The sequence below is a fragment of the Amborella trichopoda genome, chromosome 8 (assembly GCF_054954075.1).
Source record: "Amborella trichopoda isolate Santa Cruz 75 chromosome 8, AtrichopodaSantaCruz75HAP2 v2.0, whole genome shotgun sequence".
In the NCBI taxonomy this organism is placed as follows: Eukaryota; Viridiplantae; Streptophyta; class Magnoliopsida; order Amborellales; family Amborellaceae; genus Amborella; species Amborella trichopoda.
This window is the reverse complement of record NC_142343.1, coordinates 42,265,990-42,318,317: the sequence shown is the minus strand read 5'-3', so window position 1 is coordinate 42,318,317 and position 52,328 is coordinate 42,265,990. Positions and strand designations below refer to the sequence as shown.

The window sequence follows — 52,328 nt, the reverse complement described above, 5'->3', positions numbered from 1 at the left end:
TAGACGGCCAGAATTTCGATAAAAGCCGGCCCTTACTCAAAAGGTGATTATCGAAAGCTGGTCCAGCGACATTTTGTGTAGGACTGGCACTGCATGTCACGAACCAATCCGGTCCCGCACATGTTGAGCCTCATATTTTGGAATTATGGTTTGGGTTAAAATGAAAGATATTTCCATCTAAAATAGTCATTTTTTTTTGCATGCAAAAATAAACAATGATAGGATTAATAGTGTGATATAAAAAGTATTTAAGGAAAGGTACGCCTAGAAATACAATTTAGAGGTATCTAGTTTACTCTTTTGCCTATATCAACATTTCCTTAATTTTCTTAAGAAGTGAAATGTCGTCGTGAGAGACACAAAGTATCCATCGTCTTTTAAAAGAGAACAGCTCTGGAAACCTATTAACTCGAACCTAGGAGGTGATGCATAATATGTTTCACTTCACCTTGCAGCATGCTATTAACAACATATAAATAGGGAACTTTATTTATATCCTTTCAACACAATGCATTATATACTAATGCATTATATACTAAAAAGGGGAAACTTACCAAATCCCCCACGTATAACATTCTCCTCAAAATACGTTCCGTACGGCAACCAAAAAAACTTTTTTCTCTCACTTCCCCTATCCCATTTTTCACACTTTTCAGTATACTTTACGATAAAAATGCCCATAATATTTGAAAATGAACTTTTAATTTAAAATTTGATCCCGCAAATCAATACTTCCTCCTCTCTCTTAACTCCGTCCGACTTCCAATCTTTCCCTCCCCTTCTTCCTTATTACGATAATGCACGCTTATATTACATATGGATTCATAACTGAATATTAATTGTTGGTTTAATGAGTGTTATGAAACTAAAACACTCGGTCGACAATATTAAATAATAAAAAATAAAATTTTAGGAACGATTTTTGTTTGCTTAAAAGAAAATCAATTTTTTTGAATTTTCTCTCATTATACTTGCCTAGGGCCGGGCTAGACCAGCATGTTCTCTATGTTCCACCTTGGGCTTGGGCTTGGGTCTAACCTGATCGAGCCAAGCTGGACATGCCATGGTCCTCACACCACCAAGGCCTGGCCAACTATGGGGCAAATAGTAGGTTGGACTGATGAATGGTGATAGAAAAGTCACTTGTTAGATGATTTTATCGTTTATCATTTGTTTTGGGGTTTTTTGGCTAGGTGGCTTGCATAAAAGCCAAAACAAATGGGTTTTTGATACACTAGGGCTTCATTGGGTTGTGTTTAGAAATGGAAGGAAGTGAAGAAGAATTTTCTTGTCCTATTTTTGGGAGAAATGATATGAGCTTGTGTTGCTCATGTTCTTGGGTCATCTGAAGTGAATCTGGGTAAATCATATTTTTGGTGATCACAATAAACGTATTCTTGGTGATATTTTTTTCATCAATTTTTCTCCTTTTGAGGTAATACTGTAACCCCTGTAAATTTCTTTTTTGATAGTTGAATACTTGTCGGCTTGCCCGTGAACGTAGCCCTACGGGGTGAACCACGTAAAATTGGTGTTGTGGTTTGTCTCTCTAATTTTCTCTTATGACTATGTTTTTCATCTCTAATTTATTTTCTTAAATTGTTGCACACGATCATTGAGCTTATTATTGGATTATCGATTTTACATATTTGGTATTGAGTGTGTGATATTCGTTGATCAATTAAATTGGGGTTTCGGGTATTTGGATCTTCAACAAGTGGTATCAAAGCATTAGGTTTTGTACAATATATTTTAGAAAATGGCGAGTAATTGGTTTGAGGTGGAGAAATTTGATGGACAACATGATTTTGAGATATGAAATATTCAATTTCATGATCTTTTGGTTCAACAAGGGTTATACAAAAGATTATTCGAAAAGGAAAAGAAATTGGAGTATATGACTAATGAGGATTGAGAGGAAATTGACCTTAAGGCTATGGCTACAATTCGATCGTGCTTAGCAAACAAGGTTTTATTCAATATAGTGGGAGAGAAGACGACAAAGGGCTTGTGGGAGAAATTGGAAAATGTTTATTAAAACAAATCTCTTACGAATTATATTCTATTAAAGAGAAAATTCTTTACTTTAAGGATGAAAGAGGGGCTCATTTGAACACTTTCAATAACACTTTTTGTGAAGTTGATAGTGTTGGTGAAAAAATGAAAGATAAGGACAAGGCGGTAAGTTTGTTATGTAATTTACCGAAATCTTATGATAATTTAGTGACAACATTAAGTTGTACTAAAGAGGGTTCACTTGATTTAAGTACGGTGACTAATACTTTGCTTGCCCATGAACTCTGAAAAAATGCATCTATTGGAGAATTGGAATCGGAAGTGCACTTTTCAATGGGTCGTTCAAGTGAGAGAGGTAATTCCTCTTGAAATTCTTCTAGATCCAAGTCGAAAGGTTGATCTAAATCTAAAGGCCGAGGAAACAAGTTTGTTTGTTGGGGATGTAGTGAAGTGAGACATGAAAAAAAATTGTACAAAAAGAAAATGACAAAGTTAGAAAAAGCAAGAGAAATCAATGAATCCAAAAATCAGGTAAATCAAGTGGAAGAATATACATGCGGTTTTATTGAAAAAGAGGTTTATGTCATGGGTAGCAATCCCGAATTTCATCAAAATTGGATTTTGGATAATGGTGCTACACATCATATGTGTCCACACAAGTCATAATTTAGTTCATATGAACCATGTGATGGTGGTTCCATGTTGATGGGAAACAAATCAAGTAGTAGAATAGTTGGGATTGACACAGTGAAATTAAGGAGGTATGATGGAAGTATCTGTACACTTGAGCATGTTCGACATATACCGGACTCAAAAAAAACTTTAATTTCTTTTTTTTTATTGGATTTCCATGGCTATAAATTTACCGGACAAGGGGGAATTCTCAAAGTATCTAAGAGTGCTCTTGTTGTGATCATAGGTAGAGTTGGGAACTTGTAAAAGCTATTGGGAAGCTCCATTGATGATGCGGCAAATTTAGTAGTGGAGAGTAGTGATCTTCCACTACGCTTATGGCATAGGAGGTTGAGCCACTTGAATGAAAATGGTGTGGAGATTTTAATAAAGAGGAAGCTGATTCCCACTATAAAATTTGGGGAATCCGAATTTTGTGAGCATTGTGTCTATGGGAAATAACATAGACAAATTTTCAAAGCCGGAAGCTATACAAGCAAGAAAATACTTGATTATGTTCACTCGGATTTATGGGGGCCCTCACCCATAATGTTATGTGGTGGTGCATTATATTGTATTTCTTTTATAGATGACTTCTCAAGGCAGGTATGGGTGTTCACTCTTCAATAAAATATTGATGGATTTTTTTCCTTTAAGCATTTTAAGGTCAAAGTTAAGAAGAGTATGGGGTGACACATCAAAACACTTCGCACCGACAATCGGAAGGAGTACAATTCCGATGAGTTTACAAAATTTTGTAAAGATGAAGGAATCAAGAGATATTTCACCATGGTTTACACTCCCCAACAAAATAGTGTTGCGAAAAGGATGAATCGCACATTGATGGAGCGAACAAGAAGCGTGTTGAGCAATGCCAGATTGGAACAAGAGCTATGGGTCAAAGCCGTGATGACGACTTGTTATCTCACCAATCGATCACCTTCGACAGCTTTGGGAGAGAAAACACCCCAAGAGGTATGGTTCGAAACTCCTTGTGATTATTTCGATTTAAAGATTTTTGGTTGTGATGCTTATATTTTAATTCCTAGTTAACAAAGAAATAAGATTGAACCAAAATTAAAGAAATGCATTTTTGTTGGATATAGCCAAAGGTGTGAAAGGATACCGGTTATGGGATCCAAGTGCTCGAAAGATAATTACAAGCCGAGATGTGCATTTTGATGAGTCATTTGTGTTGACAAAAGGTGTAGGAAACGATATTAAAGAAATGAAAGAATTTCATAATGACACCTAAGAAATTGATTTTCAACCTTATGTCCCATCATCTAGTGAATGTCATATGCCGAAAGAAGCACCCACAAGTATCAATGAAGAAGTCATTGATGAAGAAAAGCAAGTTGGTGAACCAAGTGATTCTTATGAAGAAGTTGCCTCATCTATGACAAGAATATCTCCAAGGGTAATTCATCCACCCGAGCGGTTTAAGGACTATGTGGATCCTGAAGTACTGTATGTTTTAATTGTTATGAATGAAGAACCGAACATTTACCAAGAAGCTATGGAAGAGGATGATTCTATATCTTGGAAAAAGATCAGGGAAGATGAAATGTTGACTCTTCTTAAGAACAAGACTTGGGATTTGGTAGAGTTACCAAAAACTAGAAAAGCAGCTGGTTCCAAGTAGGTGTTTAAAATAAAAAAAGTGATTGATGGAAGTTTGAAAAGGTAGAGGGCAAGGCTAGTTGCAAAGGGGTTTGCACAAAAGGAAGGTCGACTTTCTTGAAATATTTGCTCCGGTTGTCAAGTTAGACTTCATAAGGTTGGTGCTTGGGTTTATTGCATTGCCTGATTTGGAACTTGAATAAATGGATGTAAAACAACATTTTTATATGGTGAAGTTGAAGAAGAAGTGTACATGCAACATCCAGAAGGATTTCTTAAAAAAGGAAAAAAAATGTTAGTGTGCAAGTTAAAGAAATCTATATATGGACTCAAGCAAGCATCAAGACAATGGTACAAGACTTTTGACACGGTCATGATTAGTCTTGGATACCATATAAGTGATTATGATTATTGCGTTTATATAAAGGTTTTTTATAATGGTTCTTATTTAATCTTGATGATATGCTTTTGGCATGCAAAGATAAGATTAGGATTGATGAGCTTAAGGTATCCTTGAGCAAGAGTTTTGAAATAAAAGATCTCAGGCCGACAAAATAAATATTTGGAATTGAAATTCAAAGAGATACAGAGTAGGACTTTGTCACTTTTACAAAAGAGCTTTGTGGAAAAGATGCTTGATAAGTTTGGCACGAGCAAGGCAAAGCCGGTGAAGCCTCTATTAGCTTCTCATTTCAAGTTGTCTTCCAAGCAAAGTCCAAAGACCGTGGATGAAAAGGAGAATATGGCTAAAGTACTATATGCAAGTGTTGTGTGAAACTTTATGTTTGTCATGGTGTGTACTATACTAGATATAGCATATTCGGTTGGGGTCTTAAGTCGCTTTATGGCAAATCCTGAAAAAGCTCATTGGTAAAGTGCAAAATGGGTGATTCGTTATTTGAGAGGCACGAGTGATTATGCCATGACATTTAACAAAGGCTTGGGGCACATTCAAGGCTATGTTGATGCAAATTATGCCAGTGATCTTGATAGAGGAAGATCAACTGCCGGCTATGTTTTCAAGTTTGGAAATGGACCCGTAAGTTGAATGTCTAAGCTTCAATCAACGGTGGCATTGTCCACCACCGAGGTAGAATACATGGTGGCAATTGAAGCAAGCAAAGAAGCGGTTTAACTTCAAGGCCTTATGGGAGAATTGGGTATCAATTCTAAGCCCATGGAAATACTTTGTGTTAATATGAGTACCATTAATTTGGCTAAGAGTCTCGTTTATCACAAGACGACGAATCACATATTAGTTCGATTCCATTATGAGAAGTTGGAATCTAGCTTAACTTCTTTTGGCTTCATGAAGAAGCAAAAAGGGATTATCGGCAAGGTAAGTAGGTGATTTACTATCAAGGTGGAGATTGTTGAATGGTGATAGAAAAATCACATGTTAGATGATTTCGTCTTTTATCATTAGCTTTGAGGCTTTTTGGTCACTGTAATTAGGTGGCTTTTATAAAAGCCAAAACAAAGGGGTTTTTTTGTTACACAAGATTCTTCTTATTTTTTAACTCCTCTCTCTCTCTCTCTCTCTCTCTCTCTAGAAAAGGGGCTAGGGCTTCCTTGGGTTGTGTTGAGAAAGGGAAAGAGATGAACAAGAATTTTCTTGTCCTATTTTGGGAGAAATGATAGGAGCTTGTGTTGCTCATGTTATTGGGTCATCTGAAGTGAAGCGGGGTAAATCGTGTTTTTGGGTGATCATAAGGAAGCTATTCTTGGTGATGATTTTTTTCATCAATTTTTTTCCTTTTGAGGTAACACTGTTTTCCTTGTAAATTTCTCTTTTGATAGTGGAATACTTGCCGGCTTGCCCGTAGACGTAGTCCTACGGGGTGAATCACGTTAAATTGGTGTTGTGGTTTGTCTCTCTAATTTTCTCTCATGACTATGTTTTCCATCTTTAATTTATTTTCTTAAATTATTATACACGATCTTTGAACTTATTATTGGATTATCGATTTTACATATTTGGTATTGAGTGTGTGATATTCAATGGTCGATTAAATTGGGGTTTTGGGTATTCGGATCTTCAACATGGACCATGCCCAGTGAGCTATGTCCCACTCCCAAACCCCACCCATCATGGATAGTTCTCGGGCTGGTCCTATAGTGAAAAGACCCTAGCTCAACTGCCCCGGGTAGCATGGCCAATTTTTCTGCAGTACTTGCCTTAATTTTGATGTAATTCGAGTTTTTTTTTTTTTGGTTGAGTAATTCAGTGAGGGCAGTACCCATTTTTTGAAACAAAACAATCTAAAATTGTAAAACCGCAATTTCCTTAATCCAACAAGGTAAAAAACACAAATTTTTTATTTATTTATGTATTTTCCATATTAAAGTAATAACTATTAAAGCAAATAAAGATAATACACTGAAATCTAGCCGGGATGTCCCCTTGTTGGCCGAAATCTTGCCGGAATGTCACTATCTTGGCTGCAAAATCTCGTTGAAGGATTGCTTGAGGTATGACCGTTTGCAAGAGGGAGTATCGAATAAAGCAACCTTCTTTTACTCTCTTACCGAACTATTAAGTTGCCTAAAAAATTTATTACTAACGAATAATACAAAAGAGTGCAGCAGAAAACGTCTTTTCTGTCCCCCAGTTAGAGCTGGACCTAACAGTTCCCCCAAACTTCCATTTTTACTAATGAATAATGCAAAAAGTGGTGTCCTTTCCTTTTCCAATGAATAATGCAAAAAGCACCAGAGAATACGTCTGTTCTGCCACTTCACCAGTTTTTGGTTCAAATCGTTGTGGTGCTCCGTTTGCTCTTACATTAGCCATTACAGGGCGGACCCAGTCCAGCCCAGCCCAGCCCAGCTCTCCTCTCATGTTCTTTGCTTCTTCTTTTTTTTTTTTCTTTTTCATTTTTACTTTTTAAAGAAATTTAACCCGGCCCCACCCAAGGGTAAGGGTAACAACAAGCCTGGCCTTAGGCTCAGGTCCGGCTCTGGACTTGCTGGGGCTGGGTCATTCCGGGCTAGGGAAAACAAAAGAAGAAAACACAAAAGAAAAACAAGAAATAAAGAGTATTGGGTCGAGCCAGCTCTCCCCGCAGCCTGACTCTCAAGCCACAGTTCCTGACCCAGGCCCTACTGTTTTAGAGACGGGCAAACTGTTACTAGCCGTGCCCAACCCATTGCTAGCACTAGAGAGAGAGATGTGAATTTCTAACTTCTTGGGATAGAGAAAACCAAGAATTATTGCATGTGGCATATGTATTAACTATTGTCCTTATGATCAGTGACGCAGATTGGCCACCTAAAAAACTATGTCGAATTGGTGGATCGGCGATCTGGATTGGAGAATCGGCCGGATCAACAAGATCCAACGTTAAAAAAATTCAAAAAATTCCTATAATTTTTTTAAAATCTAGTTTTTTTGGTTTTCAAAGAAATTATAGTATTGCGTTATAGCCTTTAATTATTTTACTAAAAATACATAAATATTGAAAATTTGTCTCATATTTGAGAGTTTGTTATTTATTACATTTATTTTATGGTAAAAATAAGATTTAAAATACAACTTATTACAATAAAATGGATATCTATAACTCAAATTTTTATAGTGAAATAAACAAGAAAAAAAAAAATCCTACAATAGTTTTGGACCAATTGAGTTAATAGATAGAAACAAATCCTATGACCCCACAATGAGCTATCATGTTTTATTAAATCAAAATGACAATTAGGGAAAAAGCTATGAGCCTCCATTTCTGCTTTCTTACACCAAATGCTTTAGCTTCTTTTTTTTGCAATTTTTATTTTAACCAATTTATTCATTTTAAATGTCTCATGCAATAGTGTTATTCAACACCCAAAAAGTTTATTCGTTAATGGAATAGTGCTAAAATGTCCCAAACAAAATCATTTCGTGCCGTAGAGTGAAGCAATAGTGTTACTCGATGCCCCAAAAAAGCAATAGTGCTAAATGTCCCAAAATATTTTCGTTTCATGCAAATATGCTATAGTGCGCCTATTTAGCAAACTCATTCCATGCGATTGTTAAGAAACAAAAAGAAAAACACATTTTACATCAGGGTTTCAAAAAAGTATTAACACTTTGTGAAAAAGTAATCATATAGTAGAATGTGTAATTGGTAGCCACATTGAGTTGGGAGTTGGTGAGTTGTGCTCAATCAACATCGGGAAAAACTGTCAGATGACGTAAGTAAGTACATGGCTTCCCATGAAGTTCGGTGGGACTGCCACCGTTTTTTTTAAAATATATTTTAAAACTTGCAGTAGTTCAAAAACTTTTGTTTACAGTGCAAATTGGATAGATCTTAAGCAATCGGATAGATCTTCGGAGGAAGATCACTTAGATCCATACCACCAACTGATTTTTTTAAAAGTGTGATAGAGAGTGGGGAAAGTTCGAATTCTAATATGAGGTCAGATCTACTAAAAAAAATGAATAGATCTGCTAGCACAGATCCAAACATACGAAATATTGAATGAAATGCGAACGAAACCCTAGATCAAATAAAATAACTGAAAAAATAAAGAAAAAGAGAAAGAGAAATCCAAAAGTATGAAATATTGAATGAAATAAGAATAAAATACTAGATCTAATAAAATAACTGAAAAATAAAAGAAACAATGATGAGAAATCCAAAAGCATGAAATATTGAATCAAATAAGAATAAAATCCTAGATCTAAGAAAATAACTGAAAAATAAAGGAAAATATGATGAGAAAAATACTTGGCAGGGCCAGTTGGCCCGGCAAATTCGAGGCTCCAAGGCATCGCCTGTATCAGGACCGTGGCGGCTATGTTTACATTGGGGATCATCTTTCTCTCTTTAATATTGACCAAGCCTTGGTTTGGTTGAATGGTTATCTTGGACCTGGTCTAAGCTTAAGGTTGCAAGTTTAATGGCTAGGGTTTGGCTAGAACATGTCTAGATCTAGGATCTCTCATGGTTTTCTCTCTAGTCTCTCCAAGGCTCATGTTTTACAAGTCTAGGATTTCCAGCTCTCTCTTAGCTTAAGATGGTCTAACCCTAAAAGAGCCATGAAAATGTATTTTTATATACTGAAATGGCGATCATGAACTACGATGGTCTATGGTTCAGGGTTATATAAGATTAAGAAAAACATGAAATTTATCAATTTTTAAAAATGGGGTGTCTACAACCTCTAACAACATGTGGCAGCCTACTGTCAAATGGTTCTGGTCTCACATAATTGACCGACATTGAAAGGACTAGCCATTTCTCTCAGAAAGCCGACTGGTTCAAGAGGAGAGTCGGCCGCTTCCCAATATATGTGGGAACCCCATCGGGTATAATGATTTCATATCCAGATCGGATGATTCCGATCCAAATCGGTGATTTTTAAAACCTCGATATCCTTGTATACCTCTCTCTTGTTATACTAATGTTTTTAAACTTGGCTCGGCTTTAGATCCAGTTTTGGCCCAAGAAGCCTAAAACATATTAACAAAATTTTTAAAAATACTCAAACTAAGATAAAAACTTTAAAAAATGGAACAAAACTAAAAGTTTCATAAGGAATCGAAATCAGCAAAAAAAGTATAAAAATAATAGGTTTAGAAAAATTGATCTGCATTAAAACCATTTTAGAAAAATAAAATGAAGATATACAAAAATGGGGGCATTTGACCCAAAAACTAACCTTGTAAAAATTGATCCAACGAATTTATTTTTATATTTGTAATATACTTGAGTTGACCACAAGTAGTTGGCTTGGCCACGGGCAAGTCCTAGTGAAGTTTGAATATTGAGAGTCTTCCTTTCAAAAAGTTGGAATATTGAGAGTCTTCCTTTCATTTTATAAATAAAAAATTCTAGGGAAATTTTTATATAAGATTGACACCAAATAGTAACTCCGCAATCCCTTTGAGAAATACACAGGTTTGTTACGGGCCGGCCTTCAGGTCTCATTTTTGGCCTGAAGTATTTTTGGGCCACAACCGGGCCAGCAGACCTGGCCAGAAAGTATTTAAGTATATATGTTGTATTAAAAATAAAAAATTTCCCTTATTACATTTAAGGCCCAATCTGTTTTTTTTTTTTTTTTTTGAGCTCGAGCCTCACTACCATGAATTCGGGTTGGGTCGAGGCCTACCAAAACATTGTTTCAAGCCAAGCTCGTGCTTGGGCCAGGGTTAGCCCGGTTTGAACAACTAATTTCAATTAGAACACGGTCTGAGCAACCTTAGATACACTAAGCCCGAGTTGGAGTGAAGTGACGTAGGAAGTCGGGATTCCCAATTTAGCAAACAAAATATTTGACTTTTAGAAATTACGTACAGAATGGAAAAAAGATGGGATATTATCACCTGGTCCAAATTTTGGTCATTATTTAATTGATATATCAATTTTTTCAACTTTTTTATTACTAATTTGCTCTCAATTTGAAACTAAAACATTTATATTGCCAAATCATGAAAAAATTGATATATTTGATCAATTTCAATATTCAATTTTGAAACTGCCGATAGCACAAGACAGTTGTTTATTTTGGTGGTTGAACACTTGGTATCAAAATTGTCTAATACTTAGTTTTTTGTTTTATATTTTAGACGGTACAAAACTTAACACGTTCTTACTGCACAAACACATCAATTTTTGTATATTAAGTTGTCTGAAAATTAGACTTTCAAATAGCCTAAATGCATGTTCCAAGCGGCTAGAAAGTGTTTCAGGCAGTTGGAAAAGTTTTGCTTGCAGTTAGAGGGTAAAATGAGAAAAGAAGAACTCATAAAAAAAGGGGACTACGATGTAATATGGCCTAAAAGTTAAACCATGCCGTAATACCATCTTTTTCAATAGCCATACATGAATTTCTGATTACTATTTTTTTTCCCTGTGATGCTAGTTGGATTTTGGGACTCGATGCATTTTTCATACAACGGGCTTCAAAATTTTAAAAAGGAATAACCATGTTGCAGAGGACTTGGGGCACTAGCATGTTTAAATTTTTTAAAAATAGTCTTGCATAGTGGACTTCCCAAACTGTGCCCTAGGCAATTTCCATTTGGCATTATTTGAAGCTGTTGATCATCTTAACCAATGGGGTGGTAACAAATTTGAGGCATCAGACTTCCTTAGATTAGAAAAAAATAAAAAAAGAAATAAAAAGTGGTTTGATATTTACAACATCGAATCGGTGACAATTGGACTAAAAAAACCACAGGAAAAAAGGCCTTGGGCTTGGAAAATTTAGACTACAGAGTAATTCCACAAATTATTTATGAGCCTTAAGCAAATTTTCCTAAGAATTACCCAATAAAAAGAGTTAGAAGAATATTAGTCAAAGAATCACGTACATTCACAGCTATTGAAGAACTAGCATCAACAAGAATTCAAGCTTGAAATATTGGCTTTTGCCTTAAGGGCTTTGTACAGGGCCCTAGTAACCTCCACAGAAAGGCGTGTATTTGCTAAAGCAAACTCATCGTATCTCTCAGAGAAGAGTATTTCTTCATGATGTTTCAGGATAGTGTTCAAGGCAGTCTCCTTAAGGGGTTCATTAGAGCATGTCTCAGACAACTCAAGAATATTAAGGGCATTCGTTGAGTTGAGGGTCCGAAGTATCTGAAGCTCGCATTGTCTTTGAAGAAAGGGAATGTTGTATTTGTCAGCTGCAACTAAGAGTATTTCCGCGTGTTTTTGAATCTTCTCTTCAGGGAAGCTCCCATTGTACAGGAACTGTAACAAAGAGTGGAGTTGTTGGTGGTTCAGATCTGGAAGAGTGATGGTCTCTGTTGGTGGTGCTTTACATTCATCGATTTCTAGCATGGTTCGAAATATTGGAGATCTTGATGCCTACAGAACAAAAACAAAAAGCAGAAAAGAAGAAAAGAAAATACTTATTATTTCCCTCTAAAATGTGTACCTATGATATTATGTGCTGCTTCTTGATTAATTTATTTTCTTTTGCATTTATGAGATCATTATTTAGAGCTCTCCAAAAGCAAGACCAATTCAATATTACATATAAAAATATTTTAAGGAAGTTATATTTATCTCAATAAGATTGTACAATTATTTCCAATCTATTGAAGGTTCTATATCAAGTTCCATAACTTCTTGTCATGAATATGAAACTTGGATAAATCTGGTGTTAATTAGAGAAGAAGAAAACAACAACGAGAGTATGACTCACCCACGTCCTCTACAAGGCTAAAAAGCCCTAGAAAAAAGTTAAAAAAATAATAAAAAAATGAAAACCAACAGAGGATGCAAAAGTAAAACACAACAACCTTAAAACAGTCCAAATAAAACCAAGAACAACATTAAAAAGTCCAAATAAACTTTAAAAAGTATAGGAAAATAGATTTAAAAAATCGATTTATAGCTGGGAGGATATTTAAAAAATCCAAAAAAATATAAAAATAAAAGTTGTGGCAAATAAAATGTGCACCAATATTTGGCAAAAGCATCCAAATCATATACAAAAAATTTATACAACATTCCCATTTTTTTTTTCCAACTTTTTTGATTTTTTTTAATTTTCTTTATGTGCCCTGAGTCGTAGATTTTCACTTGTTTAGACCTATTGGACTGGAGCGAGTCCAGTAGCACTGATATAGCTATTATAAAAATTTATTTTCTTTAAAAGCTCTATAAATTCCCAATTTACATTCCTGTACAATGCAAAGAGCATTAGATCTTAAGGAGTACCTGCACAGGAATTTGTGTGAAAGATAAAGGACACAGTTTTGGCGAGTCAGTTGACTCCCCAAAACATGTGCATCAGACATCCATCTTAGAAAACATGTGCATCTCCTCGTGCATCAGACATCCATCTTAGAAATGGACGTCAAAAGAAAAGGGCTTCCATCAAAATGATGGGTAAAAATTAACAAGTATTAAAAAAACTGCATTTTTTATATGAAGAAATTCTAAATGCATAATCATCGTTATAGTTCAAATTAATAAAAATGAAAAGAAAGGTATGTTGTGATCCATATGGACATACTAACACGGTCATCAGAGAGGGCCTTTACCGTCCAATCAATGGGTTGAGCAGTGATCATCGGAGAATGAGTTGCAATTGGAATAATAACTCTTTCAGGGACTCACTCTCTCACCATCAGTGGAGTGAGAGTGACCCAAAATTTAAAAAAACGAATATTTGAATGAATAAGAATAAGAATATATAAGTGGGGAAATCACCATTATAATTTACTAATTGATGAATTTATCAGTGGAATATATAACTAAGAAACTGCTTAAGTAATGAAAATTGAACTAAAATTACCAAAATTGCTTTGTGTGCAGGAATTGCAGGTCCATCAGCTGGCTTGATCAAGATATCAGTGTGAATTGCATTTTCAAAAACAAATTTAAAGTCCTCTAGAAACCCAACTCTTGCATGTAAACTATCGACCACATCTTTTAGTTCCTTCATTCGATTGAAGGCATGAGAAAGCCCCTGTATAAATGACCAAAGCACAGGGTAATAAGATCAGAGATCATCAAAATAAAACTGCTGTTCAACCACATTCTTCTCAACAAGGATAGGGCTGGCAACGGGCTTGGCCTGGGGGCGCTAGCCTGAGGTCTGGCCCAGGCCTGCCCCGTCCTAGATGGGGGACCTATGCCCAGCCCTGACACTATCATGGCCGGCTGGGTAAAATTCAAAAAACAAATATACAATAATAGATAGAGAAATAGGACCTGGCCTAATTGAACCCGGCTGATGCTGTCTTGACTCTAGCTAGGCCCGGCCCAAGCGTTAGGCCACAACACTCAGGGGTGATTCGGCCTTTAGGCTACATTTGGTGGGCCAGGCCCTAGTTTTTTTAAGGCTAAACCAACCGGGAAGGGGTGGACGAGGCAACCCGGCCCATCGCCACCCTTATACAAGGAAAACAATGGCCATATTAAAGTATCATGTTTTGTTTATGAAGCATATCATGAAAAATCCAACCTTTCATATAGAGTGCAACTTCTACTTTTCTTGAATATTTGAGAATATTATAATCCGGATAAATTTAGGAAAACTTTAATAAAATGGTTCAAACCTTGTCACAAATCCATGAGGTGGCTAGTATTTTAAAACAGTTTGAATTAGGCGCCTCAACTATTGTTTAGAAAATGCCCAAACTTCTTATTTTAATAGTTTAGAACCTCAATTAAGATATGATATTTTGTAAACGTTGTCACTTATGATACTTGAGCCAAATAATATAAGGGAAAAGTTTATATAAGGATGCTACCTTATAATGTAGAACTATGTATGCCCTTCAAAAATCTATCGGAAAAGGTGGTTTTAATATTGAAAAACCCTTTGATTGATCATCTCGACATCAAGATGTATGACTATGAAAAATAAAAAGATTTTAAGTCTCAGAAATAGTGCAGTTTCAACATATTATCTACACCGTCCATTTTCAAGATTTTCATATGTTTATATATCTACTTGATTTTAATCATTTTTGAAGTTTAAAATTTTATAAATAGATATAAAAATAGATTTTGAGATAATCCTAAGAACATTTTACATCAAAATTATATACCATGATAAAATTTGAAGGTGCACCTTACCTCTACACCTACGGATGTGTCCGTATGCAAACTGCACCCATAATATAAATGCCCAGTTCTGAATTCATAACGTGGGACATATTCTTTTAATTAAAAATGTATGTTTTAAATTTGGAAACCAAAAAATTTAATATTTTTCTTTTGCTAGAGCAATTGACGTAGAACGCATTTACCAAAATGCATCCAACTAGTTCTAGGATAGAAACCCTAGACAAGGTTTCTTAATAAAAGAATATGTTAAACTTGGAAACAAGGGGCTTAAAGGACTTTTGTGGTTCATATTACCAAAATTCTCACGCGCTTGAGACTTATAAACTTGGAATAATTGTAAATTTGGGCAGTTTTGACAAAATTCTAGAAGAGGCATCTAAATGAAAGAAGTTTTAAAACTGACTATATTGGGAAATTTATTTATTTAACTACCTGATTAATTTTTAGAGACAATTGATCATTTTTAATGTTGTTTTATCTAAAATTTATCATAACACGTCCTAGTTTGGTGGATATTTGTAATGAACCCAAGTTTTTTTGGTAAGTGAACGTAATTCATCTAGTTTTACTAGGCGTGCTAATGGTCGAGGTCGGCGTGCGGGCTTTCAGGCTGGGCCTAGATCAAGCGCTGTAGACCCGTGTGTGTTTAGGCCGAACGCTGGCCTGAAATTTTCACAATCTTTCAAAATGGAGATTTTCTTAGATTTATAATAGGCCCGGTCCACCCTAGCCGCATTTTTGGGTTTCGGTCCTAGTAGGCAAGACTTTGGGCCAGGCCATAGAATTTAATTGTCAGGCCCAGGCTGGGCCTGCCTTACATGATTTCGGGCCAGTCAGAAAATGGTTAGGCCCATCCCGATAACAGCCCTAAGTTTGGCAATGAGTGCACGTCGCCCTCCAACAAATTTTATGACAAATAGACAATAGGCACTACTCACCTAAGCCCTAGAAGAGTTGGGCTCAAACAATCATTCCCGTTCTGACTAATGATTTTAATAGTTAGAAAAATGTCCAATGATATCTTGAGGACAATGTGGTCATCATTAATCTTGATCGTTGGATGTAAAATTAGATGGTTGTATTTATTTCATTGACCAAGCTCAAATTTCAAAAGAAATTTTTTGAAATTTGTAACACACATAAGCTATCAGATTTTACATTTGATACCAGACAGGTCTAAAATTCTTTTTTTTTGTATTCATTGGGCTCTCGATACCGTGGGGAAAGCATATAGGGTTGCCCAATGTACAAAACTTTGGACACACTGTTATAGTCAGTGTCCGATATTTCAACTATCAAACAGTCTATTATATTTTTTTTGTAAATATTGTAACACAGTTCGAGAATAATAGACGGAGAACAATTGGTCCGAGGTTCAAAAGCTTGGACTGCTATAATTTTTTAAGTAACAGAAGGTGGTCCAAGGAACAAAACAGACCACCTGTATCACTGTTTGAGGATTGAAATATGGGACAACCTAGGCTCTGAACAAAATGGTCTTTTCAAGGATTGAAATATTGGACGGGCCTTCAACAGAAAAAAAGAAAAAAAAAAAAAGAAAAGAAAAAAACGAAATAAATTTTTATGTCCGATATTCTAAAATTGAAAATTTGGAGAAAATTTAAAAAAAAAACCGAAAAAAAGAACCGATCCGATGTTGTGAACCTCGGACCGGTATCCTTATGCAAATTTCCTCACTTTTATGCATGGTACAAACTTTGTTAGTTCGAAATTCCTGCCTGCCCTTTCGAATCCTTGACCTCACCACCCACGATCCCGGTGTATTACCAAATGGCCCAAATTGAAATCTCTCTCTTTCATGTACCTACCTGGAAAGCCATGATCCTTGATGTGTTACTTCTTGATTTTGCTGCCTCATCATCAAGTGGTTGATTTTGTGGGGTGGTATCAAGCTTTTGGAGGAAATTCAAGATGCACCATGCTCCATCAAAGCAGTTCTTGCAAAGGGTGTTCCTTGGGGGCCTAAAATTGCCTGCCAATGGACTGCACACACAACAATCCATCCTTCCTTTCCCTCTCCAATGCTGCAAATCCTTACAAACACTTTCGATATATCATCAGTGAGAGAGAGCCAAATGCTGCAAATCCTTACAAACACTTTCAATATATCATCAATGAGAGAGAGAGGCAGAGAGAGGGAGATTCTTATAGCCAAGCAGAAAACTTTTGCTAATAAGTGTATATATATATATATATAACATTCAAAAGAAAAGAAAAAAAAGAAGTGATATATATTAGTGGTTGGGAAACCTTCTAGTATAGAAAACTAAAAATGATTGAAGAGGACTTTCTATTTTCTATTTTGGCCACATTTGGAAAGAAAAAGAGCGCGTCTTGGCCATGTAATAAATAAATGTATGACGTAGATTGATGTGTTTTAAAGAATAATATATGCTTTGCTTAGATGGTGACCTTTAAACGGCAATGAGTTAAGTTAGGCATGTCCCATGTCCCAACCACTTGTTCCCCTAAAAACAAGTCCTCTCTCTCTCTTAGTTGGCGTATTCCTCTCTCTCTCTCTCACTTATGTTTATTAAAGTATTAAATTTTATTGTTTTGGATGGTGGCTTGGTTTTGTTGTTAATTTGATATATTGGGACCATGGGACTTGTTATTTTTCCTAACAAATTTTGGTGCCAAACTTTAGGGCCTACAAAGTTTGGTTGGCTGAACCAACTCATTTTTTCTATAGAATGAGCTGATTAGGTCTACCTTATGATTTCTAAATTTTCATAAAGATATCTTTTGGGGAAAGGGGCGGTGGGTGCATTTTCAATGAAGTTCTTTCAAATTTCAGCAGAACCACTTATGGATAGATAAGGATAGATGAAAATTCGGTATATGTCAAAGGGAGTCCAAAGCTTGCCCTTGTTGCTCAACATAATGAGCTTTTGTATGTGTACGGACATGGCAAATCGAAATTCATTATTCATGATAATTAAAGGTTAGGGTTACATAAGATATATTTTTCTTTAAAGAAATGCAAAACCTTTGTCGTTTTTCTTTTTAAACGTACACCCTCGAACGAACAACACCGTTGATCAAACACATATTTTTAAACGTACTCCCTCGAACGAACAACACCCTCGAATGAACAACACCGTTGATCAATCACGTCTTTCCCACTACAATGCTACTATTGAAAAGAGAGCCTTAAGTGCATTCAAATACTCTCGTTTTAAAAGTAGATATTGAACCAACTCAAAATCATATTGGACTACCACCTCTCTTTCTCTTAGTCAAAAGTTCTCTCTAGAAGAGATCCTTCTTCTCTTTCTTTGAATCCGTACTTCTCCCATTGGAGTCACCTATTCCCATAACTCATAGATGAGTATTATTTGTGTCCATGGTCATCAAATGTAAGATGATGATGGTTCCTTGTTGGCTCCTAAAGAAAACCCATTCTTGTTTTATCAAAAGACTTTAATACCCTGAATTTTTTAGGAAAATATAGAAATGTCGATTTTGGTTATCACCAAACTTAACAATATTTATCATGCTATTATCAAACCTAACAATATTATGTTGTGCACAGAATCTCCAAACCTGATGGATTGATTTTTGGCAAATAAAGTATGAGAAATAAAAGAATAGACAAAAACAACAAAAATGAAGCAGGAAATAAATAACAGAAAAAGAACACTAGGATTTCTGTGGTTTGACTACATCTACGGACGAAGACGATCGATATTTTTTACTAAATCAAAAAAACAATTTACTTGAGACAACCAGAGACTCAATCTCCTACAAAGCTTTATTCTCTATAATTTTCTTTCTCTGCAAAAACCCCCAAAAGTTTCCAACCCATTATAAAGAGAAAATAGACTCATAAAAAAGGCTTCGCCCATTCTATTCCTTCTTTTACGGATTCTATTCTGTCTTTTATGGGAAACTAATATTTATCTCTTTAAATATAGGTCATCAATTTCATCCTAATCCAAATAGATAAAGAATATCTAATTGGTTAATAGCAATCACACGTAATAATATGAGATTTCTTTATGTGAGTGATTTTGGATAGCCCCAAATCTAATAATCTTTACCTTGATATAAAACTCACCTGCTCACCATGCCAACACCTATTGGATAGCTTCATAAATTTTGTATCTTTTGCCGAATAATTTTTTTCATCATTCTTGTTGAAAAAATAGTGTTTGGTATCAAATTTTTCTACCTCGAATCTTGCATTCAAAGCTTTCACAGTCATACAAAAAACCCTAAACCAGGACTTTGATACCACTTGTTGTGCACGTCCAACAAATACATTTGGCGAAGCCAAGCAAGGACGAAGCATATTGATGCCAGATACCATTTTATATGTGAGATTATATATGATATCATATTATATAAGATTGACACTAAGAAAATTGAAGCAGATATGTTGACAAAGGGGGTTCTAGAAGTTCAAGCTATGCTTGACTTGACTAATGCGTTGCCAATGTAGTGTAGAGAAAATGGTCGATGGAAATCTCTTTTGGAATTCAAATTAAGGTAGATATTTGTTAATATTTATCTTGAATTCTTGAATCCCTAATTTTAAGAGATTAGTTTCCTTTAAGTTAAGTTTCCTAACGTTATTCGAAAAGATAGAGCCCCACGTACCACCTCTTTGGGGTTTGTTTTTTTTATATATTGGGTTATTTTAAAGAAAGAAATAGATCAAAAAAAAATAGAGGGACATATTTTGGGGTTTTTGGAGAGAAATCAAATTGTAGAGAAGAAGGCTTTGTGAGAGACCGAGTCTCTATTTGTTTCAAGTAAATATCCTTGTAATTTTATTTATTTGATTTAATGAAAAACATAAATTATTTGATTTAGTGAAGAACAACGATCATCTTCGTCTGTGGATGTAGTTACATCTGTGACGAACCGCATATATCCTGGAATTTTTTTTCTGTTATTTATTTCCTGCTTTAGTTTTGTTACTTGTTTTTATCGATTCTTTTATTTTTTATACTTTATTTGTCAAAAATTAACCCAGCGGGTTTAGAGCTTTCCGGCACAACATATTCAACACGTTAGCAAAATTGATATGATATTTTCAATCTCCACTAACTCATATGAACATATGTGTTCAATCTCCACTAGCAAATGACATAATATATACATATATATATATATATATATATATATATATATATATATATATATATATATATATCCCACTTGCTCATATGAACATATGTGTTCATATGTTTGCAACCCATATTGAATTTGGGCCGATATGACGGTCACAAACTCATTTCGTATTTGAAATTTAATGTATTTTCTACAAATCCTAATAATTTAAAATTTTAGATGTGTATTTTTTTTAAAAAAAGAATCTAATAAAAATATCAAAAAATAATTTACAAGAAATAAATTAACCAAAATACCTTTAAAAAGTTTCGGGGGTATTTTGATCAATTTAGTTTTTACAATTTTTTTAAAAAATATTTTTGTTAGGTGTGCCTTGATGAGAAGAATACACGCCTAAAATTTTAAATTATTTGAATCTGTAGAAAAAAAATTAAAATTAAAATACGAAATGAGATCGTGACTGTCAAATCGGCCCATATTCAATCTGGGCCGTAGAGTTCTTATATTCATATGAACTAGTGGGCTAATCTCAATATTTTCCATATATATATATATATATATATATATTATATTTATATTTATTTATTTCTTCATTCTTACAAAATAAAACCTAACATTTTGTCGACATATTTCTGCACCTCAAACCTCTAGTCCTAACTATGTCATGTGTTTTTGGCTACCAAAAATTCAAATTTTAACAATTGGGTCTCAAAATGTAGGCAGTGTGATAGGCATCCACCTCAAACCTTCTAGTCCTAACTATGTCATGTGTGTTTGGCTACCAAAAATTCAAAATTTAACAATTGGGTCTCAAAATGTAGGCAGTGTGATAGGCATGCATTTTGTCCTCTAATGAAAGCTAACAAAGGGAGCACCTTTTTCAATTTAGATTTCAGAATTTAGCCATAATTTTGTAAATACTTGTTAGAAGACTAATTGAGCGCACATTATTTAAGGGGTGGGTTTCTATGAGGTTGCAACCTTAAATAATCCAATTAAAACGTTCAATTAAAACGTGCCTCTAAATTGTATTGTAAGATGTAATTTTGGTGTAAACAATTCTTAGGATTATCTGAAAATTTAGTTTTATATCTAATTATAAAATTTTAAACTAAAAGAAAGGTTAAAATTAATTAGATTTATAAACTTACGAAAATCTTTAAAATAAACTATCTAAATAATATGTTGTAAGATGTACTATTTATGGGACTCAAAATATATATATATTTTTCATATTCATTCATCTTGACATCGAGATGATCAATTAGAGGGGTTTTCAACATTAAAACAACATTTTCCGATAACTTTTTGAGATGTATCTTTACTTCTACGTTGCAACCTTATATAAACTTTTTCTTTATTTAAAATCTCCATATCACCCATTTGTGAGTTGTAACACGCTGTATTTTGCTGGAACTTGGAACATACATGGGCCAATACCTATCCTACTGCCCAACAAGGGGGGACTTTTTGGCTTATGAAGCTTTGTCGTTGTACAGTACTATACGAGACAATGATCAGGAAACTTTGTCACTTATGCTGAATATGAGTAATTGCTATTCGAAGTTATTTGATCCGAATGGATGACTATGATAGCTTTAGTAATAATGTAACAAGTTATTTGTGATTATTTTATTTTTAATTTTTATTTTATAAATCATTTTCTTATGAAATTATGGATCGGCCTATTTCTCATAGAGGAGCACCAAATAAAAATAAAAAAATAAATTTTCTTGTAAAACGTTGACCAAAATACTCCTACAATAAGGTATTTTAGTTATTTTATTTTATCAAAGATATTTTAGTTATAGAAAATTGTTTCACGCAAGCTGGACCGCATTTCTACATATGCGGTCAAGAAATTGTAAAACATCCATCTTAAAGATGGATGCAAGTAGGTGTTCCATCTAAAAACAATGAAAACTAATGGTCCAAATATTTTCTTAGAAGAATTATTATTTTTTATTTTAAAATTTATTTATCTTTTCATATTTATGATCCCATTTTAGAAATGTCCTTAAAAATTAAGTTTTAAAATCCATATAAAAAATAGATTTATTAAGAAGCCCGCATTTCTAAATATACGGTCTTGGCCGCATTGAAACCCCTTTAGTTATTCTTGAGAGCACACCTCAAATTTCATGTAAAGATTTAGTCCATTCTGATTGAAGACCAGAACTAGCCGTAAAATACATTTTATGTGGGTGATACCATAGTTAGAAAATCGGTGTTTAAAATACGTCTTTTTAATAAAAATCGGTGTTTTTATGGAAAACGTTTAAAATGGTGCTTTTTTTAAAAGTTTGACATAAAAACATGTTTTTTCAGAAAAACATTTAAAACTCGATTTTAAGAAAATCGAATTAAACTGGACCAAAAAAATCGTGTCCTTTTTTTTACCTGTTAATTTTTTTTTTTAAAGATAAAAAACTTTTTTCCTAATTTGTATACTGTTATTTTCATACTTTATAAAAAAAAATATTATTTCAAAAAAAAAATCCAAAATAGATGTAGATTTATGTGATTATTATGGAAATACCGTTTATGGCATAAAACCATCCAGATTATCATAAATTAGGACTCAACCATCCAGATTATTATAAATTACGGCTCAAACCATCCATATTATCACAAATTATAATCAAAGTAGAATAAACAAGCATGAAAACAATTGAATAAAAAATTTCCAAATTTTGGTTTGACAAAATTCCACCAAAAATTCAATCTGAATTAGGGTTCAATGAGCCTCCAAAATTTCAGATTACAAAATCAATGCAAAATCTTAAAAAAAAAAAAAAAAAAAAAAAAAAAAAAGCTTAAAACAAAAAAAACCAAATTAGGGGTTTTTTCATATCCCTAAACCTGTACATGCTGCTGCTTCCTATGTGCATTATGCTTCTCTCTCTCACTCAATCCCCAAACAGTTTTTTTCATTTTCTCAAACCCATAGTTCTTCTGTGTGTGCTCCGCCCTCTTTGCATGCTGCTTCTCTCTCTGTATGTGCTGCTTCTCTGGTTCTCCCTCCCTGCGTGCTGCTCCACTTAGGGTTTTATTCTTCTTCCTCTCTGTCTAGAACTCCAGATGCTTCTTGCTGCTGTTTGAACTTTGAAGTAATAGGTCGTCAACTCACCATACCGTAGTTATCATATCTCTGGTTGCTTCCAACTCACCATACCGTAGTTATAATATGGCATATCCATATAGTGTATTTACCATGGTGTATCTATATAGTGTATTTATCGTGTATTCATATGGTGTATTTTTTTTTGGTACCTACTAAATAAGTGTATTTCAAAATTTATAATATTTTTAAACTTAATCGATTTTTTGACTCCGATTTGTTGAGCCTTGTCCAATATATTTCCAATAAATATTTTTGTCGAACCGCATTTTTTACTCAATTTTTTCATCCGACTTTTTTAGATAATAACGATTTATTTCTAATTTTAACGTGAGCCGAATTATTGATAATCTCCGACTTGCGTGGTACCTCTGGCTAAGGTTTCTTATACCAATCAGTGTTCCCCATGATAAATATGAGAGTTAGGGCCTCAAACTTTCAAACTTGACAAAGTTCATGGGCTAGTGTTAAGTTTATGCAAATTTTATTATATAAAGTCTTTAATACAAAATGCTTTTTTTTATAGACACGTCTTGCCCTATCGGAAGTTTTGTGTGAAGGATAAAAAACGGTCGTCCGAGGCCATAATGTTGATAATGAGAGCAAGTGTGCCTGGCCAAGTAACTTGGCTCAGACTCGGCCAAATAACTCGGCGTAGCTTAATGAGTGGGGCCAAGTTTTTTCGAGTTATGTGTCAACTCGGGAATATTAAAAAATAATAAAAAATATGGGATTGATTTATAATTTTTTGTGTATTATTTATATGTTTGGCAAAGATTTGTGAGTGTGTTTTTTCATAAATCCCTATTTTATATTATTCTCTCAATTATAAATTTGTTTTGTTTTTAACTCCTTTAGATTTGTTAAGTTTTTTTTTTTTTTTTTGCTCAATATTTTTTTTTTTAATTTATTAAAGATTTTTCAGCCATTTGCACGCTTAGGCTGATTCTTTAAGATTTGGCTCAGTAACTCATCTCGACCAGGGGGAGCTCCCTAGCCGAGTCGATTTTCTATAGAGTGACAAGTGCTCCACTCTCCAACCTTAATTATTTCACAAACAAAATAGCGCGAGATGTTTCTTTTCCAAATAATGTAGCCATAGTGCTTAAAAGTATGGCCGATAAAAAGGAATACAAGATAGGAAAATATGCTGTTTATTTGTGCTCACACCATTAAAAATTTTGGCCTCTAAAACGGATGCAAGATAGAAAATCTTGTTGTATATTTGTGTGCGCTTCTTGTCCCTGTGTCGCCCTTCAGTCTCTGTATTGGGAATCTTTGTATTGGGAAGTTGATCAAAATGCACTTAAAAAGTTAGATTATTTAGCATTTTATATATTTTAATTTTAATTTTAAAAGTCATCAAAATATACATGATCATGACTTCGAATAGCTTACAATAAATAAAATGCTAGATAAATAGTAAATTAGGTACATTTTGATAAATTTTATTTCTTTATTTCCTAGTAATATACATGTGCTTTTTAACTTCCTCAAATACTTGCTTTCTCATTCTTAATTGTGATGATGCCATAGATGTAAGGACTTATCCTATATATATATATATATATATATATATATATGTTAGCCTTGAGCCAACCTTGGTTTGGCCACGATCCAGCTCATTAGCAGCCAGAATTCTAAAACCCTGGAACCTCCATCAGATTCACCCAAGGTACTTGGACTTGGCAAGGTGCCGAGTCCGTGCAGGAACATGACAAATTAAGCCAGTTCCTATAGTTTGGTATTATAATTGTACAGACTCGATAGAGTCTCTGACACACTCGACCGAGTCTGTGTGGACACTTTGGACTCGTGACCTTGCCGAGTCCTGTGTCCGAACCTTGTTTTTGAAGATTGCATGTCAGAGAATTAGAAGAGAGTAGGAGAAAGGAAGGATTGTCACTTTTCAAAACGAGAGTAACGCGAGAAGAAATTCATATGGATATGATATTTATCCTCAAAGGAAACAGCCACACTCTTAAGAGATAGTACATTAACATTAATTACAAGAATACACTTAGGAGTTCCTTATTGCTTCCAAAACACCTTCATCCTTCTCATTCTTAGTGTCACAATAATGCATGATTGCAGCTCCTGATAGCACCGCTAGAGTCAAAGCCTGTGCATGCATCCTGGAAAAAACCCCAATCAGAAAATAACAATTTGGGCTTTTGGAAAACTTTTTGCCATTAAAAAAAGAAATTTCACATGTTAAGAAATGCTTCATCTACATCTGCCTATGGATCCTTAATGGAAAACAAAAGGGTGGGGTCCTTCCAATGGCTAGGAAATTTAGGAATTTCCAAAACAAGTTTTTAAATTCAATTGATTCCCTACTCATCTTTAGTTGCTCTTTTAAATTATGGTGAATAAAAGAAACGAACGACTCAGTACACTATGCAACACCTCTTCACATCCAAACAATAGATGAATAGCTCTCCCAACAGCTTCTTGTTATCATCGGACGCTTGAGGGAGTTGCACCTTGTTTGCATCAGAACAGGTACTATAGTTCCTCAAGACAGACCACTAACCAGGAAAGAATCACAAGGAAAGGCCAAAATATAAAGAAAAGTAGTTTTATAGGGCTGCAGCCTTATCAAAATAGTAGAGCCCCACATCATAACTCATCGAGAATTGTAGTTCAAACGTTGAAAAACCTTTATATCATTTATATCAATCATCTCGGCTTGAACTTTATGGTTGTGAAAGAAAGTTAAGATTTCAAGCTCTCAAAATAGTGTATGTTGTAATAAATTATCTAGACCATAAATTTCGCTCTAAAAATAAACATGCATAGATCCCCAAGATCTGTACCATTATCTGAGTTTCAAAATTTATTGTCGGTGTTGAAAATTTATTTTAGAACCATCATAGAGATTTCCATTGCCGAAAGTGCTTTGAGGACTTAGATTTGAGGTGTGGTTTTTTTTTGTTTTTATATTGCCTAGGCCTTATGGAAACTTCATCCAAATATAAAAGGCCAAGAGAGAGAGAGAGAAATTTATCAAAGTAACCATGAGGACGCAATATTTAGCATTTTACACTTCGACTTGGAATGGTCCCATTCTGATTCCCCCATGCTACATTAAAAGGAAGAAGAAAGAACAAATCGATTCCGGCGATTCTAGGTGTTTTTCGCCCAGAATCGCCAACCTTGGTCTTATTCCCGAATCGTTCTATAACCAACCATTTTTGGAAGATGCTTTGTACCATTTGTACATGTAGGGTTAAAGTTTAACTAGGACATGAACATAGCTCAAAAACATGAAATACCTAGCATGTATGAGCCGTAGGCTCATCTTCAATGGTGTCCTTGAACGCGAATAAGCATAGGAGGCGCCCAATGCAGTAGCCCACAAAGAGCCTATTTCACATAAATCAACAAATGTCAGAAGCCAAGACTTCGAGCTTAAGAAGAAATGAAAGCAAGCTACAATTTTCTGGTGTTTTCTCTCTACTTTGAAGTTTTAATGTTTTTTCAGCTAAAGTTTAGGCATTTAAAGTTTTCGTCATAGCTAATAATCCAAAAGGAGGATATATTGCATACATATAAAAAGGAAAATAATCTTTTTTCTTACAAGTAACATGAAAAGGAAAGAAAAAATTTGAGCATTTTCAACCATTCTAAATTTCAATTCATTTTTGCCAAGATTTGGGCATTTAAAACTTAGCTATACATCTAATTTATCGACTATTTGACATTTTACCATTCTTTCAAATATTCCAACTCATGATCATCTGTATTTTGGGGGGCTTTTGAAACAAAATAACAAATATGAGTAAAATGTGAAATAGCTAATCTATCAATTGCATTTTGATAAATTTCCTTAGAACTTTTGATCCAGGCAATTACTCAGAAGAAAATAAAAATGAGTAAAACCAGGGGAATAAGAAAGCAACAATGTTAAGCATGCTTGTTTCTTCTTACCCACTGTGGTGAGCTTGTGTTCCGAAATCCAACGGCCGAGAGAGGAGGAAGCAGTAGAAGAAGATGAAGCCATAACAAGGAGTGATGAGCAAATGAAGCGTGGGAAAGTTAGGCAAAAGTAAAGTGAAAAGTTAGCGAGGGGATAAAGGGGTATTTATGGTGTTTGGGAGCCAGTTGTTTTGGAAAACCCTTGGACATGGGGATGGATAAAAACCTTGGATTAAGAGGCAAGTTGTTTTACAAAACCAGGGGGGAGAAGGTGGCAGTTATTGACGACAGTTTCACTCCAGTTTTAGAGAAGAGTCTTGTTCCTGATTTAGTAGCAAAAAGTAAAAAAATGGGCCCCTCCCCTGGTTTTTCAAAAATTCCAAAGTGTTGACACCAGTTTTAGAGAACTTTGTCAAAGGAGTCTTGTTCCTGATTAAGTAGCAAAAAGTACAAAAAAAGGGCCCCTCCCCTGGTTTTTAAAAAACTCCCAAGTGACTTACCTTTGGATCCGTGAAAGTGACGGTCAACCTGTGCTTATGCTTATCGACAAGACACATAATGCTATGCCCAAGCAAAGTAAGAGAGAGAGAAAGCGTCAGGTGTCCGCAATGCTGCATATCAATGGCTACCCCTCAATACTCTCTCTCCCTCTCTTACTTACCATAAAATTGTTAGGAGGAAAGCCCATTTTCCCTACGGTTATCAAAATAAGTAAAGCCTCAATTTTCTTTTTTTTTTTTAACTAAAGCTCCAACTTATAACTCATTGAAAATTAAGATTTAAGCATTGGAAAACTTTCATATACATTATCTCGGCTTGAATATGGTTGTAAAAAAAACATGTCTAGACCGTGTATTTCTCTCTAAAAATAAATGTTTAAAGAACCATAAGATCTGTATAATTTTTTAGTTTCAACATTTATGTCAGTGTTGAAAATTGAATTTAGAATCATCATAAAGATTTATGTTGCTGAAAGTGCTGTCCAGACCGAGATTTGAAATGGGGCTTCATTTGATTTTTATAAACCGAGGCCTTATAAAAACTTTTTCAAAAAAAAAAAAGAATTTGCTCCCCCTTTCTTTTCTCTCTCTCTAGCACAAAAAAAAAGAACTAAGAATTTGTTCCCCCCTCCTTTTCTCTCTCTGTAACATAATAAAACTAAGAATTTGCCCTCTCTCTATATATATAATTTGAGAAAATAGGCATTATCTTTTCGTGTGGGCACGTGCTCATCACTAGGAAGTGTGTGCACGCATGTGCAAGAGTGAAGAGGGGGGTATCATACTAGCTCCCATGTTTTATGTACTGTTCCCTGATTTTTATTGCTTAAGGCGAGGTTTACAGAGCTTGGAATTAATTAATTATTTATTTAATCTCTCATTCTCTCAATGCTGAATAAGGCCTTATTTTATTTTATTTTATGTTTTTTAATTAGAGGGTTGGGAGCAGCAGTCGAATCCCCTTCAGTAATGATTTGACTACCCGTTCCTTGACTGCTCTTCTCAGCTTCGTTGATGTGGCAGGTGGGTAGCTCCCCATAATACAAAGCTTGGAAATGTTGATACAATTTAACTCATTTGGGGTGCTTTAATTTGGACCCAGCCATTAGATGTCAAGAATGGATGGCTATGGTGCTATAACCCGGCTTAGTATGTGTGGCCTTAAAAACTAAGGCCTCGACTACAAAACGTGGCCTAATGTTGGGCCTGTGTTCGTAAAATCGAATCGGAACGGTTAACCGGTCATGAGTTGGGAGCGGTTCGAATTAGAACCGGACTAATCGGAGTGGTTAACCGGACTAATCAATCAAGTTGATTTTTTTAAAACAAAATGGGTCAAAACCGCCCAACAAAAATAAAAAATATATAGAAAAACTAAGATTAAGTGTACACTATCACATTACATACATTTATCTTATAAAAAAAAATTGAAACAACTTTTTAAATAATTTAATAGTTGAATATTATGGAGATATGCAAGACAATTTATAATTTTACATAATTTCAATTGATGAAGTTACAAAGTCCAACTAACAATGGACGATGCAACAATATATATGCTTCTATATTGTTTTAATGTTGATGTTGAAAAATGTTGTTTTAATGTTGAAAAACCCTTCAATACGGTTTACAATTGGGTTTGAGAGCGTATTTTTTTGTAGTATGATGTTCCCAGTTTGTTGAAGGGTTGTGAGTCAAGGTAGTAAGAGAGAGCACCTCATTTACTCCGTAACTTGGTTATCAAATGCAGGGTGTGGGTCAAATCGTATATTTTTAAAAAAATATGGCCAAGTCGATTTCAAATGGCCAAATCGATTTTGAAATAGGCAAACCTTATTTACTCAGTAACCTTTCGAGTTGGGTTTTAACATGAAAAAAAAAAACTTATATGAGATGGCAACTTTAAAATTTAGAATTAAGATGCATATTAAAAAAAAAAAAAGTTAATTTTTCATCCATTTCAGCAAGTGGAAGCATCATAGATGAGTAAAACACTTTTTAGTTTCTACCTCTTTTCTTCATAGAGGCTAATAAACATATTTAAAGAGTATGAAGTTGCAATAAATGATAGATAGCTTGTAACAAATTAAAAAACAAATTAGAAGAAAATGTCATAACTAAACAAGAAGTTGAGAACACTGACAACAGTAACATGCACCAAAAATAACCTTACAAAGAAATAAATTTTGTTTTCATATTCATCACAAAAAAAAATATTTTTATATAAAAAAAATATAACATTAAAACCAATCCCACAAGCTCACCAAAAATATATAACATTAAAAAGAAAGAAACATATATTTGTAAAAAAAAATAATAATAAAAAAAAACGATCCAAAAAGATCACCACAAATATATAAAATTAAAAAAATAATATATTCTTTTTTTTCTCATATTCATCACAAATAACATATTTTTATAAAAACAAAATGTAATTTTATTAAAAAACAAATTTTTTTTAAGAACCCTAAAATCGAGCCAAAGAACACAAACTTTTGAGTCAAAATCAACCCCAAATCTTTCATTTTTTTAACAAATTGACATGGATATGATAGATACTTTAATTAAGCTTCAAATTCCACAAATTTCATGAAGATTCATTCACTATTGAGATCTTTATTAAAAAAATTGCAGATTTTTCACTTCACGAAAATTTCAGGAAAAAAAATGCCGCAAAAACAAATCGATATAAAAACATTTAATCAATAGTAAATCAAAATAACTAGTTTATTTGATACACAAGGCCTTTATGATCAAACTTTAGTGATCAATTCGATAAAAATCAATCAATTGGTCGATCAGAAATCAATTTGTTTGGATAAAAAACAGTTCTTCGAGCAGCAGTACTTCGGGCCCAAACAAACCTCAAATCTTCATTGTTTTGGAAAAATTGAAATATGTGAACGTTGAATCCTTTAACAATGAATCAAAGCCCTCCATTTTGTAAAAATATATGAGGCATTGAAGCAAGATTTGATAGAATGGCGGAAATTTCTAATTTTCAAAAATCTCCATTTCAATCTGCCAAGAACTCTTTGTTTTTGGAATTTTGATTCAATAATCGACGATTTATAGAAACTGTGCGGTGTATAACATCAATAGTTGACCGAAAAAAACAAAAATATGCCAAAAAAGCCTGCAAAATCTTGTTTATTGAAAAATAACGGACATGTATCAAATAACGATCGTTGTTTGATGCGTTGAAAGCTCCGTTATATCGGGCGTTAAAACGGTACCAGACCAGTTAAAAAAACCGGCTGGTATAGATTAAAAACCGCCGGTTCGTCCTCGAACGGACCGGTTTTTTGTGCTGATTTTTTTTTGGAGAGTGTTGTCTTATGAGGCGTGCCGTAAAACTGGCCTTAACCGGACTCGCCACCCCACCGATAGCGATCTAACCGGCCGATTTTGCAAAAACTGGCTAGGCCAGTTAGTTGTAGGTCTGGAAGGAGTGTTTTTCTTTTTTCCTAGATTTTTCTTTGAGTCTATCAAATTGGGCCCAGCCTAGCCTAGCCTAGCCCAAAATGGTTGAAAAAGAGCCCCTCGGCCCAATTGGGCCAAACCGGGTTAGGGCCGGTCCTATAGAGACCCAGACCAAGACTAGGCCCAGCCTATTGCCAACACCTACACACAGGAATGAGACACACACGCAATGCGGCTTAAGAATTGACACACTTGCATATACCATCGCATTTCGTTCTTGGTATTTGATAGCTTGGGTAAATATTAAAAGAAAATGTTTTAATAGGGTTCAACCCTATTAAGTAAAACCCCACCTCAAAAATCTCAAAATTGTAGTTATGACTTCAAATCGATCATCTCGACCTTTTAAACAAGGATTCGAGGTGAGGCTTTACTTTCGTTTCCATAAAGCCTAGGGCTTATAGAAATTGGGAATCTAGTGTTGACATTTGAGGGCTGGAATAATGTAAAGGATCCATAGTTATCAAAAACACTGAAACAGTGATTCGACCGATCGGACGGCCGACAGTCTCACATAAGCACTAAATTAATATTTATTGTGAATCGATCAAAACCAATAGTTGACCGATTGAATCGGTTTAACCGTCGGTTTTGCGGCTCAATATTTCCCCCAATCTCTCCTGCGATTTTTTGGCATGATCTTTTTCTTCTTTGTTTTTCCTATATTTTAATTTTAATTGCACATGATATTTTATTTTAGAAATATTTAATTCAAAAGACCTAAAGATTTTGGCAAAAATCATCACGCTAAAATGGCTAAAATGAAAATTTTTCTACTTACCATTTTGACATGCATTCTTCATTTTTGTGCTCAACGTTTCAGTTTTATTTAAAAAATTTATTTCCCTCTCTTCCACTTGTTACTCTCTTTAATGAGGACAAAGGTGCCTCTGCATCTTCTTCACTCATGCACTTCAACTTTAGAAACTTTAGAATAAGGATGCCATAGGTTATATTAATTTTGGTATAATTAACTAAATTTTAAATTCTCTATTTTTTTTTATTTTATTTTTATTATTTTTTTAAATTATCATAAATATATCTTAATTTTTGTTTATTTAAAAAAAAAACCTCAACTTTCATAAAATTCATTCACACCCTTTTACTTCAATTTTGAATGTTTTACGGTAGTCGTTGTACCATAATAACTAGTGCATCTTATACAGTATTTAAAATACTGTAATAACTTGAATTAATATTACGTAAAACCTAAGCCAACATTTGACACAGAAAATGGAAAGACACTTAAAGACATAGAACAAAGGCGTTTGAAGGCGGCAACATGGGTAAGAGAACAGAAACGCCATTGAATATCACCCACCCTGAGCGACCCCTCTCTCTCCCTGAAAAAACCCATCTGGCTCATGTCCCCCAAACTTCCATTCTCTCCTCATTCTCAGCCTCAATCTCTCTGTCTAAACTATTATCTTATCATTCTCAGCCTCAATCTCTCTCTCTTCAAGAGATTCTCGTATTCCCCAATCTCTGCCTTTAAATGATTCTCTTATGCCCCAATCTCTCTCTCTAAACTATTCTCATATGCCCCTCACTTCTCCTCTATCTCTCAGCCCCTCTCTCTCCCTCTAAATGCCAAAAACCAACAAACAAATATCTTTATGGCAAATAAAAAAGGCCTGATTCAGATACGAAAATCTTCAGTAAGTGTCTATGAGCATTTGGGTTTTAGCGAAATATCGGAATGTTGCAAAAATTTACAAGTTGGAGAAGCTATTGTCACTCCCAAAGAATAAAAGCTGCAGAAACTGCCACAATCAGCAGATGCTCAAGACACCTCACCATTCAAATAAGATGTGGGTAGTCTTCACAGTACTTAAGTACCGTGATGCTTGGCCTTCTTTGTCCTGTTGTAGTTAAAATGCAGTATAATATGGCTTAGGTTTTAAGGTACTTAAAGTACCGTAATATTAATTCAAATTATTACGATAACACGATTATTATGAAGGTTATTTTGATCACAAAATGATCAAAATTGAAGAAAAATAGTGTGGACGAGTTTTATTAAAGTTAGAGGTTTTTTTTCTAAATAAACGAAAATTAAGGTATATTTGTGATAATTTCCCATGTTTTTAAAGAGATTTTGAGAACTGTAGACCTTGTTTAAAATTTTTAAACTATAGTTTAAAATTCATATATTTTCTCCAAATGGCCAAATGGGTGAGTGGATCACCAATTCAATCCAATTGATTTGGGACCAATGGGTGACCTGCTTGGATGTGACTTTTAAATACTGGATGTACATGTTGACGTTAATGCTTAATGCTAGTATGGTGCATGTAAATGGAAGGCAGAAAATTGAGCATGACTCTTATGAACTTCATAGAAAAAAAATAAATAAAAACGAATCAATCAGATTCGATGAAATAAATAAATTAAAATCACAATCTGCCAATGTTAAGAGCTCTATAAAAACTAAAATGGATCTCAATACACTGTAAGAATAACAAACATACCTCTTGACTAAAACAATAAACGATTTCCTGCATAAACCCATATCAAAATTTTGGTAAACTTGTTCTCCCTCCCTTCCTATGTGCTTTGATCCCCATGATCTGTCATAGAAGATTCAAAAGGTGGTATTGCCAAAACAATTGAAAATTACTTGTATACAGGTATCTGAGGGCTTATCACTGCCTAAGGTAAGTATAAACAGGCCTGTTATCCTTCCATGAACGCCATGCTTTCCTAACTTCATCCAGTTCAGCATCTGGTATACTTGCATACCCAGTCCATCCAAGGTGGTCTTGATGGATCCAGAAAAGCTGATGAGACTTGAGGTAACAATACACTTGAGTAAAAATTCTCAATGGCTTCATTTATCTCTTTGGACTCGATCAATCTGAAAACTTCAGGCTTACTACCGCAAGGCAAGTTTCTCAAGGAATATTTGTTTCCCTTCAATATGAGAACTTCAGAAGGGGCAATAGGTAGGACCATACGTGAGAATTTTGTGAGAGAAAGGTCTATGACGTCATGTGGTAATAGTGCACGTTTCACTGCAATTGCTGCCGCCACCATTTTACGGATCTGCCAATGAAAAGAAAACATAATTTATTAGACTATGTAACTAATTCAATAAGCAATTAACGACTTGAATATCAAAAACTTAAATATCAATGTCGGTATATATGCCCTAAAAATCAACACATGCTTGTGAAAATCCTGATATAAAATAATATGTAGACGAGTTGACATAAATAACTACCATTCTAATGGAACCGAAGGAAACAAAATCAACCAAATCATAGGTGGAAAACAGAGCAGAAAAAGGTCCATTCACTTAGCAAGTGAACAGAAAGAGGAGAGTATGTACTCACTTGATGTAGCATAAATGATTCCCCACACACACAAATCTCAAGAAAAGGCATTTCATTTGAGGTTTCCAGTTTGCCACAGGTAAATGAGAAGATCTTTCTAAAATGAGAACCACTAATTAGGTCCTTCTCATCAGGCTCATGCACCCATTTTGCTCGAACTCGAGGAGCCGCAACGTCATTGGACAGTTCAAAATTATTATCAGGCATTTCAGAATAATCAAGTCCTTTGTCATCACTCTGCTCGTTGTCAGTGGTTGCTCTCCCAGACTCCTCTTCCTCATCACTCTGCTCATCCTCTGCATCTGATTTTTCCTTTGAAGAAATTGTTCCTTTGGAGAAATTACTACCACCACAGTGTCTTCTTCTATATTTTGATCTTGCAGTATAGTTATGGAAAGGATGATCTCCCTGCAAAAGCCAACCAGAATCATCATTTTTATTGCTGCTGAGCAGGTGCTGATCATTTAATAAGGGAAGTCATAATACCTAGGACTACAGGAAAACCATTATAGATTGGGTTATCACCATCATCATCACTCTGGTCATCATGTCCACTGAATGGACCATGATGACCCAATGCAAAATAAACAGACATGAACCCATTGATGGGACACCCCAGAACAGATATGACCCGAATGGCAGGTCCCATTATCTCTCTCCATAATTCTCCATCATTTCATTGCATAGTCTTGATGAAATGGACAATAGTTTGATCATAGCGTATAGGATTATAGTATATGTTCCCTATATAATATAGAAAAAAATTATATAAGGTGCAACCTTATAATATAGAAACCCACCGAAAAATTTGCTCCAACACTAGTAAACCTCCTAATTAATCATCTCGACTGAGGATGTATAGCTATGAAAGAAGGATTTTAAGTAATGAAAATAGTACATCTCATAACACATTACATGGACCATCCATTTTCAAGATTTTAAGTGTTCATAAATTTGCTTGATCTACACCATTTTTGGAGTGTAAAAATCTCACAATTCAGGATGAAATTAGATTTTTAGACTATCACAGGGCTTTTTAGTGCCTGTACTGTACCTTTTGATATGGTTTGGGGTGCTCCTTACTTTGATTGTTTAAGGTTGACACCTTATACAAACCACACCCTTTAATATACTAAATAAACATAAAATATATTTGAGGACTTGAGGACTTGGAAGCCACAATAGTTGGGTTCCTTTCTCTTTTCGTTACCTTTTCTACTTCTGAATACTGAAATACTCATTCAAAATATAAACAAATATATAGGTGCTTTTCAAAAAATTGTCAATCTCACCTCAAACGTTTTTAATATATTGTTGAACTCTAGCAGATGGCGTTCGATTTCCCCAGGGCCACACTGATTAGTGATTCCTATAATTTCAGCTGGAAGAAGATAGGAATACATCCGGGCTATGCATTCTCTTCTTGCATCAAAGCTCCTAATGGGGAAAAAATAGTTACACACAGTGCAAGAATGTAAGAAACGGCAGAAAAAACAATAAAAACCAAAGGGCAATATATTGTCAAATTACCATGACAAAAAGCTTTGAAGAAGATAAAAAGGTGATCACCAAAGAAAAGGTTATCCGACAGACTTATCCAACCAACCCCCGCCCTTCTCTTACTGTAGCAGTACAAGAATTCCCATATGCACAAGCACATGCAATGCTTCTGCCTGGCTCTGACTTTGTAATCAATTAGATATTCAGCTTTTGCATGATGTAGCGTGTACATTGAGAGAAATAAATGGTATATTAGAACTATTAGTTTCAGAACCTAATAGTAATCTCACCTCTGCGAAGGTAAAACACCAAAAACTTTCATATTGTTGGGTAGATGAGCATTGATAGTATTTGCCATATTAATGCCATTTGGATCTCTGTTCCATGCATTTTCAGGGATCTCCATCTTCAACGAGATCATGGTGGCCAAGGAATGGACCTAGCAACATTGACGAGGGGCTGGCATCATATGCACAGAACACATTGCTTTCACAATACTATATTTTTAAGTCAAATGTGATCAAATCTGCAAAAGGAAAAATGAGACCACTGTGCCTTCATCATTATTTTAAATGGAACTACCAAAATTGGATCCCAAGTAAATGATGTTTTAATGCAATTTTATGAGAATGCATGGCAGTGTAGAAAACATTGTTTGAACTCAGACTCAACTCAAATCAGCCAATGAATTGAGTTGAGTCACAAAATACACGACTTCTGGATATGGAATGAAGTAAATGGAAGCAATCCTAAATCTAAACGTACTCCTTTGTCAGTTCGGCTACTTCTAGCCCAACCAACTTTATCTATATTTCCATAATTGCTGTCAATAATCCCACCAGCCTTGAAGATAGCTGTTTCCAGTTCTCCTTCAACAGCTACATGATAAAAAGCATGGCTTTAGTAGGAGGATCAAAACATGTGGCTACAAAATACAGCACAAAATGTACAATTTAATGCATTTAAACAACAGATAAAACAGTAAAGTAGATCCTCTATGTATAGGATAACACAAACATACAATCGTCCGACTATCCTGCCTGGCGATAGTCCAAACCATTGGTTTAAAAAACGGATCGGTGCCCAGGATCGGGCACCCCAAAAACCCATCCGGATCGGTGAATCCGTGTTACAGATCAAGAATCGGGCGGAATCGGTAATTTTTGTCTCAAAAAATCTTTAAAAAATCACTATAAACCTCTAAAAATAATGTTATTTTAATTTCTAAAAGAATTTAGGAGTTGTGCATTATGTATTTTCATTACTTTGTAAAAATAGATGATTATTGGGACGCTGTTTTTCTATCTGGATGTTTGTATAATTAAAATAAATATATTAATAAATAAAATATAAGACTTGGTTATCATTGTAATTAGTATAAACAGGGGTATGACCCTCACAAATAAATAAATCTAATAACAATTAGCGTGGATAGAAATATAAATTTAAAAATATAAATTTATAATAATATTTTAATAAAATTAAAAAGTAAATAAATAAATTCATACTTGCAATGTGAGGTAACTAGTTACAAACACTTTCATATTATAAGATTAAAATAATTAATTTTCCACATAAATTAGTATCACATCAAAGTATCAAACATTTATTAAATTGTTTTACTTATCCAAAATTATTACAATTAACTAACTATAATAATATATATTGAAATTGAAGTTGTTAGTTTATAAATTTATATTTTATAATTATTTTACAATACAAATAAAAATATAAAATGTCTTATAATATCATATAATTTAAAAAATCTTATTTATAATTATAAGAAAAAAAATACATTATTAAATTTATAATATAAATAAATTAATAAATAATATACAAGATTTAGTTATTAATAAACTAAAAAAAATTTATATTTACAATGTGGGATACCTGATAAAGCAACTTGAAATAAATTCTAAAGTGGTATGAGTTAGTATTATTTTTCTCTCTTAAAATATCCTCTACACTAATTTTTTTTAATATCCAATAGACTAGAATTGGTATTATTTTTTTTCTTTTTTTAATATCCTATGAGCTAGTACTAATTTTTTAATCCTAATTAACTAATTAATTAATTAATTAATTATTACTCATATAATGAAATAATCCCATGATATAATAGCTTAATAGAGTTTTTATGTTTTTTTGGTAAGTAAATTTAAATTTTTTTGGTGAAAGATAGGGGTGATGGGTACCGAATTATTATTTTAAATAATTTTTTTTTTATCGTCTAATTTAATTGCTGACATTGGACGTACAACCTTCTTATTCATGACAAGCATACACCGTCACACGTACACCATCGCGCGTACACCATCTCACTGCAATTTATCCCAAGCTAACAATATTTGGCAACCTTCTTATTCATGACGGACTGGTTTTTCAACTCACAGGAATTTGGGAAGCAATAGTCCTATAAAAGAAATCCAACCATCCTAATCACTTGATTGTTGTCTTGGTAAGGTGTATGGTAGTGCACGCTGAAGGTTGATGCTTGCCATGTGCATGTGCGGTTGCACGTTATACGCGCATGTGGGGGTTGGTCCACACTGACCCATGCTGACATAGGTAGGGTACAAGCTGACGCACGTTGATGCAGGCAAGTTGGGTCTTTAATTATAATGATTTGATTCGAACGGTTCACTGTACAGAACCGCTGACTCGGGCAGTTCTCTGTATAGAATCACCAATATCTTTCTAGAATCAGACGACTTACCGTGTTTTACTGGAATCGACACGGGGTAGCCGATTCCTGTATCGACTCAGGCGAGTCCGTTGCGACTCGCCATTTTTTAAAACACTGGTCCAAACTAATGTTGACGAAATTATGAATCAATGGCTATAATGAATGGCACAATGCTGCTACATCTTGAGTAATTGCCAACCTAACAACCAAAAGCCTTCCCCTCAACTAGAAGAGGAATTTCCTTTGGTAATTATATATAACCTTTATTCTAACTGTCAGGCTATGTTTGCATGAACATGGGCACTTGTGCAAATTTCAGAGACAGGCTGCTCGTGTCATGAAGAACAGAACTCAGAGACATGGTTATAATATAGAGAGACAACAAAACCCATCATTACTCAATAATATTCCGTTTCATGATGGGTTATCAAGAAAAATCATTTATTCATTTATGCCTCCCTTAGCTGAGTCTATAAATATTTCAAAGTTTCAAATGTGTCTACTCAAAGTAAAAAAGATGATCAAGTCAGTATAAATGCAGTAAATGGTCACTTACCAAAAAGAATGATCCATAAGAATACAGTCAATACACATTGATATGGGGGTAAAATCATGTCCGACATTTGAATGGAACACAAATAGAAGAATCCATGTAACATAGAAAATAGAAAATAGGTGATTTCAATTCCTGATCTTCAAGTGTTGGTCAGGTTACTTCCTAGCCTACAAGAACATGTTTGTATGCATTGATTGGGTCTGGAGTGGTGCCGCCTTCAGCTGTTCTGCTTTAACCTCCTAGTACGAAGAAATGTGATACATTTGCTATAATTCATGCCTCATGGAAAATCACATAATCATGATGCCCTATTAAACACTACATTAAATGCAAAAGAAGCTCAGTTTGTTGTATTTATTCAACCAAAAAAAAAAGAGTTTGTTGTATTAACCAAATGTTATCTGAAAGTATTCAAATTTGATTTGAAGGCATATAGTGAGTTCAACTCTTGATATCACAATGTGGTTGTTGAGAGCTTTTTGCTGCTGCCCAAAAGTCCTTGCCCACCTTTGGATGCAATTTATCATCAAGACTATTGATCACAAATTAGATTTAGACATAACAAAAAACATGAAAACAATATCACATTGATCCTTTGCTATGCAAGTCTCCTACACCTAATGGGGATTCTTCGTAGTGCTAAGGTTTTCAGGTTTGCTGTTGAAATTGTAAAGTAATAGTGGTTAGGGTGGGCACATCATTTTCTAGGGAGTAATGAAATAAAAAGAGACCTTTCCAAAATTTCTTGCCATCAATACCAGCAACTAATCAATCTAAAAATGTCCACAATCATACGTTAATGAGTAAGGAGGGCATGTTAAAATATTTTGATTCATAAAACAAGTCAAATAGTACGTTAACAATCGACTAATACAAAAAACTCATATGCTGGAGAAGAAAACATTAATAAAATGAAATAATGGATTAACTAGTAACTAGTTGACCAAATTTGGTTGACTTTCAATAAGTATAAGACATTAGAAAACTTCATGAATGAAAGAATCATTACGAAAAATATCTGAAGTAGGAAACAGGAAATGGCTTGAAGTAAATGGGTGAATGAATGTGCACCATCAAAGGAGTAAAACAGTAATCTAGAATAGCCAGTTCATGATATGCTTCCCAATACCAATGTGATTAGTCAAATAAGAAACCAAACAACTACAACACTTAGTTGTATTGAACCTAAAGATAGCTTCAATCCAAATGAGAAATCTAAAAAAAATATTGAATTATGAAAACGTTCAGTGTAATTGTCCCACACCACGTCGATATTAATACTTTGCCAACAATCAACAACTCTAAAAAGCAAGCAAAAGACAAAATACAGAAACTCGAAACATTGACAATATATGCATGGCTATGATAATGAAAAAATGACAAATAATGTCCAGATGAAAGGAGAAAAAACAATGAGAAGAATATATCAATCACTGAATGTGGTCAACCGGAAAAGGGGAAGAATAGCAGTGCATTTCATATGCATCTAGACCTCAGATTCAATCATCAGAAGGTGAATGAACAACTGAGAGAGAGAGAGAGAGAGAGAGAGAGAGAGAGAGAGAGAGAGAGAGAGAGAGAGAGAGAGAGAGAGAGAGAGAGAGAGAGAGAGAGAGAGAGAGAGAGAGAAGAATCAGTCTCACTTGAAGGGCCGTTGTCCCGCTGTAATTGAAGACCTATCAAAAGATAACATTCAATTTATGATCAGGCACAGTTTTGAATTTGCGGAAGCATTTAAACTTAATCGAGGCTCAGCTCCACTTGGAAAAGAGTAATCATCCACGTACAGTAATTTGGGAAAAAAAAAAATAGATTTAACAGGTTTCGGATGAAATTCACAGAGAGAGAGAGAGAGAGAGAGAGTTTGAGAGAAGTGATTATTACCCCTGAACTTCGTACCCACAAATGGTGAAGCAAAAAAGTGCAGAAAAAGAACTCACTTAAAGATTTAACAAGGAGAAAATGTACAAATGAACGGGTATGTTCACTATGCAATATGTTAGAGAGAACGAAAGACTACACCATTCAAATTATAACAAACTGAGAAATACAATAAAATGAATGGTGGACATTGAAACAAAAACCAAGAAACCCAGCCCAAACCAAACCAGTAAAAATTAGGGAAAAAGAAAAAGGCAGTTATCGAATGAAACCATGGATATTTGAATAAAGAGCTTGCCTCTGTAATCAGTTCCAACATAACCAATGCGCATAACCACTTTCTTCTTTCTAAAAGATTCCCATCTGCCATTGCAAAGCTCTTGAGACTGAATGGGATCAGACCCAATATCACAGCTCAAGGAAGAACAGCAAATAAGCCTTATAGATTGATGTTTTCTATACAGAGAGTAGCAAGGAAAAATAAGACCAAAAATCTTGTGATTGATGAAGAGAGAGGGGAGAGGAGAAGCCCCCATGGATCTTACTGAAAGGAGCTACGAGTGTAGAGAGAGAAGAAACGCCGTCGGAGAGGATTGCTTACAATGAAACGGGCAACTCGTCTAGAGAGAGAGAACCCTGCTCTTCTAGAGAGAGGGGAGAATGGACAAGCAGAAAAAATCGTTTCCAAAATGCCCCGACCTTTTTCCGCAATGGCGGTAACAAGAACGTTTCAAACCCCCGTTCCCTACAAGTGGCCATCAATGACAAATTTACCCCTCTTGGTTAAAATTGCCCTTGCGCGGCAATTACTGATCTAGTTCAGCCCACCATACCGATTCTCCAACTGGGAAAAATTCCTAAATTTTGTTTTTGGATCATGATAAATGTCAAGATTAATTGTGACCGCTTTATACGAAATGTATTATATATAATTTTTTTTATAATAATATTAGATTTTAAAAATTTAAAAATAATTCGGCATATCCAAATTATCAATTCCCTCGTAGATTTGTAAAGTTTTTTGACCTAACTAGGTGAGTCAATTATTTCATGATTATGAACCTCCTCATATTTTTTTAAAAAATCATTTGCTTTTGTTACAAAGAAGACACAATCATTCTTGTCTCCAAAATTTTAAATCGGATGGAAGTTTTAAAAAAAAGTTCATTTTCTTGCACTCCTTGGCGCATTCTAAACTACTTAATTTGATATCTCTAGCTAGAAATAGAAGTAATTGTGACGTGACAAAGACAAATCGTATCATCGTCGTATACAATCCGTGTTTTAGATTGGTGAATTTTACCAAAGATGTCTCTACCAACTGAATTTACGAAAATAACCTTATACACCAATTTACCAAAATACCCGTACCACCCAAATTGCCAAAATACCCTTCATTGGCGATCTTCTCGTTTACGCTTTGAGACTCTTGAGACCCATTTTCCCGCTCTTTTTATTGATTCATTTCCGTAAGGCAAAAATCTTAAACTTGTCCCTCCCAGAAGAGGAAATCCAGTTTCCCAAAATGGAAAGCCATGGAAATTGAGAGAACAAAGCTGAAGAGGAAGCCCCTTGTTGATTGCACCAACACACTCTCCAGAGCTTCTTCTGCAATCAAGGAGTCTTGCTCCAAACCCATTTTAGCAAACCCCAAGAAATTCGACTCTAAAACCAGTGGGAAAAATCCTAACAAGTACTGTCCCAAAACCAGTGGGAAAAACCCTAAGAATGACGACTCTAAGACCAGTGTTGGAAATCCTAGGAAACACGACTCTAAGACCAGTGGTGGAAATCCTAGGAAACACGACTCTAAGACAAGCGAAGAAAGCCCTAATAAGTATGAGACCAGCACCGGTTCAAGTGATGCAGCGAGCTGGAAGATTCAAAGTTTCGGGCATCCAACTCCTTGCCCTAGAATCTCGACTGAAACTGGTAATATGCGGCTTTTGATGATTGTTATTTTTTCCTCTTTCGCTTTTATGAATTTTATGCTTGGGCTTGGCATGGATGAAGAATTGGCTTCTGCTGATTATCAATTGGGAAAGCTCCACTGAAATTGATAGCATATTAGATTTGATGAATTGTGATTTTCCCCTTCTGTTTTTGGTGTATTTAGTTGGGTGTTGAGTAGGGTTTGGTGTTTCTGATATGTTATATTAGGAATTGAGGCGGATTGATTGGATTTTGTATTTTTGAATTACAGTTTATTCATGGCTTTTGATGCCCCTCTTCACTGTTTGAATAGAGGGTTAGTGATGTCTTCCGGGTTTTGTAATTTCTTAATGGCTATATTGAGATTTTTTATTTTCTGGTGAATTTTGGTTATATTTTCCTGCTAACTATTTGAGCTTCTTAGTATCTGGCCAATGTACAATCTACCAAGTTGGTTCACTCATCCCTGTGTGCAACTAAGTGTTTTGTATTTTCTCTTGAATTGTCCCTTTAAATTTTAAAAATTTGATAACTGACACTTAGGGTTTTAATTTCTTTTATTTTTGTACGTTAAATTACTTACTCACATTTGTGCTATTTTTGGTTTTTGTTTTTTGTTTTGTTTTTTTTATGAATATAGGTGTGCAATTGTTCTCTTAATTTTGTTTTGTAATTAGAGTTGGCATTTGTTCCTGATATGTATAGCCCTTTTAATTTCGAGTATATTTGGGAACAGGTTGCAAATTGGAGTTGTATGATCCTTTGAGTTTCTGGTGGAAGTGGATTTTTTTTATCTTTTTCTTTTTTCTTGGTTCCTTTTAATTATTGCTTAGTGCAACAATAAGGCAAACCCAAATGTCTTTGAATTTGGGTCAATTTAGTCCATATTATTTAAAGTCTCTCTAGTTCCTAGTAAGCTGGGATGCGTTTTGGTTTACTTTACAGTGAATTGTTTGATTTCTTGTATTTCTGGTAAGAATTAGCATATTGGATATTTAAATTTGTATGAGTTTGAGGATTTGGTATTAGCCAAATTGGTAATCTGTGGATTCTCTTGAACTCATGGTTTCATTTTTTTAGTTTATGCCCAATTTAGTGGCAACTGTCACAAATTGTGAATGCTTTATGAGTGTACGTTGAGTGTTTAACATGAAAATTTGAAAGTCAAACATTTTATTCTTTTGAAGTTTTGTGATTCTTCGGTTAGAAAAATTCATCATTTCATAACTCTTAAATTATATATCAGTTTAAACTCCGTAGCATGATCGACGTGCTGCGACAGAAGGCACATTTACGATATTGATGGTTGGGGATTGGTTTTGATATTTGATACATGGTTGCATTGTGCACTATGTTAATGCTTTTGAGGTATGAGCATAAGGGGTTTCTTTCTCTTTCTTCATCTTATATTGTTTTGAGGAATACAACATTTATAATTACGTGTTCTTTGCCATAATGTAGATCTGCCTGGATGTGAAAGCATAGACCAAGATGTGGTCCCAAAGTGCAAATCATTTAAAAGAAAGAATGGAGAACTATTACCTGCTAGTTGCCCTCCCATTGGGGGGATTGCACGTTTCTGGTATATTAACTATTTTTTGTTGTACTAGAGTTTTTCATTATTTGTTTGGTTGTTGTTATCACGGTCGCCGTTGTTGTTTCTGTTGCTGAAGCTAGTTTGGCGAATTTGTGGTGTTAGCAAATCAGTTAAAAGAAACAATATAGAATTATTGCCTGCTAGGTGCCCTCCCATTGGGGGGATTGGACGTTTCTGGTATGTTAATTATGTCTGGTTGTACTACAGTTTTTCTGTTCATTATTTGTGTGGTTGTTGTTATCATCGTCGTCGTCGTCGTTTATGCTGCCGAAGCTAGTTTGGCGAATTTGTGGTGTTATTTGGATAGAAAGACCTAACTCGGTAATGACCTTGGTACTTATAATGATGATATTGTGGAACAATCGTGGTGCCCAAAATACGGTGCTGCTCTACTTTGGGTCAATCTATTTCGATTCTTGTATAGGATGAAGAGATTTCTGTTATTTTTTCCAGTATGAAAATTGTTTGGACCACTCCGCAGCTGATATTGTCCATTATCAGACATATGTCTATGTGCTGAACCTTTCATTGCATCAGATGAACTTGGACCCTCCAAGGATCTTTCTTTTTTTTTGTAAGATACATGTAACATGTAAATGTAAATCAGTATGAAAATCTCTCTGAGTCCAACTGTGACTCAGCTGAGTCCTCGGCTTGGCACCCTGCTGACTCCAGAACAACCCCCCCTACTCAAGTAAGGTGTACTTTAGCTTGGCTTACCCGAGTTACTATAGTAATGGGCAAGCTGTTAGAGAGTTGGCGAGTTTCTGGTGAGCTCGGTGGTGTAGGGGGAAGGCACTGAATCCCCATTTTTTTGCTCATTTTTCTTCAACCAAGCTTCAGAGTGAGCTCAAACTTTATGTCTGGGATTTTTGTGTCCTCTATCCATCAAATAGATCAAATCAGAGAAAGTAAAATCCAATTTCTCGGATTTGGGTTTGGCCGAAGTTCAAAAGCTTGCTATTTCTTTGCAACCCTAGAACAATCTTCGTTGAAATTGTTATCTAAGCCTATTTTTAAGTTATTTAACAAATCATAGGTTTATTTCTCCAAAAAAAAAAGAAAAACGCGACCTCTAAAAATCTCCGATTTTGTGATTTTGAAAATCAGAACTCTATTTACCGAGAAGCATGAAGAGCTCATATGAACTAGCCCCAAACTAGAATCCCAAATCTGGTTTAGGGATTTTAATTTAGGGTGTTTGTGAACCCTTTGACAATGATTGGAGGCATTTATTCACACCAAGAACAAATTTTGGAGGATTGGCTTCAAAGTTTTTGTTGAACTTTCATTTTTTTCAATTTAACATCATTTAAATAAATTTATTTAGACTAATATCACTCAATCTAGTAATATCTCGGTTATTATTGTATTGTTACTGCATTCTCTCAAGAAAAATGGTTTGATTCAAATAAATTTATTTGGACTAATATCACTCAATCTAGTAATATTTTGGTTAATATAGAGTATTGTTATTGCATTCTCTCAAGAAGACCGGTATGCTTTGTTTCTTTTTGTCATTTTCAATTATATGAAGAAACTTATTACTTGTGTAAAGAGCTAATATTTTATGCATTTTCCATGTTATATACATGCTTTTATTATTTTTATGAATTGTAGACTCTTTAATCTTGTTACGCTTAATAACTGAACTCGTTGGGGAAACCTGAGCCCCTCTTTATTAACAAAACTGGCTCCACTTCCTCATGGAGGCTGATATGAACTGAAAAAGAAATAAGGCCTTCATCTTTCTTAATGAAAAAAGCTTCCCCAATCTAGTTGTATTTCTCCCTTGGCCTGGAACAATGATAGTCTGACACTTGTGACTGACTGCAAAATGGGTCGAATTCCACACCACCAAGTAATATAATTGCTCATGTGATTCCTCAATACCCTCCTGATGGAGAAGGAATTTTGTTATATCAATATTCAATAGATATCATTTTTAAGGCCCATCCTCCATGGTGTCATGACAATTTCCTTGTTGCTCTATGGCAGCTTGGCAATCATCATCATAGGGCTGAGTCACAAGATCAATCATTATTACTTGATGTTATCGCTAGCTAAAAGCCTGCGGTTTTCCTATTTTTATGAATTTTCCAATTTTTTTATGATTTTCTCAGGGCTACTCACCTGGCTCGGGAAAACTTGGCGAGTCCACGCAAGACTCGCCAAGTTTACACGCTCTGGCCCATGGTGACTCCAGGAGCCGATTCTGAATTTGCTTAATTTGATATCAATAGTCCCTTTATTTTACTTAGAAGTACAAAATTTCCATGGTTAATTTTTTCGTCTATTAATATTCCCTGTTTCTTCTTTTGTTGATGTTGTACTTGTTATGCATGATTAGGATGAAAGTGGATCTCATCTGAGTTGACTTAGACATTAAATAAAAGAGAATTATAAACTTTGAGTACAAACTTTTTTAATTGCAATTAATATGGACTATAAATACACTAAAGCTTATATGCAGTTAAATACTAGGATTATATGGTTTATATGTCCATCCAAAAAGATATGAAACAGTTCTGTATTGATAAAATTACTAGGATTATATGGTTTATATGGGCAGAAAATGTGTTGTATAGATGCAAGCAATGTCTATGTAATAAATGATTACTTCAATTCTCTAATAATTTGTTTTTCAACTATCTTCTTGGAATCTATTGCTGATCCGCGAAGTGTCAATTCACTGCCTTTTATTCTTTGAGAATCGAATAGACCATTTGTCCCAATGTGAATTTTGTTTAATGTTGTTGTATGTATGGGATGGTGTTTTTAAGAGGTGTAATGGTTATGTCACACACTATTACTACGTGCGTAATAATATTGGTTGTTGAATTTGATTTTCCTTGTCTTAAAACAGTATATTGAAAAGAAAAGAGGAATTCATTCTCTTCGAAAACAAATTTTATTTGCATTTGAACTTCTGAGTTGTGTTAAAGTTTCACCTACATCATGATTTGGTTGGTACATTTCAAGGTTTTAGATGCCAAAAGTAGGTTTGAATTTAGTTGTGATGAAATGTTGTTTGAATCATTTGAGACCCAAGTTTGATATGCATAAACCAACACTGTCTGAGAAAAGGTCGAATCATGCACTATTGTTCTTTTCCTATTTGTTCTAATGCTTTTGGCACACTTATGTTTTGACAAAGGATCCACAAGTAAGTGCATATATATCAATTGGCTAAAATTACTTAGCATAAGTTCTCGCAACTATGATTAATTAATATAGTTTAGAGTGAGAGAATTTTCCTTCTTGTGGAAGAGCCTAATCGTGATGAATCTCATTTTTTAGTTATTGATGTGAGAAGAATTTAGGGTGAGGACAGAGGGCCTGATCTGGTCTGCTAAATGGTGAAGCTGCAGGGAATGCGGTCGAGAAGGAATTAGGTTGCGCTCCTTGTCAAAGTAGGAAGCTTAAATTTGATAAACTCTCTTGGGAACTTAGGTCCCAGCTACAGTGAAAGATTAGTTTCAGAAGGTCTTCTTGGGACTGATTAGAGCTGTCGGTTTCTACAAGTTTGAGTCATACAATATCCCTGTACTCTCCCTTTGCTATTGGAAGGTATTTTCTGATTGTGATTCATTGGACCAACCAGGAGTGTGCTGTGTAATGCTGAGACATTAAGAAAGGTCCACTTCAGATTTTTACAGTTTTCATAGAATTCTGATATAGTCCATTTCTGTATTTCAACCGTCACAGAATCAAATTAGAACAAGTCATAAAAGAAGTTATTGCCCCTCATATGTTCTAATCTTTTATTCTAAGGACTCTAGTCTCATGGCCTATTTCTTCCTAAATAAGGCACAAGGGACATTTATATAAATACATTCCACCACGAAGTTTAGTTAGGCTTTCATATCCAGTTAAATCCATAATCAGTTGAGATGGCTATATGATTTAAAAGCAGTTATCCATTATACTCCACAATTATCTTTCTTATGTAACTGAATAATGAGCATTTTAAACCATGGTATCACTCAAAACTTGGCGAGTACAGGGGGTGTGTCGCTCTCCAAATCCTGAGTTGAATAACAAAGGCTCAAATATCCTGAAAGATTAAGAACATTAACAAAAGGTAAAAAATCAAAAAAAAAAAATGAAAAACCATATGCAAAAATGAAAATTGATGAAAACGTTTTTTTTTTTTTCAACTTTGGATCTAATTGATCCAAAGCCTGTGTAACTTCTAGTCAAACCCCATTCCGTTACCCCAAATCTTGTTGAGCTTCTCGTTGAATCTAAGATTTGAGCTTCTTGTTGCTGAATCTAAGTTTTGGATTCTATAGAGAATGCAAAAATAGTCTTAGAGGCAAATTTTTAAGGTGAATCGAGCTAGACTAGAGAAAAACAAGCAAGAATAAGGGGCCGACCAAACCCTTTTCAGTCTTTCTAACAGTGGATCTTTTTCTTTTTTTGCTGTGAAATCCACAATATTTCATGATCACTTATTGTTCAAGGACTTGTCACTATCCTCTCCTTTTGTTATTCCACAATAGGCAGCTCTTTGAATAAGACAAATTATGGTTTGTTGAAATCATAAATTAAGATTTTTTAATCCAATTTCCATAGACATACCCACTCCACTTTTCCACAGAATAAAAATATCCTTTGGATGAGTCGTGGGATACTTTCCCACTTTGAGCCTTTGTTAGAACTTCATCTTTTTTGGCAAAAACTGCCATCAAGTTATTGTTGTTTATCTATGTCATGTTCCAAATTTATATGACTATTTATCTTAAGAGAAAGGTAAAATGCACATGTTTGTTTCGTCGCACATGACTTGGAAAATTTGGTAACTTTGAGATGAAATTATGACTTCTGCTTTCTGGGCAAGACCAGTCATTAAGTTATTTTGTGTTGCTATTTCATGGATGCTCCCAATTAATATAGCAATTAATTTTCAGTAGAAAGTCAAATGTGAATGACTACTTTTGTTTTCCTCACATGACTTGGGAAAGTATTCTCACTGTCAGCTAACAAGTCCCCAAACACTCCTTGCTATTGTCACACCTTCCTCGTGTCTTGCCATCCTGTTGTCATCCACCGAAGTCTCAATCAGAAAGGGGTTGCATGTGTAATGTAGTCTTTCTAGTGTGAATCACCATGAAATCACATATGAAGTTCATTCTTATCACACGTGGGCTGAGGAAATTATGATATCCTACATGTGGAATAGCCCTCTGCCCATTCTTTTGTATCCCATGCATGTTCACCCCTAGAAGTTTGAGCTGCTTGCTGCAGCAATTCCAGCTTGTCTCATGGTTATTTAAACCTCTTCAATTATCTTCTAACAAACAGCTTGTGATGGCGTATAGAGGCTTGGATACGTCCTTATAACTGCCTCATGTGGCTATAATCCTATAAATTCTCCAGGAAAAAGGAAAGAAAATGACAACATCCTAGAAATTTGTGTTGGCTTGTGCAACCTATTTTTTTTTTTTTTTTTCCAGGATTATATAAACTTTGAGGAATATGTGCTTCTTATGTATCGCATTGGCTTATTCATTAATTGTTACCATTCTATGCTTATGCTTTTCCTCTATAGTGTATGTTATTGAGGCGACACTACTTTTTTATCAGTGGTAGATTATACCATATACATAATCCTAACTCCTGCAGTATTTCCATGCATACTGTATTTAGTTGCATCTCTTTTTTTATTTTTTTTTCTTTTTTATAGTAGTTTGTTGCCTTTGTAGGAATCTTTTTCCTATCAATCACTTCGCCAATTAAATATTTATTCTAACAAATGTATTTTTATTACCTATTTAATGATCAGGAAGAAATTGGGGAAGCAGGTTTGTGAAGCAGGTCCTTCAAAAGTACAGACAGACGAGCCTGTTCAGGAAAAGAAGGTTGTTCGTATTCTGCTAGTGAAAGATCAAATCATGCTTACCAATTTTGCTTGAATTTACTGAATTCAGTCGTAAGGATTTCATTAACAAGAGTTTTTCAGTTTTCCCAGGTTTCTGCATTCTATGAAGGCAGAATACCTCTAACTTCTGTTGATCTTTTTGCGGTTGTTCCTTTTTAGTTGCAATTTCTTTCATGCAAAAGTTTGCCATAGACCAGTGGATCATTGTATATGTACTCACATCCACCATCAGTTCCCATGGATGGATTATTTGGAGATTAAATCTATCGCATTCAGGTGAGGGCCCCACCCCTCTAAATTCTCAATTATCCATCAATGGGACCAAACAGTGGATATAGCTCTGCTGTTAAGCATAATATCATAGTCCATTGGACTATTGTTTACTTTCTCATTTTAAATGGTTTAGAACTTTCCTATCTTATCACGATATTAGAAAATGAAAGTGAGAAGAAAAAGAAATGATATAGATACTGAAAATTTTATTTGTGTGAAATGCTTTCTCAGAAGAGATGGTATTCAATGCCTGAGCTGCTCTCCCGAGATTTCATAGAAGAGCAAAGAGCCAAGTTTGCTGAGATTGACGCATTTGAACTGGAAGAGGAAGTAGCATCAGAGAGTGAGTGAGAATGACAGAATTGAGGATTAAATAAAATCACCACTAGTCTTCCACACTATTTTTAGCTGAAAAAATGTTCCCCATATTACTTCCAGCACTAACCCTGAATTGTATTGGTATTGGCTGACATGTAAGGCAGCCTTCTGTTAAACTTTTTGGCGCGGCTGATGCGGTTTCCCTTTGTATTATCGTTAAACCTCAGTCTGATATCATGTACTCTCTTTGATTGGTGCTAGAAGTTTGTATTTGATACTATTGACTAAATTCTTTGAACATGTTCTCAAAGTCTCATACATTCTTGATATTGCCCTGAGAACTTGTTTTTTTGGTGCATTGTGTTTCTTTAGATCCGACTTGGCTTTAGTGCCTTGGCCTGAATTAGGCCTATTTCTTCATAAAATTATTAGTTTTAATTTTCAAAAACCTATTATTGTTACATATTCAGATGTTTAAGGATTATATGTCCTTTAAAATTTGGGTCCAAAAATCCATATCAAAAATAGACTTTTAAGAGGGGCCTCAGTTCTACAGGTGAGTCCTAGGACTCATGGAAACAATGTCCTTCAAATATTGGAGGTTTTTTGCCATATATTGGGACAATTGCTTCTTACAAAAAATAAAAATAAAAAATAAATGTAAACATTGCTTATTGCAAAATTGAGGGCGCTTTGTCCATCATTTTCTCTTCAAATATAATGAAATAAAAAGACAACGCGCAATTTAATACATTGGGACAATTTTATTGCAATAGAAAAGGGCATTTTCTTTTATAAGGTTGCAACCTTAAAATGTAGAATTAAGTTGTACCTAAAAAATCCATACTAAAAGGCTGTTTTGAAGTTGGAAAGCCCTCTATTTGATCATTTTGACATTGATATATATATATATATATATATATATATATATAAAGATTTTGAGCCCCAAAAAAAAGGCATCATGCAACATATTATCTGGACCGTTTATTTTCAAGATTTTCATGTTTTTATAGATCTACTTGATTTGAATCATTTTTTTATTTTAAAATTTTATAATTAGGTATAAAAATGAATTTGTAAGTTATCTTAATAATCTTTTATATCAAAATTCCATCTTATGATAAAGTTTGGTGGTGCACTTTATTCTTATTTGAGGAGGCTGCAACCTTATGCAAACCACACCCATATAAAAGAGGGACTTGGTATAAGGTTACAATTAATTGTAATGACCGTTAGATATGGAATCGGGTAACTAAAGGGGTATCATAGATCGGGTTCAAAAGTCTTGAAAAAATAAAAATCATATTATGAGGTCCTTAAAAAAAGTAAAATAGCCAAAAAAATAAAAAAATGGAGCTCAGATGCTAGGAGGTCATCGCCCACAGAGGACGTGAAAGAGAGGAAACC

The 52,328-nt window shown here is 34.5% G+C and overlaps 4 protein-coding genes across 10 annotated transcripts; 1 reads left to right on the top strand and 3 right to left on the bottom strand.

Moving 5' to 3' along the window:
• Positions 1 to 11,538: 11,538 nt before the first annotated feature.
• Positions 11,539 to 17,008, bottom strand: LOC18432255 (BTB/POZ domain-containing protein At1g01640). Of its 2 annotated transcripts, XM_006842366.4 has the most exons (3): positions 16,664 to 17,008; positions 13,555 to 13,728; positions 11,539 to 12,116 (listed from the first exon to the last, which is right to left on the bottom strand). In XM_006842366.4, the coding sequence occupies exons 1-3, from the start codon at positions 16,856 to 16,858 to the stop codon at positions 11,643 to 11,645; spliced, it is 843 nt and encodes a 280-aa protein (XP_006842429.1). In that variant the 5' UTR covers positions 16,859 to 17,008; the 3' UTR covers positions 11,539 to 11,642. The 2 variants fall into 2 exon arrangements, with proteins under 2 accessions (XP_006842429.1, XP_088731198.1); XM_088875072.1 differs by lacking the exon at positions 13,555 to 13,728.
• Positions 17,009 to 24,976: 7,968 nt separating this feature from the next.
• On the bottom strand, positions 24,977 to 27,147 carry LOC110007091 (uncharacterized). The gene is made up of 3 exons (XM_020666116.2): positions 26,989 to 27,147; positions 26,334 to 26,424; positions 24,977 to 25,190 (listed from the first exon to the last, which is right to left on the bottom strand). Exons 1-3 carry the CDS (start codon positions 27,059 to 27,061, stop codon positions 25,076 to 25,078), a joined length of 279 nt encoding a protein of 92 aa, XP_020521775.1. The 5' UTR covers positions 27,062 to 27,147; the 3' UTR covers positions 24,977 to 25,075.
• A 6,216-nt stretch (positions 27,148 to 33,363) lies between these two features.
• LOC18432253 (Pseudouridine synthase family protein) lies at positions 33,364 to 41,521 on the bottom strand. Its single transcript, XM_020666115.2, is given in 8 exon segments — positions 33,364 to 33,701; positions 33,703 to 34,004; positions 34,295 to 34,702; positions 35,587 to 35,731; positions 36,085 to 36,233; positions 36,560 to 36,672; positions 40,680 to 40,712; positions 41,216 to 41,521. Coding segments are annotated over 8 exon segments (1,485 nt in total). The 5' UTR covers positions 41,454 to 41,521; the 3' UTR covers positions 33,364 to 33,604.
• Positions 41,522 to 42,053: 532 nt separating this feature from the next.
• On the top strand, positions 42,054 to 51,237 carry LOC110007078 (hypothetical protein). Of its 6 annotated transcripts, none has more exons than XM_020666023.2 (4): positions 42,054 to 42,849; positions 44,311 to 44,431; positions 50,235 to 50,310; positions 50,835 to 51,237. In XM_020666023.2, the coding sequence occupies exons 1-4, from the start codon at positions 42,453 to 42,455 to the stop codon at positions 50,952 to 50,954; spliced, it is 714 nt and encodes a 237-aa protein (XP_020521682.1). In that variant the 5' UTR covers positions 42,054 to 42,452; the 3' UTR covers positions 50,955 to 51,237. The 6 variants fall into 6 exon arrangements, 4 of the variants coding, with proteins under 4 accessions (XP_020521682.1, XP_088731194.1, XP_088731196.1 ...); XR_016061752.1 differs by having other exon boundaries at positions 42,329 to 42,849; positions 50,235 to 50,606; XM_088875068.1 differs by having other exon boundaries at positions 42,329 to 42,849; positions 50,235 to 50,381.
• The last annotated feature ends 1,091 nt before the right edge of the window (positions 51,238 to 52,328 follow it).

Bases quoted from the DNA above. Each gene is read 5' to 3' on its own strand.
- LOC110007078 (XM_020666023.2), top strand. From the start codon at position 42,453: ATGGAAATTGAGAGAACAAAGCTGAAGAGGAAGCCCCTTGTTGATTGC. The intron at 42,850-44,310 runs GTAATATGCGGC...GCCATAATGTAG, and splicing joins TAGAATCTCGACTGAAACTG to ATCTGCCTGGATGTGAAAGC. The intron at 44,432-50,234 runs GTATATTAACTA...TTTAATGATCAG, and splicing joins GGGGGGATTGCACGTTTCTG to GAAGAAATTGGGGAAGCAGG.
- LOC110007091 (XM_020666116.2), bottom strand. From the start codon at position 27,061: ATGGCTTCATCTTCTTCTACTGCTTCCTCCTCTCTCGGCCGTTGGATT. The intron at 26,425-26,988 runs GTAAGAAGAAAC...TATGTGAAATAG, and splicing joins ACACAAGCTCACCACAGTGG to GCTCTTTGTGGGCTACTGCA. The intron at 25,191-26,333 runs GTATTTCATGTT...GGTTTTTTCCAG, and splicing joins CTACGGCTCATACATGCTAG to GATGCATGCACAGGCTTTGA.
- LOC18432255 (XM_006842366.4), bottom strand. From the start codon at position 16,858: ATGGATTGTTGTGTGTGCAGTCCATTGGCAGGCAATTTTAGGCCCCCA. The intron at 13,729-16,663 runs GTAGGTACATGA...TCATTTATACAG, and splicing joins CAAGGATCATGGCTTTCCAG to GGGCTTTCTCATGCCTTCAA. The intron at 12,117-13,554 runs GTAATTTTAGTT...TTTGTTCTGTAG, and splicing joins CTGCACACAAAGCAATTTTG to GCATCAAGATCTCCAATATT.